At 52.1% G+C, this 71,636-nt stretch overlaps 2 protein-coding genes across 2 annotated transcripts; both read left to right on the top strand.

The window, feature by feature from the left end:
* The first annotated feature begins 3,214 nt into the window (after window positions 1-3,214).
* On the top strand, window positions 3,215-4,060 carry LOC128268829 (uncharacterized). The gene is made up of 3 exons (XM_053006088.1): window positions 3,215-3,511; window positions 3,578-3,654; window positions 3,754-4,060. Exons 1-3 carry the CDS (start codon window positions 3,400-3,402, stop codon window positions 3,907-3,909), a joined length of 345 nt encoding a protein of 114 aa, XP_052862048.1. The 5' UTR covers window positions 3,215-3,399; the 3' UTR covers window positions 3,910-4,060.
* Window positions 4,061-23,341: 19,281 nt separating this feature from the next.
* On the top strand, window positions 23,342-53,550 carry LOC128267717 (uncharacterized). The gene is made up of 6 exons (XM_053004608.1): window positions 23,342-24,245; window positions 50,542-50,660; window positions 51,324-51,458; window positions 51,524-52,222; window positions 52,291-53,139; window positions 53,215-53,550. The coding sequence occupies exons 1-6, from the start codon at window positions 23,342-23,344 to the stop codon at window positions 53,548-53,550; spliced, it is 3,042 nt and encodes a 1,013-aa protein (XP_052860568.1).
* Window positions 53,551-71,636: the final 18,086 nt, after the last annotated feature.

The following is a 71,636-nucleotide window of genomic DNA, read 5'->3' as shown; positions in this document are numbered from 1 at the left end:
TAAATGTGTAAAAATAAGAATTACGATGGAGAACGGTTGTAAGTGACACAAGTCCGAGGCATCAGCAATTCAACCACCAGCACCAGAATTCTCAACCACATTACACACCACAAACAGCGCTGTTTCGCTAACCGCTCAGTTTCGAATCGGATCGAAGGTTTGCGTGTGCGCCGTTTGATTGTTGTCGTTAGCTGTCGAAGAAGAAGTTACGCTTGTGTTTCGATTACCGTAGCCGCTTCCGTTTTCACACATTTTAAATGTTAACTTCGTTCAACTAGCAGAATTTAATAGTTGTTAATCATTAACGGCCAGTTACCCCATCGGCAGCGATAAGGTAACCGATGCAGATAGAAAGTAGTTGACTAATGGGATTGATAGGCATTAAACCTGGGCCGTTAATTAAACCACACACACACACACACGAAAGAAAAGCTTAAATTGAAGAAACAATCTTAAAACCGTAGACAATGGAAGGTATCGATAAATAGCGCACGTTGCAAGCTCAAAGTAGTTCTCGCGCTGGCTAAAACAGAACCCCACACACGCGCGCGCCATATGAATATATTTTGCCTGCCGCCTCTCACAAGATGCGATACAAAACGATAAAAAGAAAAACACAGTAAATTAACAAACAGAAATCGGGCGATGGTATAAAGAAACTCTGGAGAAACTACAAATAAAAATAAGCACAAGCTGTTGTTGTTCGCCTTTACTTACTCATACAGTGGTACAAGAAGAGAAAGGAATTAAACACAAAATCAAATATAAACTAAACAAGCAAGCTCACCCCGCTCAGACGCAGGCGATTAACTTAAAGGGAGTACATTATTCTCGAAGAACCACGCTAGAGTTGCGAAAGAAAGCGATGAATGTGCTATTGTTTCCGATACACTCTGTTGAAAGTGCGGTACGTCGTGTGGAGTTTGTTAGTTGTCCGTCACGGTGGGAGAATTAACCAGAATAACAATGTCATCTTTTGCGGGTAACCCAAAACCATTCAAATCGTAAACCCAAGTAGTGAAAAACGGATGTGATGGCAAACGGAGAGGCTTTCGCTACGCTTAAACGAGGGCGGCATTAGTCGCCGGTAGTCGGCGGTCCCGGCAAACAAACATCATAATTTAGTAGCAAACGGAACGGTGAAGTGAACAAACAAACAAACACATTACAAATCAATAGCACGAGCTGGCGGAACACTCTTAGGCTCATCGTAGCGGAAGTAGTAGCGGCCAGAAGGTGCTTAAACATAATCATCCCCGACACACCGACACAGACACACACGCCAACACGTACACGCGCACATGCACTACCAAAGCTAAACCGGAAGAAGGAAGGTGACAAAACAAGCGCAGCCGCAGCGTGCTGATCGCGCATACAAACGAACAACACCTTCATAGAATATGTAATATTTTGTGATGATATTATTAAAGTACTACTGAATAAAAATAATCGTTTCAAACAAAAAGCGCAAAAAGCATTCGACTTGTGTTACGGAGTGGACCCAACGCGCGAAGGAGCGTGATCCGGAGTGATCTCGCGTTCACTTACCACTTCTGATCTTTTTGCCAACGCCTTAAACCGTTTGTTAATCGACTCTTTTGGCCTGGGACGGACAGGGTAGATGGGTACTACTACCTGACAGTGGAGGCCTCGAGAGAAGATTGGTTTCCGACTATTAGAGTTCCGACGGAGTGGTGCAAACGATTGTAAGCAGTCAACATCCGGAGGGATCTCACTAGCGGGATCAAACGGTCCAAGAGTAAAAGACTTAAGACCAGAGCGTTCCGTAGCCTAACGATATCTAACTTTATTCAACAATTTCTTCGCTTTATATAGTGCGTTTTGTTATGATTAAACTATCCTTGTCTCTTTCTTTCGATGCGTCGCTTATCGTTACTGGTCGATGCTAGTCGACCTAATTTTTGGGTATATTTCCGGTCCCTTGCTGTGGCCATGCATTTCCTACGCTTATCTATCGTAATGTTTTCATTGCTCTTGCCTGCAATGTATTTTAAGATGAATGCTGAACCAGCGCGGTCCCTAGATAATTTTATGATGCAATCTGCACCCATGTTGTGGTCTCTGTGGATTCTGCTTTGTTTCTTTATGATTCTTAAGACCCATCGTTCGATCGAGTCGTATGTGTTGTGCCTAACGTTCTAAGAATTCGTAGCTTATCTGTATTGCTTGTAACGCTAGGTTGGAAATCGTCGCGTTCTCAACAACTTGTGTGCCATGTTGCGTGCGAGAAAATGTCCCGCTCCAAAGTGAGAAGAATGAGAATTTGAACAAAAAAGTGAGTAAGTTTGTCAAATTGGGTTCACGCTGAAATGCTCACTTTACTACTGAGCAAGTATTCATTCATTCATTTTCATTCACGTCTCACGTCACGCCGCCAATATTTACAAATCATTTCCCGATATTTCCGAATAAATACAATACTACCGGAAGTGAAAAAGACTGAAGGTGAACATTAACTAATTATGCTTCCATTGGAAGCGAAAATAAAGCCCCAATCCGTCCGGCGGATTAGGACTATCCCGGCAAAGGCCGCTCACCTGTAGCCTGTGTCTGGTAAGTTTCGATATTTACAACAAAAATTGGGGTTTGCAGATGACGAAATCAGATGAGGCTAAAAATAAACCTCATTGCTGTGTTAGTGACCAGCAGCATCCGGCTCCAAACAATGTCGGATTATTTCACGCATTCCGTGTTGATCGTGTCGTGTTTCGTGGCCACATTTCAGCACGAACCGTGAATCGAAAAAGTACAAATTCCGGTTCTGTAAACCGGAATCTGCAGAGCGCTACAGTGGAATGAAAAAAGGTAGGCGACCTCCGGCTCGCGCAACAAACGTTCGGTTTTCGCATGCTTACTGCAACATTGCACCGACCTCGGTCATAAAGTGAAACTGTGACGGTTTTTTTTTGTGAGTTTCGTTTCGTTTGAGTAGAACAATTAACGAATTCAGTACACGGGTTTAGTTAATTTCTCCTCACTGTACCGATTTTGACATTTACTTCGCGGTGCTGAAGTAGTGAAAGAAGAGCGTGAGTGCTCTCTCACTTCTCATCTCACTTCGCTCACTCGGTGAAATGCTTTGAAAATGTTGACGTTCAACGATCATGCGCACTGCGCACTCCGGTCGCTAGGGGGCGCTCATGTTTTCCTTCCGCCAGGTGGGGTACCCCCCGCAAGTTTTCACACAGTTTTCCGAGTGGTTTCGCTACCAAAAGGAGCCACTGACCCCCGGGGGGGACGCTACATTTGTCACCGAAATCGTTTCGCTGATGGTTTTCCACGCTGGAAGAGCACCTGGCGGCCGTTTCGGGGTCGATTTGCTTGCCTCAGTCAGTCGTTGTGCGTGAACCGGGTGTGTGTTCTGTTTCCGCCATCACGATGACGACCAACCGAATGCACAAAGTGTTCCTGTACAGCTTGGCCATCTCGCTGATAGCCATCTTTATCACGCTGGCCAGCAAAGTATTCCCCATCGCGAACCTGCCGATGAGTAAGTAACGATCCTTCCGTGGGCGCATGCTAGTTTCCGGTTTGACTGTTACCGCTCCGCTTGCAGGTACGAACATTATCATCGTTGGCACTTGTTTGGCAAACTTTGCCTCCGTCATCGCACTGATCGTGGGCATCGTAACGGTACGTAACTCGAAGCGCCACAGGTTGTAACGCACCCCGGTTCGAAGGCGATTCTATTTATTGCCCAATGCTTCTTTTTCTGTCACTGCCCATTTCCAGCGGCGACCGCGCTTAGTGAAGATCGTTAAAATCTTCAGCTATCTTCAGCTGGGTGCTATTTTCGTGCTGATCTGCCTCGCCGCCGGCCTGCTCTATCTGGTGAAGGTGGACGTGGAACATGGCGATGTGCCGGTGACACTACCCCAAAAGTCGTGACCGCCGGCCGGTGGACAGTGAAATATGTTCGAGGGACTCGAGCGAGGAGGAAATAAATAACGTTTTAATAAATAGTCTGACACGGGCGCTGGCGATGGAGTCGGACGCGTTTCTCTGTAGCGCGTAGTAGAAAGCGAAAGAAAGAAAGAAGATTGCTTGGATGTCTGGCCATGTTAGCGTTCAAAATTATGCTCCACCTTTGATGTGTCACCAAGTACGTGCCCTCCCTGTCGCCTATTCGATTTCCAATAGCTTAGTTTCCGTTGCCTTTCTTGTAGGGAGCGCGAGACAATTGAAGGGGGCGGCGAGATGTGCAAGGTACTCTGCCTGCTGATAGTGGTGGCCAACTTTCTTGCCATGCCAGCGACGATCTACGGCATCATGCAGCACTACGACGAGCAGCGTTAGTAGAACCGAACACGAAGCCAGGCGAAGATTGAGCCGCGGGAAACTAATCTTTGTCTTCTTCCGTTGCAGCCTTGTTGGAGATATTCTACTCGCCATGTCTGGCCAACATGGTGCTTGCCGTGCTGCTGCTGATCGGTATTATAATGGTAGCGTAACAAATTAGCTCGAAATCCCCTGAACGGCATTAATCAGCGGATGCTTTGGTTTGATTCCAGGAGGAACTGTCTCTTGTGCGGCTGTTCAAAATCTTTTTCTACGCCCAGCTGGTGTTCGCTCTCCTGATGGTGGTGTACGGCCACCGATTATTTGACGTCCCGAAACGGCCGAGCTTGGTTAAGATTTACTTCAGTATTACCTTCGGTATGCCTAATGCGAGCCATTTCCTTCCCCAGGATTGGAGGGATTAATGTTCCTTCTTTGTTCGCTTTCAGTCATCTGTGGCATCGAGCTTGTGATTGTGTCCGCCGCTCTGGAGTCTATGCGCAAAAAGCTGAACCCTATCGAGGGGCTGGTAGTTTACATGCCGGCCGACCAAACCGTCTGACTGTTTAGTGTGTACTCTCTTTTTACGTCCAATAAATGCATTTTCTATGTGAAGCATCATAAATTGCAGCGCTTCGTTTGCTTACCACCCCCGAGAAAAGTGTTTGAAAATCGTCGAATTTTCGGCCATTTCTTAACCGTCATTCATTTGTGATTTACATTTTGCCTTACTCGCAGATGTGCCTTCCCGTTGAGCCATGCTAACCAATCGGGCGTACCGGACTCTGACCTACCTTTTCGGTAGCATTAACATATTCTTCGTGCTGGTCATTTTGAGCCAGGGCGCCGAGCAGCTGTTGGTTGACTGTAAGTATCCGCGGTGCCGGCGTGCCGTGGCCGTGAGATTAATCCGTTTTGTGTTCCATTTTCCAGGGCAAACAGCGCTGTACCAGTTCGTGACGCCATGTGCCTTAAACATAATCTTTGCCATGTGCTGGATGATCGGCGCCGGATTTCGGCGGCCGGTGTTGATTGCGATGTTCAAATACTTTACCTACGTGCAGATGGTACTGCTGGCCGCCATCATTCTGTATTCGGCCTATTACAGCCACGCGGAAGGTCTTTCTTCGAACCTACTCACGGTGATGTCACTGCTGACGTCCCTTTTCTGTACGTAGCGCGGCAATGGTAGGCTTAGCAGGATGATTGATCAAGCTTTTCTCTTCGCCACAGTTCTCTCGCTGATGGAGGTGCTAATCGCCGTTGGTACCGAGCATGCGATCGCCAAGGAACGAGATGCCTTCCGTCTGACGCACATCGAGATGGCGGACTGGAGCCATTCGTAGAGCTCCTAAACTAACCACGCTTTCAACATTCGGTGGCCTCTGAAGCTGCCATGCTTCGCAACGCGCTAATACGTGCCTACCAACCGCCTTTAACCGCCTGCCTTTTTACCTCAAGTAGCGCAACCAGTGAAACGATGATATTGTTATTTATACATGACAAAAGATGTAGACGTAGTACTTTTCTCGCGATAGCCAATGGGTAGTACTACCGAATAAATATATTTACGAATCCTATAGCCACAAGAAACGGACGTTTGATTTGTGATAATTGCGGATGGCCCAATGAAGCATCTGATCAGATAGACGAGATGCAAATTGATGACAGGTCCGATCGAAGAACCTCGCGAAACCGCAGAACGCCACACCGCATTGGTAACTATTTTTAAAACATGAACCGTAACACCGATCTTCAGGCCCGGCGCGCGGCTGACACCGGGAGTCTGTGACGGGCGGTAGAATAAATTTGCCAAATAATGCACATAAACGTGGATTTTTATTTGCGTTGTAAATGTTCGAACCACGCCATGCGGCATAACATGCGCCGTAACATGCGGTGGCAGGCAGCTAGTGCACCGTCACGTAATCGGTGCCAGGCTTTCGGTCCACCACGTGGAGGGACAGTAAAATGTGTCCCGATTGCGTAAATCCGCTCTTCGGGATCTTCGATTGGCCGCGCGGAGAGTTCAAGTGGCGGGCCCATTACGAAGGGTCCGATTCGCGGTAATTGATGCTAAATAATCGCATTTCAAACGACGATGCGCAACACTTCCTGTTCATGTTACGCGCGAAATGTTTGCCTTGACATTCGCCGGTTCATCTTCTTGATCCGCGGTTCTGGGATAAAGGCGGTCATAACCCAACTCTAACAAGTAAGGATTTTGGGTATATTTTCCTAAAATAGATAAGTTAGCTATGACCAATACGAAAACTTACCCTTCAAAGCCACGTTTTAAAGTCAATAATAGATCCTTCTTTAATATGAAAAATATTAAAATTTGGTATCAAATATTCACATTTGGCATTGCTTGTACATTTTTATCGGGAATTAGTATAGAACACTACGAAAAAACACAGAATGAAACACTTCTTTGCATAAGGAGGCGCCTGGTCTTTATGCAGTCTACGAAATGGCCATACAAAACATATTGCCTTTATGAACTTTATGCCTTTTCTATTATTTAGATAAGTATTAAGTATTCTACCATACGTTTAAATAATATTTCATGGGCTGATTACTTGTTTCCCACCATTTTTTTACACTCGTAAGGCGTTATTGATGAACGCAGATGAACCGCCGATGAACTTAGTTGATGAGTAATGCGTTACGTGCGTTAGAAAAATTGACATATTTTTGTACTTAAGCTATTTTTGTAAATTGATTTCACTTTTTCTCGATAGATTTGCGGCTCTTTTTACACTAAAAAATTCCTTTACATTATGTATCAAAAGTTTGTATGATTTTAAATAATGATTTCGAACAACGATAAATCATCATCATCTAATACGAGGATCAATAACAATAACAGGTTATTTATTATACTTGAACACGTGTATTACACGTTGTTAAAACGGTGAAAGAAGACCGTCGATTCTTCCTAAAACCAAACATGTCCGCCTATCGCACTCAAATTCCCCACAGTGCGCCGGGCCGCTCTGTCTCGCTCTGTGTGGCCGCCGCCGCCGATGAACGTAAACAAAATCTCACGTGTAGCGCGTCGGCCACGTGCGCATGTGCGGTTCGGGAGACGGAGCGCGCGCGAGAGTGTAGGCGTTATGTAAGCCGGTCCCGGCGTTTAACCGTGGCCCTTTGCCGGCCCTTCGAGAACCGGGTGGAGGCTTACGCCATTCGGGCCGCTTGGATGGGCCGCTGTTGCGTTGAACGTGAATTGCATTTGCGTTGCACTTCGCCGAGCGGCCGTTAGAACGCGGTGGGGGGGTGGTGTTTGCCGCACGTGTCGCGTTCGGATAACATCTCCGTACTTTCCGTGTTCGCAATCTGTGTTTGAAGCGTGGCTCGCGTAACGAATCGGAAATCGGAAACAGCCACAAATAGAGTTACCAGACTGAGGCAAACAATGAGGCCGTACTGGGTTTTGGGGACCATGGAATTCTTTCCCAACCATGGACCGTGGTCATCAAATGATTGATCTCTTCTGCTCCACTCGCGCCAATCCTGAGGACGCCTGAGTGCCGAGCCACGGAGCAGAGAATGCAAATTTATTTGAACCAATTATGCAAATTTCGTTCATCCATTGCTGTCCCAAGAATGCTGAAAACAAGGTTCTGAGATAGAAAAGAGCGTGTTTTTTTCTACGAAGGAAAACCCAAGCTAGAAGATTGTGTCCGGCCCGACTTAGAATGAAGAGAAATGGAACGACAGGACGAGGATGCTTTCGATGCTTGTCCAGGTTTTCATGGCGGCCTGAAGTCTTGCTGCGCATTCAACGGACGTGTCTGTTCGTCGCGTTGATAGACACGAGATTGGCACGAAGAGATTCAAAACGACGGCCAGTTGAAGCACTAGGCGCCTCCACCTTTGCCGCGTGCGCCATGTTATCCAATGATTCAATGCTCGCTCTTACGAAACAATTAGACTGCAAATAAATACATAGCATCAGCATGAAATCAATGTTTTATTTATCAATCGTTGCGCAACGTGCCACTGCGTCCTTCGGTCCAGATCGCACAACAACACCCCGTCTGGTTTGGCGACCCAGACGGCTTGCGTAACGACGGGATTGCCGGAAATGTCGCGGTTGTTAATTTTCCCTCCCGGTCCAATCAGAAGCCGGCGCACGTTACACTCGCGCGCCATCATTAACCGAGAATGTCCCAATACCGACTTGATAGACGGCACACGGCATACGACCGCCGCGAAGGCCGCCAGTGACATTTGTACGCAATATCCTCATGAAGATGTACGATTTCTTTCCGTCTTTCGCAAAACGGCCACAGCGTGTCTCGATTGTTTGACAGGCCGCGCCGCGGAGGATGGTTGTGTGGCGCAATTCAAACCACGACCAGCACAACGCGAATCGCACTGACCAACAATAAAAATAGCTTAATTTAGTGTGATTTTCGCGAATGTGGCGGGCGGAAGATGAAAGAACCTGGCGCCCAACTGTAATTCTGTTCATTCTCTACGACGAAGCCGCCGCCGAATTTGGTTCGGTGCGAATTTCGAACCCTCTCCACCAGGCAAAGGGTCGGACCGCGGGTTTTGGCCACAAGCAAAATTTATTTATTTTTAACACACAATGAAAAACGTGATTGCATAACTCGCCTTTTGGACGTTAATCGGCAAAACGGCGGCCAGAACGCGCACCGCGCACCCCGAGGCGGAACTGGTAATGAACTATGGAACAGTGAAGCTAGCAACAGAAACCGGTGGCCCGTGGTCGGCGAGCAAATGTGTCGTCAAAAATAATTGGCATTTCTTTACGACGGTCCGTGAAGAAAAATTTTTTTTTTTTTTTTTTTTCGTGTCCGCCTTCGAAAATCGGTCTAGTCGGCCTCGCTCGGCTTTGAGATATTTTATGTTTTTTGTTACCCGAAAACCCGACCGAGAACCGTATAATTAGACAACAATTTAATTGATTTTCGAAGTGAGACTCACAAAAAACCCGACCACCAAGAACGGCGCTAACGAGAAATAGATTCAAAACTTTCGTTCCGAACGAAAAACAAAACTCCAGATGCGCCGCCGCCGGCACCGAATAATTAATTAAAAGCATAGAAAGTGGAATAGAGAAGCGCATAAAAATGTATCCGGTGGCCGCATCCGTGCAGAGGTGCAGAGGCGAATGAAAAATTAATGGAAGCAGCGCACAATGAATAATGTTTGAACAGATTAAAAGGAACCCGTCCGCGGCGGTGGTGGCCGCAGCATGGCCCCAGCACGAGTGAGTGGCAGGTATTTTGCCAGCGATAATGTTCATGTTTTAGGTCTGCGAGTCGATGTTGCTGCTCACCGTTTCGGGCCGTTGCCGTAGCAGAAGACAAAAAACACTTTATTTTCTTATCACACTGCGGAGCGATTCTTTTCGGAGCGCGCCACGCTGGAAGGCAATAAAAACCGGGCTCTCTACACCCGTCGTGCGGACGACGGGCGGCCACTAAAACCGCGCACGGAAAACTAGAAGGAAGCGAATGCACCGCTGAGTGCACCGGTACCCGGGCCACCGGCTGGACCGGAATTCAATTTGTTAAAAGCATTTGTTGTATTGCTTTCGACTTTTTCCGACTTTCCCGACGGTCACAAGCAATTTATTGCTAATGAAATATTGTTTCGCCACAAAGCCGTCGAGCGGCGCTTTCTGGAGCTTCTAAAGCGAAGCGAACATTCTGCTTCCGCTCGGTTAATGATTGTTGTAGAACTTTTGTTCCTTTACATTTCGAGCCCACTTCAAAACCACGTACCTCAGGCGTGGTAATAAATCCCACACTCGAGGCCGGCATCTGTCGGTGACAAATCGGTTCTCACATCATTGCGGGTTGTGCGGCTGAGGTGCACTTTCGTGTCATGCGTGGACAGCGGGAGAAATTTGATTTGTTCCCAACCACTTGACCTTTGGCTGGACTGCAGTGAGGTACTCGAACTCGGACTCGTTGAGAGCGGCACCGCATTCGTCGGTTGCGGTGATTAAACCACACCCAGCAGTGGCCGATCATGGCCGATACTTGTGGCTAAAGGCACTTCAGCATTGAAAGCGGATGAGAGCAATAGTTTGGAACTACCTCAAAGGTTCGCCTGGCTGTGGCCGTAAATCTGGAAAGTACTTCTCGTTGGTGAAACAGATTCTAGCGCTAATCTACCGGAGAACGAGAAGATGTTCTCCGTTCTTACGGTGCCTCCGAATCCTCGAATGGTGCGAAGAAGAGGGATTTTCGCATGCAAATGAGTTCATCGTCTCCGGTCGGAACAGATTCGTCCAGTGTCGCAGTGCGTAAGCGCGGAATACTCAAGACGGAGTGCTGTGCCATACGCACCCCGAATACACATCATGTTGTCACATCTAATTTACTCCAGATGCTGGCCGATCGACCGAGTTTCGAGCTCTAAGGACGATAATCATAATTACGGTGACGGCCGAACGGAGACGTCGGATTATCGGGGCGGCGAAGTGAAAAGGACGATAATGCCGAACGCTGGAAAGTTAATGATCGCATCTTGTCCGGGAAAATGCGAAGCCCATTAACGAGAGAGTGGAGCAGTTAATTTCGCAGAATGAAAAATCCGGTCCCGCAGGATGGGACGCACCACTCTCGGGACGTATTGCGTTGTGACTGTTTGAAACGCACTTCGCTGCCGGCAGTCGTAAAGGAAGTAGGTTAATTGTCACGAGTGTCACTCGCGAATGCGAATGACCTTCGTGTTCCGCCACAAGCGAAGTGATCGAAGTCGAAGTGGTGCTCCACGGGTGGTCCTGCCACATGCGCTGGTCGAGCATCAACACCAAGCGCTACGTTTCTTGTCACCGTCACCCATCGGAACTAGTATCGATATTCGGTTTCAGTTTTCGGCCTCGAAACCTTTTGCTCGTGCTATTTAATAAACGCAAAAAAATTAAATCAGCAAAAACACACATTACTCAACAATCGCATTTTCGATGGCCCGAGCCGGGCCAGCATCTCAATCATTTTTCATCACGATCGTGTCACGAAAATAGTCAAAGACCGTGCGCCTAGACACACAAACACACATAGGCTGCCGGTCACAGGCTGGCGTTGGTGGTCGTGTTTTCTATTTTTCCACCCGGTGGTCTTGTAAACTTATCCGCTACGCCACGTTTTTCACGCCTGACGGGCCGCCTGTTTGGGGTTCCGTTTCATGTACAGAAGCACGGCCGGCACGCCCGGTTATGTTTCTCGTCCGCTCCGTCGACGACGGTTCTTTTCGGGTGCGGTGGCCACGCTTCAATAGCACTTCATGAAGGCGATGCGAGTTGATAAGATACGCGAGGGCCCAATCGATTCGGCGTTGGCCCGGGATGGGTGATTCGATTCGGGAGAAGGTGAAGCCGCCGTTATGCAATGCGACCACGAGCAATAAATCATAACGAGAAGAGATTTTACCGACTTATCAAACGGCTCCATTTCAAGCAACAGCTTTAAGTGACGCAACGAGGGTTGCAAGAGCATTTAAAGTTCTCTAGCCGCTTTCTCGTGCAATTCTGGCTGAAATTGCGCTGAACGAGAAATACTTGGCACGCCCGATGTCGGCGGCGTACCACATTCTTCGAATACCGGACATGTTGGGCAATCGACACCGCCAATCGGCTTCTGCGCCATTAGAGACATACCAATTTCCGTGGCGATTACGTCCGCCTGATGATAAGTGTCCGTTATTTACAGACCTTCGGGGGACCGTAATAAAAAGAAAACCTTGTTCAGTGAAACCGTTCTCGGAACACGTGCTCGGTTGGAAAAGATCGTCCGCCGTCGTGTGTGTAACGCAAAAAGCGGACTAAGTCGTATTTTATCGTTTGTTCTTCTTTTGATACGAGAACGACGGTGCCCAAGGGCGTGCAATCGGCTGCTCTCCTCGGTCATTCATCCGGCAAGACGCCATGCTCTGCTGCTCATCATCATGGACCCATCTGGGGGGGCCCAGCCTGACACCGGAAGAAGAAAGATAAATATTTTTGTTCCACTTTTGTCCATTCTTGAGGCCTGCGCTCGATGGCCGGACCGGGGACCGTACTCCGTAGTCAATTCCTTTGCACTTTGAATCAACTTTGATTACTCTCCACGAAGAAACCCCCTGGAGGGGCAAGATATCAAAACCTGGTTCCGAATTGCATCCACTGTCGGCCTCCGGGCCGGTATGCCACGGTTCATCGGTTCCGACTCTGGAGGGAGCACTCTACACAGCAAACGAACGAAGGAGGCGACGGCACCGAAGGCTGCGCGCCTTTGACCTATCAACCGAGACGCGGCAAATTGACTGTGGCAGTGTATCTCGGAACCCAAAACCAGGCCCAAAACGAACGGCCACCGCCGTCAAAGTGAAAAGCTATCAGACCCTTCACGAGGCGCCAATAAACCCGTGTGCCCGTTCTTCTGTTTGATTAACGCTTTGAACTAGATTCGTCATAAAACATGATAGAGAAGCGAAAATAAATCGTATCTACGGTGCGAAAGGGGCCGCGGCGCTGTCGGAGAATTTGAAATAAGGAAAAACATATTTAGAAATTGAGTTCGGGGTCTCGGTACGGTACGGTACGGAGCGCGCTTGGCCGCACATCTGATAGTCTAATTACGCGGCACACGGTACGGCATAGAGGATCTAGCCTCGTCTCCTTGGCGCTGACTTGCAGATTGAAGACACCGGGCGGACGTCTATTCTATTCTCGTTATCATTCGTCCCCGGGTTCGCCAGCTCCTTACGCCGGGTCGGGCCGGGGACCGGGTCGGGTCGCGCCGGTCGATTATTTCTATTTGCTTCGAGATCATGCTCCCGATCGGGTGGAGGGCCCCCGCCGGGGTTGTTTCAAGAATTTTCAATTATGCAGATTTTGCAACGAGAGCCAGAACGATTTCCTACCGACCGAAGCTCGTCGTCCTGGCACACGGAACTGTGCGTTTCTTGAGTTCCCCCGCGCGGTGGTCGGGGTGTAACGGAGTGTGACATGAAACCTGAGCCCGGCCCGACGAAGACATCGTCCCGGTCTAGAGCAGCATCGACGACGCATATGCAATGCAAATTCCTGTTTGTCCTCACCCCAGACAGTCCCAGTCCCCACGGGGGGTCGCAACAAGACACGATAAGTGTCCGCACAATGGGCGCGCTCTGCCAGTCAAATAAAGTCGAATTTGGCCCAAAATTAGCTTGCGGAACATCAGAGACTAGTGTGCCGAATCGATCATGTGCCAACGGGCGATGCCAATTCGCAGGACTCTTTCGCAGGTGCCTAGGTACGCAAGGGTTAAGAATGGCTGATGGGCCGGGGCCGCTATGCAAATTGTATCCTCTTAGACACGGCTTAGGGGCATAAATTAAACGGCAACTCACCGCACATACCGACGATGCACCGACCGAAGGTAGTGGTCACTATTTGCACAAAGCTTAATTGTCTATCCGAGTCGTTAAAGAGACGAGGGGTCGGTCGGTTGCCGGCATAGCAGCAGCAGCAGCCGCAGTGGCCGTTGTCAATCATTCGTCCTCGAAAAATATCACGTAAATAAATAACGCAGTGAGGCAGGGTTGGTTTGCCAACTATCACGCCAACGGGTGGGCTCTCGGTGTACGAGCATTCCGATTTGTCTCCCGGCAGCAGCATATCCCTCCCGAGGAGCCGAGTGTGTGTAACGTGAAGAATACGATCTACGTGACGAGCATGCGAACGGCGTGTGGCGGCGGCATTCGTTCCGATAGCACTCTGCACTACATTTAGCGCGACCAACATTCTCCGGGTCCCGGGTCACAGCCGTCTCGAACGAACAAGTTGCGAAACGGTCCTGAATAAGGACACACGACACTTCTCGGCGGTGCCAGTCGGAATTCTCGACCCGCGCGCTGCGTCGAGGGGTGCAGATTATGTTTGCAAATTAATGAACGGTTATAAATCAAAGTCTGTACCACAGAGAGAGAGAGCGCGTGACACTGGCACTGGCTAATCCTGTATCCTGTGTCGTGGCGCACAGCGACCTCGTGTAGAGACCTCTCACACAGAGTGTCACGCCAACACCACAATTGGAACGTGTAACATCGTTTTAAAGCGGGATTAACGCACCGAAATGGAAACGCGTTCGCAAAGATGGCACATTAAAAGGGTGTTACGTGGTGTGTAACTTGGGGTAACTTATTAGGTCTAATCAACTCCCGGTCCCGTAAGACCCGAGCGTCTCAGCATCAGCGTGCTACGCTGCCGTGAACATTCTAGAATTAATTACAAAAAGAAGCTTTAATACTCTGCAAAAGTTTTCGCACGACAAGCCTCCGAGTGGAAGGTGTTTGGGAATTTCTAATCATCGTTTTGGGACGTCAGCTCGGCTCGGCTGCTCGTCTCTGTTTCCCTTCACTTCCAGTTTTCCCAACGCACACCATCCGGTGTGTATAATTTTTTGCAGCACCTCGAAGAGGGAGAGAGCGCGGGAAAAAGGGCCGCACTCCGGTTCGACGGTTGAGCGACGGACAGGCACGGGGAAAAAGCTTTCATCTTGCGCCGACGTTCTTCCATTAGGGAATTCTTCGCCCCCAACCGGCGGTGGCGGCACCGGGACGGTGTGATGGCAATTTTATGCCATTTCAAGCGAGAAGCCACCAAACCCACCGGCCCACCGGGGGTTTCCCGCACCCGCCGCAAAGGTGCCACGGTGCCGGAAGTGTGTTTTCATAACCGTGAAACCCGGGGCCCAGATGCCGGAGAAGCTTCCACCGTCCGTTAAGTAGTTGATGATGGCGTTGCAGGCGGCCCCATGTGGCGGCGCTCGTAAAAGGATCAAACCCGTTCGAGCACACCGGACCGATTCCGGGGCCGGTCCTGCCGGCCGGTCGGTGTGTCGGTCTACCTTTAGTCCGATAGTTACCGTGCCACTCGAGAAAGAAAGTGGCGTACTGCTGTCCTCTTTAACAATGCCGAACCGTTGCGGCACAATAAACAACGGAACCGAACAAAGGAGGCCTTGGTTGAGACGCGTGCGAAAGATAAGATTCTTTAAATTTTTAAAACCGCCTTGCATTGTCGGCGAGGCATTAGAAAAGTTTGCTTTCTTCGCTGGCGTGGGATATTTTCATTAGCCGGCATCACACGCCGAGCCATGGACACGGACTTGGCGTCATTAGCGCTCATTAGGAGCGTCGTGTTGCCTTTCACGAGACCATCATCGTCGTCGTCGTCGTCGTCAGCATCCTTCCCGGTGTACCATTACTGGGCACAGAATGTGTCCTCTTTTTTACCCAGCACTGCATAAGAAGATTGTTGGGCTTTGGAAGGGCGCGCCAAGCGAGAGAGCGAGTTCGTTATCGATGGTCCTTTCTGTTTCATCGCCCAATTAGATGCCGGTCCGCTGGGGATCCTTCTTTTTTTGGGGCTGGGTGACGGCGTGTCCTTATCTTTCCATGACATTTGAGACCGCCCTCGGGAGACCGCTAATCTGGCGTGCAGTGCTGCAATAAATTGCGTACTTTGTGTCCTTTCTTTCTTCGGTCGGTCTGTCCTTTGTGGCGTAACGGCCTTGTCAGTGCGTATAATGGACCACGCTCTTGTGCTTCTTTTGCAGCTTTTGGCTTATCAACTTCGTGTCGTGAGGAAACCTCAACACTTCATCTTTTCATAAAACGCCTAATAAAGAGGGCCAGAAACATGCCGTTATCAAATTTTGCACTGACGACACTTCCGGACCGGGTTAATGAAACGCTGTCTGACGATGGCAGAGCGAGCGAAAGTAACTTTTGGAAGAGGCCACCCACCCAAGGGGGGCCAAAATAGTTGCCATTTGCCACAAACGTGTGCCAACAAAACCGACCGCAGCACGCGCCACTGGCAGCCGGCGTCGTGTGTCAGCGGTTCTTGCGGCGTTGTTGTGGTTTGGTGGTGCATTTTGTACCATCGCTCCGCTTCGCCCCACCGCAGCCGCCGCCGCCTTCGTCTGCAGGTCAATCTTTCGCAACGAAAACGAATGGAAAAAGTCTCACCTCGCCACCGAAAAGCGCGCAGACAGCTTGTAATACTGACCTATTTTTGCGCGCGCGGTGGTGCGAGCGAGACAGAGCGAACCGGCGCGATGAGTATATGTATGTTGCGTGAACAGTGCGTTACATAAAAGAGCATAACTTTTGCGCTCTGCGCTCAATTACAGTGCGCTGTGTTGGCGCAACAGTGAGTGAGTGAACCGCGGGCGCTCACCTCGCCGGTGAGATGAACGCGCGGTACGCAAGCCAAACTTTTCTCATTCTTATATTGTCCGTCGAGCGGTGAAGGCGCGAGCGCGTATCCGTGAATTGTTGTTACCCGCGCGCTGTGCCTGCCGTTCCCGTGCCAGTGTCCGTGTTTTAGCCCCATACGTAATCAGCGGGGTGCCGTGTTACGCATCCTTTTTGGAGGTGAGCAATAGAAGAGCGAAATAGAACGCCCAAAAACCGAACTGCACTCTGGCGAGGCTGTGTGTCTGTGTGTGAGAGAGTGTCGCGTTTGAAGTGTTTTGTAATCAGTTGGGTCAAAATAACGCAAGTGAGGGGCGTCACACGGGGGGAAAAAGCCCCCCGAAAAAACATGCGTTCGTAACGAGGCCATTCAGAAAATGGTCCACTCTAGTGCCCGTGTGTGTGTGTCTGTGATGTAAGTGTCCGGTGTAACGATCGTGTGCTCACCGAATTGATTACCGAATCAGTTCTCGAAGCAGAATCGTTCCAGAGTTGCGCGGTGATATAACATTGTCGTCGTAACCGGACCGCCAGAACGTCTCGGCAGCGGCCGGATGCTGCTGCTGCCGTGCTGTGGTGTGATCCTTGTGCCGGTTTTTCCGCCTCCAAAAGGCCGCCCGCGAAAGGATGTGTGTTACGTGTGCGATAAATTGTCCCTTTTCGCGTCTCGTAGAATATGTTTACGTCACGCTCGTCCGTCCCCCCGTGTGTGTGTCTGTGTGAGGTGAATCAATGAATGGTGGCGCAATGTTGTTGTGCGAAGAGCGCATCGAATGCATTGATAACACGCATCTCCGCGAGCGACGTAACGCCGCTAGAACCTAGAACCCGGGTAGGGGGAAGGTGGACCACTCGAGGCCCAGGTGTATGCAAAGTAAACAACCCGACCCCCCCCCGCATAAACGGGGTTTACGATTTTTGTTTTTCACCTCACCGCCCGTACCGCACCTTGGTGCGGTCCCCGTTACATACACGGGTGTGTGCGCGCGCCATTGTAGTACGCGGCTCTTGTGATTACCTAACGCGTGCTCGTCAGATTTTTTTTCTTATATACCGTCAGCCGCTTTTTTGTTTTGCAAGATTACCAAACACCGCCGCCGCCGCCATCAGTGAAAAGGATTACGTCGTGAGCGCGAGCGGGTCACTCACCGCCAACTCACCGGTGAGCGCTCACCACGAGCTGGCGCTGTCTCTTTCTGAACCACAGCTCGAATAGTGCTCCAGCGCGCGCGCAAGCGAGAGAAAAAACGTGTGAGAGAGTGTCAGAACGCGACGCGGATGAATGGCCTCTCACGTTCATCTCGCACGCGCTCGCGCCACTCATTCTATGCGTAGTAAACGCCGGATTGTAGAGTAAATAAATGGCCACTTTTTATCGCGTCTAGTGTTCGACGGCTGATTGCGGGTCGCTCTCGTTGCACACTTCGAAGAGGACACACAAGGAACAACAAAACCCCGGCCTCAGATTCTGAATGCACCGCGAGAGGTCCATAATCGACCGTGACATAATACAGCGCGCGTCGTATGGACGACCTTTTGGAGACCATTACATAACGCGGCCAGTATTGCACTCGCCCACCGTCCTGGAAGCCACATCTCAGGGGCTTCGTTGCGAGAAAACCGTGGAGAGACACACAAAATGGACCAATTTCGAATCGGGCCAGTCATCGTTCTTGGGAGCGCATCGTTCTGATGCAACCACCACGCCGTTCTCTGTTTACATAACGCCCGGTCGGTTTTCCCGCCCGCGCCAGAGAGCACTGCGTGGCGGCGTGATTAGCAGCGCCGGACTACCGGATGTGAATCATGCGCCTATACCCGCTTGATGTCTCACTCGCCCTCACCGCAATTAATGTTTCATGCAGTTCCGGGTGACGACATCCAATCGACATCCGATAAGTAGCTGGCGTTATACAATCGAAGTCTCGCCCTTTCTCGGGACTCCTTGCTGCGGGTGTTTGGCAAACGGGCGCCCCGTTCGGGGAGGACGAACCGGGCCGTGGGACACACGCCAACAACGCGATTATGCAACAGTTTTCCGTCGAACAGTCAGCCGTGTTTCTGGCAGCTGGATCTCTCCGCTCCGGGAGATTCTAAATGTTGGCCGCGGCGCGTTGAGTTCGCTGGATCGGCACTCACGCAATCGGCGCTGCCAGGTGTCGCGAGAATAAAAGAATTGGAGTTAAAACATACAGCGAGAGAGAAAAAGAGCGGCTTCTGCGGCCGAAAAGTGATCATTATTTGGTACTTTTTTGATGTGTTATGTGAACCTTCCATATTCGGGGAGCTCATTTGGGCCGCTTTTCCAGGAGCAGGCATTTTATTCGCACAAGGAGTGGAGCTTGCGGTGGTGGAGCCGCATGGTGGCTCGCCAATTAATGAGCCAGGGGCAATGTGCTAACTGGAGGCCATCCAAAAGAGCTCTTTCGAGCGACATTTTTATGCCCGGGAATCTAAGATTTCCCGACGGGGGGTGCCGCCGGCCCGTTAGGATACGCGCACAGGGATCGAAACCGTTTCGCAATCCGGTAACGGTTGCGTAAGTCGGTTTCCCTTCTCGGTTGCTCTCCTTTTATTACGTTGGTACATGGTGCGAAAGGATTGCGAAAATATTTGGCTCTAGTTTACATAACTGGGGCGTCGGGACGGTTTTTTCGGTCAAAAATCTCGACCATTAATTGACGTCCCGGCATCCACGGCGGGACACACACACATTCTTTCGAGCCGCGCCAGAAATAGCGTCTAAATCAATAAAACCTCCTTCGGAAAACCCCTGGCGCAACGGGCTGGCGTTGGTAACGGCTTCGATAATTTCCCTACCGCCCGGCAGATGGAGACGCCCGGCTTCGTTCCGGGGGACCCCCCCGTCTCTACGACTGCGGCGAAGTTTAACAACCTTTCAGTTCCGGCCGCTGCGCACCGTTGCGCACCCCGTGCTATTTGTTTACATCCGTTCTGGGGGGGCCTCCTGGTGGCTCCTGGTTTTACGAGCCCGTGGAAGATACTATCGCGGCCGGGAAGGGAACTACGCGTGTGTGTGGTGCGTAACATTTCGGCCCCGGATCGTCGTACACCAGCCAGCCCTTCGCTGTTTCGTAACCCAACCTTCAAAATCGTCGTTTTATTGGCAGAAGCCACGCGACGACGCACTTCTCTCACACGCGCGCCGGGCCGATCTCACCAACACCAGCGACGCGCCAGTGGGCACTCATATTCATCCGCTCTCCGTGAGGGCTCTCGCGAAGTTGGCGGCGCGTGAAGACGGCGTTCATTCACAGTAACGCTTCATCTTTTGCGGGCGGCGATTCTGTTTAGCGCACGGGATCCGTCGCGGTGGACACGCGTGTGTGAAGCTGTGGTGCCGGCCAGGAGAATCGGTGTGTTTTCTTTTTTTCTTCCCGATGCGGGATCCGTCTACTTCCGGAAAATAATATCCGTGAGTCAGTGAACGCCACGTCGAACGATGAACACGCTTCCGAACGGGGGGCCTGTCTAGAACGGGGGGCCGCAGCAAAGCGTCGTCGCGTTATGTAACGAAAGGCGAACGCCGCTACGTGTGTGTGTGCCTTTGTGTATGTGTGCTTGTGGTGGTGTTGGTGCGCTGGAATGGACCGCGCTCGATGGAACAGAACACTTCGCCGCCGCCGCCAACAGTGAGCGTTGTTTGCTGTTCTGTCTTGTGTTTTTGAGCAATCTGCTGACCGCAGCTCGAACGGCCGATAAGAAAGAGAAGGAGCGCGAGTGTGTGTGAGAGAGAGAGCGAGATGGCGATGTAGCAACAGTTTTTTCGGTTGTTGAATTGCCGTCGGTTAGATAACCAACAAGGGGGAATCGAACCAATAGAACCCGGCCCGTCTCAGGTGTGCTGTGAAGTGCTTAACGGACTGTACTTTCCTCCAGGTTCTGGCCGCCGCGTGTGCTGGTGGTCACGTAGCCGGAGACCACCTCCTCCACACCTTTGAGTCACACACACGATTCTCGATCCGGAGCCCCGGAAGTGATTGCGATGCGCAGCCGGACCTCGCGAACGCAAGCCGCACGAGCCGCGCGCCGCGTCGGATCGGAAATTCTCATGACGTGTCCCAGCCAATAATGGTGATTGTGTAACATTCAAAGTGGCTATCATTGCAGTTTGCTGATGTAACGCTTCGAACAAACAGAGTCGAAGAAAATTGAGTCATTATTGGAAGACATTTCGCGGGAACTGCGATTAAATGGTGCTGTTTACCGAGATGGGTATTTTTAGTGCGGATTGCGCGTGCTGCGCTGCCGGCTAACGTGTCCGCAATTGGTAAAATCAACAATACGGGGATGGGACGACTCCACCGCGCACTGGACATCACGCCCAACAGGGCCTCCGCTCAGGGCGGTCGTTATGTAACCGCAAAAAGTTCTGGCCGCGGCGCGGAGTTTGGGCTAATTTGGCCGAATGTAAGCGGTTTTACTGCTAATGGCCTAGTGGTCCGCCAACAGGTGTAGAAAAGGAGCAAGAATTCGGCGAACTGATTACGACTTGGAGAACGAAAGCGAAAATAATTGGCAGGGAATCGCCTTTTTCCCCCAATGGGCCGGGGCAACCGAAAAAAGGAGCCACCTGGTGGGCCATTAGCCGCGCGGAAGGTTTGCTTTGGGTGCGAAATTTGTTTGTTAAATGAATCAATTAAAAATATTTTCCTTCCCCAAAGAGCCGAGAGACCCATGTTTATTCGTTTCTTGGCTGAGGATATTTTTCCCGTCCTCCACGTTCCAGTATTTGACGAGCCAACACCAGCATCGCCGACGGCTGTGTGAAGTTGTTGTGCAACAAAATCACACAGTTTGTGGTCTGTTTTTCTGGCCCTAAACGATGTGGGCTGATACGGGGAGAGGTCACAAGCAATCGGGGGAAAAGCAAACATTCTAGAAGGCGCAACACCCGACCGTTGATAACAGCCTTTCGCCCGATAAGCGGCGTGCCTCGTGGGCCAGTTATCGACGATATTGACATCAGCTCCACTTCGGGGTTCGGATGTAAGACAAATCAGATCCGATTAAATCTCTGACGTAGTGGTCAGATTGGTCCATAGAAAGGGACCATTTAAGATTAATAATCGAATTCAGCTCGGGCCCCGCTCACAATCGCTGACTAACGGTCACGGTCACATTTCGCGTTTGCGACGCCATTTATTGTTTGCCTTCTCGGGTGGCGAAGAAAGGCCAATATTTGGATGATTAATTTCCCTACAAATAGAGGCTCCTTCTTTCGCTAATGATTCATTTTCCGGCCGCCTCTCCGGTTTGCAATCATCCCACATCCCCGCGCGGGGAGATGAATCACCGGAAACAGGCACAAAAGGAAGCTATTTTTGTTGGACGGCGACGGACGGCGGTCGCAAACGAATGATTTGTTACGTCACCGGCCGAAAGGAACCACCGCATTTCTGTCGCCACGCCGGAGGTAGTGGTGAGTCGGTTTTCCCTTTTCCTAGAACATGACTATTGCACGACTTAATGAGACCCTTTCGTGACGTAATTGGTTGCCGGAAACTGTAAAGTCTCCCGGCCTTCCGAGTTAGAGTTGGAAGCTGTTTCCGAGCGAGGCACGCATCGTTGGCATTCTGTCGGGTTTCCCGGAACTTGATTGAAAATGGTGAAAAGAAGTGTTCGAGGGAGTCGTTTCAGGAAGGTGGCAGGGGCCGGTGCCGGTCAAAAATCGCAATCAACGAAACACGCCAAAAAACAGTAGCAGAAACAATCTTCGTGACATCAACCAAACCACGCAAAAAACCCGAACGAACGACGGGAAAATCACGCGAAAGTTTTCCCGAGTGACAACAGCAGCAACACCACCACACATGGCCAAAGTTCCAATGCGGAAAATTGAGGAAAAAACTTTCCCGCAACCCAACACAGCCGGGTGCCGGGACTGAACCGGGCTCCAGGTGAAAAGATGTCCTCGATTAGTGTGGCGCTCGTTCGTGTTCCGTGTGCTCGAAGGAAGTGCCCCGGGGACGCCGCGGTGCGGTATGGTGCGTTCGGTGTGTGTGCTAATTTTTGGGTGCGATTCGCGGCCGTCGCGCCACCATTTTCTATTAATAAGAAGCTACGTCAAGTTAATGTTTCGGATGCCCCGGACTCTCGACGGCCATTGGCGTGCTTGATGGCGAAATGACGATGATGGTCGTGATGGTCGGTCGAGTGACGAGTATCGCGAATCAAATTATATCCCTGACGCCACCCGCCGCCACTGGGTGCATCCTGGCCTGGCGCGCGAAGCTGCAGTCAGACGGTTGCAAATTTGTCAGCGTTCAGCAGGACGGTGTCACGCTTTCAACACCCGTTCCCTTGGCTTTCGTCGTCCCTTCTTCTTTGCGTTGCGTGAACTTCGAACCAACCTGCCGCACGGCAGCGCCCTCTGGCGATCGGTCTGGGTTCAAGTACACAGCAAACCGAAATTATATCCCCTCGATCGCAGTGTGCTCCGTTCCGTTCAGTGATTGCATAACAGGCGTCGCTCGCCGTCGCCCGTCCATAAATCCGTTCACAGATCGTAGCAAACTGTGCCAGGAAGTTCCGCATCCCGCGGTTCACTTTCGTTCGGTTCGTGCGACATTTTGCTTAATTGTCTCTTTTTCCCCATTCTTTTTTCTGAAGCTCGAGAACTGCGGATGTGCTGAAGGGTGTGTGTGTGTTGTGAGAAGTGGTCCACAGAGAAGGTGTGTGTCGCGGTGAGCGGTGCGAAAAACGTTCAAGAAAGGCGCCCGATAGAAAAGGGCTGCGCGGTGTATGTGTAGTGCTTAGAATCGCGTAAGGTTAGAGTGCGGAAGGGTGGCGCGCCGCGGCGATCACGATGCCCGCCACAGCGCCCGTGTACTACGGGAAGTCACAGTTCTACCACAGCTGCACGGAGGAACTGGCGCTCTACGACAGCTCGGAGGATGCCCACGAAGACTGGGGTGATGGCGGTGCCGCAGAACCGGGTGGTGGTAATGGTGGTGCCGAAGATGGCAACGAGGTGGACCTTGGACTAACGACGCGCCCGCCTATGGCGACCCAACCGACGACCACCGCAATCGGCGCAACTTCGTCGGAGGTGTCGCCCGAGATGGTGGCGCTGGCGAAGGTGAACCACCTGCGGCACGCTCTCGACAGCTACACCACCCGACTCCGGACCCGGACCGAGGACCGGCTGGACTTTGTCCCCCTGGCGGCCAGTGTGGTCGATTACATTGTGGCTCGGCGGGCCCAACTGAGGCCTCAGGATGGTGGCCTCGGTCTCGGCGGTTGGGTCGACGGTTTGTCTTGCCCCATCTGCGAAGGTGTCCTGCGGTACCCCGTGACGGCCACCTGCGGTCACACGTTCTGCCGCCAGTGTTGCTTCTGGCACAGCAGCTGCACGGTCTGCGGCCAGCGGTTCCCATCCGTGGCCACCGATCTGGCGACGATCTGTACGCCAACATCGACCGCTTCTTCTTCGTCGGCGGCGATGGCCGTTAGTGATACGCTGGAGGCAGCCAGCTACGGCCAGTTACTGAACGATTCCTTGACAACGTCCCGGTACGCAGGCAGACGACCGCGCCGCAGCTCGGCGCCTGGCGCCCGGTTCGAGCAGGACATCCTGATCCGGCGGCTCGTCGAGCGCTGGTGGGCCCCGGAGCTGAAGGCGGCCGATCTGCAGGAGGAAGCGCGCCGCCATCTGGAGGCCAACTCGCTCGACGAGGCGCTCCGCTGCTGCAACCAAAGCCTCGAGCACGGTAAGTCACGCCAATCTGTTCCATCCGTGGGTCAGCCGGGTGTCACGTTCGACGAAATTTAATAGAAAACTTTTCCCCGTCTTCGATCCGCAACTTTCTTGAAGCGGCTTTTAATTGCTTGCAAATTTCATTCGACGACCGACGGCGGACGGAGGGCACGAAATCGGTTTCGGAACTGTCCAAGATTAGTTGGAAATGAGTTCGAGCACGACCGAAGTCGTTTCGTGTGTCACCTAATTCCTTTTTTTCCTTTTGAGCTCTGAGTCGTTGAGGACTCTGAAACGACTGGTCAAACGACTGGCGAGTGTGCGGTTGGTCTCCTCTGGACTATAGACACAGAGTAGAGCTCTTCAAGTCCAGCTTCTTGAAACGCTATGACCGCAAAACTCCGGGGAAAACCTAAATACATGCAAAAGAGAAAACCATCAAGGATATGCAACTATTGGCCCCGGGCTAGTTGCTTGCCATCGAAACTTTAACCAGCTCTTTGAAGCAACCATCCATTCAGCACAAGGGCCCGAGATGAAAGTGGTTACTTGAGCGCGGCACCGTTTTGCCTGGAGTCCGGCCCCGAACCCGAGCCGGGCATTCCCTTGCATCCGCCCTCCAGGGATCCCAGGGACCGCGAAGGGATCCTTTCTTTCCGCTGCAGCATGCAGCATATTGCCCCGCCACGCAAAAGGGTAATCGCTGGAAAGTTTGACTCCCTGTCGGCCACTTGGGACCAGGCAGGGACGTCAGTGTGCGCGGAGTTATGGCCGGTTTGGAGCGCCCGTCTAATCCCCGGATGGACGCGGAAAATGACTTCAGTTTCCATTCTGGACTGCGACCTGCGGCGCTTTCTACCCCACATGTAATTTTATGAGCTCGGTACTCGCGCCCGGTGCACGTAGAAAGTTCGTGGATTGTGTTGGCAAACGGTGCTGTGTGGCGCCTTGGTTCAAGGACGCGCGAAAGAAAGAAAATCATTTTAACGTCCTCACCGAGCAACAGGATTTTGTATTCCAGCCGCTGTGGCTCTAGCGTTCCGGGGCCAACCCATAAAACTTTTTCCCCGTTCGCGCTCAGGCAGAACCATATTACCATATACACACGGCGCCATTCTTTTTCGGGACTCGGGCTTGGAAATAAATCCCGAGTGAGAAATATCAATTTAAAAATGCTCCACCGGAAGGAGCTTTCCGCCGTGCTGCGGCGCTTGGCCGTGCTTTGTGTCGGGGAAATCAATTCGCCAGCCAACTAACTTTGCTTTCAACCCGCAGAAAGGGCCGCCGCGCAGAACGTCGAACCGCGATACGACGCCGGGGATTACCGTTGGGGGGGGGACGTGGAAATCAATTTTCACCTCTCACGTGTGTGACCGTGCACACGGACACGGACACGGGCACAAAGGTTCGCTGGAAGTGTTCGGCGAAATGTAGTTCGGCCACACCGCCGCGGTAATGCTGAGGGTTTTTTGGGACTTTCGGCAGACTTTATTTAAACATTGGACTTGGCAAATGGCACGGGACGGACCGAAGAAAAGTGGCGTAGAACGAAACATTCAACAGATCTTGCGGTGCGGTTCTACGGTCGAGGCGCAAATCCTCGCTGAGAAAGTGAACACATGAAGGCCGGCGAGTCGTCGGAGAAGGGTTACCTAATCGGATTTGCAGTGCTGATTAATCAGCTTGGGCCGACGTGTATCCATTACATCTTTCTCTCCATTCCGACCTCTGTGATTTGTATGGAAATTTGAGCAGATATTTCTTATGCCCGCTAACGGTTGATGGAAAAAGGCCACTCCTCGATGGCCAGGGAGGTATCTCGTAAAGCAACACTGACGACCATTGTTCTGGGCCGAGAAAATACTCGTCACCATTTTGTGGTTAACTTTTAAAAACTCGGGCCGCGCGAATTACACGAAAGAATCAAAATTTTGAGGTCGGTAAAAGTCGAGCGGAAAAACTTTTAAATCCTCCTCATCGAAGCGAGGCTGATTTTTCCGCTGTGACGACCGCGGACCAGCATCCTGATGCCGGGAGCTGATTTTAAGACTCCTTTAAGTCGCTGCCCATCGTGGTTTGATACATTTTTGGGTGCGGATTCGTCTCCGTGCCGAAATTACATTACACTCGGTCCGGCTTCCGGTGGCTGCTGGAAGTTTTCACAATCAAAATGGAAAATGAAAACATTTCGCCAAACGAAACGAAGGAAACGTTTGGGCGTCCGGAACATATCGGGACAAGGCGTACGCGCTCTCTGTCGTCGGCGCACCGGAAGGCGGGACACCGTTGTGCCAACAAATCGGGAAAGTTACGAGAAGTTAGCTGGCAACCAACAAACACCCCGGGAAAGTAGATAAGTCGACCGGAAAAAAAACGAATGAAAAGGCTCAAAAAAATAAACGACGAAGAATGTTATAATAAACTGTTTAACTTTACGACCAATCGAGAGACTGGAGCGGAAGATGGGAAACGATTCTTGGCGGGCGAGACCGGCGTCGTCGTCGAGGACATTCGCCCATCGCGGTTCGGTTGGGAAATTTATTGCAAAATTGCTCCAACGCGCGCGCTCCGGGCGCCCTTTATTCAGAGGATCAGGCGTGTCCCGTTTTCGGATCCGCATCCTTCTCCGGTACCTGTCCGGGCGCCAGCCATGATGATGTCCCGATGTGCGATACGATCGGCGGCGGTAGCGCACGCGGAAAAGGACAATTTAATTTACACTTCAATTGCCCAACGGCCCCGTCGGCGGGGACCTCGCCACAAGAATCTCGGCGGTAACTTGTTTGCCATCCAGCTCGCCGACTCTCTCAATTTGGGCCCAACAAAAGCGGAAACTTTCTTTTTGGGACGAGTTGAAAATGAGTTTTCCCCACACAAAAAAAGAAAACGAGGAAAATGGTTGCTCCCCACGGAGGGAAGCATACAAAGTGCGCCGTACAACGTGTAACGTGGGCTTAACTGTCAATTGATGGCATTAATTTCGCAAACTCTCCGATTACATCGCACAGAACGCGCTCCCGGGAACTCATCAGCTCATCGGGTTGACTGTCGCAGGACAACAATAGCAGCGACGACGACGACGGAGCATAAGTACCGATCGTTTGCCGAGGCGCCTCGGCGTGTTGACGAACGAATCGACAAATGATGTAATCGTTTCTACCGTTTGCCTTGGCCAGTCGTTCTGTGCGACGCTGATTGCCGTGCCACGTCTTGGCTTCACTTCCTTGGCTTGGGTAAATACTTGCGACGGAACCCGACTCTGGCACGGCACACGCAAACCGGAAAGACAAATGGACAAACTCACCGCGCTGGGTTCTGGTTCCGTTTTTGGTGGACCAACAGGTCCTTTTGGTGCTTTGAATGATTCAAACACAAATTGTTTGGAACTCGGCCGCGATGAGACACTTTTCAATTGGAACTCAACCGGCCGTGTGTGTGTGTGTGTGATTATGTAAATGTTTTGCTGTCACAAATTTGCTCAACACAAATGGACAAAAAAGAAGTAGGAAGAAAGGTTCGAACCAAAGAACGAGCCATTACGGTGAAGGGCCTTCTCCCTTTGACAGTAACAGTCTGGGGCCACGGTGTGTTAGCTAACACCCACTCCCGCGCGGCAGCATTGGCCACAAGCATCATGTAACGTTCGAATGCAGTCACCTACCCTAGCCACCCACTCTGACCTAATCGCGGACTCAATCGGCTCCATCGCGCGCCCCGGAGTTCGCCATTCTCTTTCGCGCGCGCGCCCTTCGATGGGTCCAATTCTTGGCGCACCGCACCCGCTACGATCTGGGCCCACGCCCTGGGACTACTGCACCGAATGTTGCAACAACATGCAGCGCGTGGCCGTGCCGTGATCTACTACTCCACGCGAGAGAGAGATTTTAGGCCAGAAGGAGTCGCGGGGACCACAAGCCGGTTTTTGAGGGCGGGTTCCATTTTTTGGGGGGCGACAGAATAAAACGGCACAATCCGCATAATTGGCGTAACCAACCCCGCGGTCCCGTTTAGGTCACTCCACCGGCCGCCCGCCCGACCCGCGACGGTGGCCGACCAAATTACGTTGCCTCACGTGAACCAACAATATACGTAACGTCGCACTCTCGCCACTCGCCCCATGGTCGTGAAGTGCAGGCCGCGGTGGCGCTGGTGGTGGCGTAGTTCGCACTGTTGCACGACCGATGTTGCCACCCACGTTTCCGCCACCGTTCTGCCCGTTTTTTACGTGTCTGTCTGTGTGTGTGTGTGTGTGTGTGTGTGTGTGCATAAATTGGGGACGCGTGGGGACGACGGTGTGTTGCGAAAAGAGGCGAAAGAGCATAACCAGGTGACAACAGTGGCTTGGCCTCGGACGTTGACGAAAACCGTCGGCGCGGCTCCACGCTTGGCCAGGCCATCGTTGTCCATTAGGTAGAGGTTTAGAAGACGACAAGACGATTAAAGATGCCCCCCAAACAACATGTCACTCAACGGCTAACACACGTTGACAAAAGCAAATTAATGCATCTTGACTTTTAAATCGTCAAACTTCATTCTAGAAATTGTAGAAATTTAGTAAAAACTTTAAATTATTCGATGTTATTCGTTTTTCGTCTGGTTAAGTTTCAGTTATTTTCGATGTTAAAGATGTAGCTCGCACAGGCAGACACGTCGTCGAAAACGTCGATAGAATCACAGAAATAATCAAAGTTGATCATCATTTTGGTAATGAGAGCATCGACCAGGACCTAAAGATTAACCATCAAACAGTTTTAAGCCATTTGCGCAAAGCTGGATTCACAAAGATGTACTCCAGAACTCACTGTCAGGAAGGTTCTACTGGAACTGGGTGGGACTTGAAAGGAATCGTTTATTATGAGTAGCTTCCGTTTGGCTAGACACTAAATTCAGATCTCTACTCAGATCTTTTCGCCAATAACGACTAAGCCTTCTACAAGAGAGGCATTATAAAGGTATTTTGAAAAAGGCAACACATTTTTCAACAAAACTGTGTATATTCAACGCAAGTCGGACAATTGAAAGCATCTTAATTAATGTTTTGAAATTTACGCAGAAAACGTCGATTTCTGTTTAGACAACCTAATGTTCACAAATTATTGTCAAATTGGTGAGTTTTCAACTGAAACTGAATTGTCGTTTTTGGGGCTCGAAAAACCCACACGAAACGTGCAAGAGAAGCCAAGGCACTAACAACGAGTAACTGTTTGGAAATGAAGAAGGAGCCGATACAGCCACAATCGATATAATTTAGTTGCTTTCTTATGTTTCTCTAATTTGCATTCACGAGGTCACGAACTCTAACTAAAAACAATTGAAGCAAATTTTAGGCAAAAACTAGAGTTGAGCTTGGAAAGTACCCCCTTATAATGTGAAACAACAAGCATTTTCTCTCCTCCGTTCGCCACCCCAAATCAACAGCGCTCTGCGCCACAGCCCCAAAACTTTTCCCAAACACAAAGGCACGATAGGAAGGTTTTTGCATACGCAACGCATTTGCATCGTTGCAGCTCTCGTGCGGCGGCGCCCGGCAACTTATCAACCGTAACTTTCTTCATCATCAGCCAGATAAACGTTACGCCAACATTTACATTGCCCGGGCCCTGGCCCGGTCCCGGCGTACGGCGGGGCGCAAACAATGCGAACATGCTTATGTTATGCCAGCCTTTGGCCGCGTGCCTCGGCGTAGAGTGAAGGCTGGAAAAAGAAAACCAACCGACCAACCGACCGACCGACCGAGACCAACCCGAGTGGGAAAAACAGAAGTTTGAGATACAAAGTCAGAATCGGCGATCCACAAAGGCGCGGGGTGCCGACAAGAAGTTGCTGCTGCGCCATGTTTACGCACCCGCCATCGTCGTCGTCGTTGTTGTTGAGCCGCAGGCCGGAGGCGTATGGCGCGTATTGTTTGTGCAAGCAGAATTTATCACAACGCACATTTTTGCCCGATTCTCGGTGCTCGCCCCGAAGGAAACGGTGGCACACGTAGCGCCACGCGTTTATCTGTCTCTGCCGCGGTATATTGCCCTTTTTGTTGGCCACATTATGTCGCAGAACATGTCTCGGCGCTGATCACGGCTTCTTTTTGTTGTTGCGATGAGTGTTCCATAACACAGCGGCGGCGCACGCGATCGCGATCGGCCATTCTATCAAGCGGCGAGCTTTCAAATGTCCGAGGCACCCCGGATGACGCAATGAGGTGCATTGCGTACGCGGCGCCCCAACCAACAAATATGGTGGCCACCGGGGCCAGTGGCCGGTTGCAATTGGAGAGTGCGGCGATCTCCGCGACGACGGTTGCATTAGCCGAAAACTGGTCGATTATTGTGTCACCCCGCTTGTGTCTCGTGTTGCCGAAATGTGAGATAACCTCATTTAACGGGTGCTTACGGGCTCGATAAATGCATCGCTGCTCCAGTCAAGAGACTGCTCTTCACAGAACCACCGCCGCGCAATCCGACCTCCGAACTCTCCGTAACGGTCGGTCGCAATCGCGTGAATCACACGATCGTTTGATCTACAAAACGCGCCCGCGGTTTGCCTGCTTCTCACTGCTCACGCACCGCCATCTCTCTCACGGGGGGCCCGAGATGCACAGTGAGATAACGCAACGGCCACACTGCAACGCGGCCGCTCGTGCTGGTGGCGCTTCATGCCTTGGAAACGAGCTCAAGGTTAGCAGACGTTACCCAACCTCCGGCCACCGTAGAGCGAGGGTGCGACAAGGACCCTGGCCCGGGCTCGAAACAAAAGGAAAGACAGAGAGAGCGAGAGAGAGGCAAAGGTTGCGAGATATCGGGCGCGAAGTGAGTGAATGCGAGCTCTCGTTCGCTTTGATCGTCGCGTCACGATCATTACCTCACACGGCACGGCTCGCGCCGCGCGTGAACCGATTCCCTCGACGTGACCGCTCACACTGGCCGCAGCCCATGGACGATGTTATACAACCGCAGCGGCCCCGCAAATCGAAAGAAAGATGGCGAAAAAAGGAGCCAAAGTAAAATTAAGCGAAATGCAGACCAGAAGCCGGCCACCGGCCGGAGAAGGAGCAGGTCACCCTGACACCGCCCGGCACCCCACAGCCTGTCGTCGCATCTTCTGGCTCCCCGAAAACGTAAAACAATCACCGCTGGGCCGACGGACGACGACGGCGTGTCATTACGCGGCAACCGGCGTGGTTATGACGATGGCAAATGGGCGCGTAACGTCCCCCCGCCACACACACACAATCGCTTCACAATGACGGACTGTGTGGCCGCGAATTCTGCGTTCTATTGCGGACGGTTCATCTCGACTTCAATTCGGGATTTTCTTTTTTAATATTACCTCGCCAATTGCGGCGCGGTGCACTTGGGTCCTATTGTCACAACACACACTCTCGGGGACAGCATAACACACCATGGTGGCCACTCCGATCGTTCATAACCGACGATGAGCATTACCTCAACGCTTCACCACAATTACGACACGGCGCACTGGATGCGTCGCCGACGACGACGGTGGCCCTGTCACCTGGCCTCGCCTTGCCCGATCTTGACGTAATTGACGGCGGGTGATGCTGTGGCCGAGCCTCCTCCGGAGCCGATTGTTTGACACCCGCCGTCCGCCCGTTTCGAGGTGTGCGTGTTTCTGTCCCACCACCCAACACACACACACGTAATGGTGCGAAACGCAACGCGACGCGGGGCACGGTTTCGGGTCTGCCAAATTGGGCTACCACCAGAGACCCCTCCGACGAAATCGGGTCACAGCTGAGCTGAGCGCTGCAACCCACCGCAGCGCAGCGACCGTGACTCCCATCAACGTGTCACCCCAACGCGGCGCAGTCAACTTCTCGGTTCGGTTTTGCGCCTTCTCTTTAGCAACCCCGACGACCGATTTGGCAGCCGGCAGGCCAGCATTCTGTCGACACATTTTCGAAAGGGGTTAAGCAATCGCGGCACCGAGCCGAGTTGCGTAAGGCGTAAGTCCTGCCGACGAGACGGCCGACGAGATAATTATCGACGGTAGGATGTGGACTAGACGGACGGACCTGAGCGTTCTAGACCAAGGACCGAAGCTAGCGCCAAATAATCAAATAAATATCACTTCAATAAGTCCCTCAAAGAAACGTGAACTATATTGACCTGACTTCTGGATTAGGGCCTCGTAATGTCGGGCACATTAAAGGACAGATTTATTTCCCAATCCAAGCCGGGGACGGTCCCCTACCTAAAACACCAATTAAGGGGCTAAAGGGAACCCGAGTGGCCGAAAGCGAAATCGATGAAATGTGTCCACAGCAGCAGCGGCAGCCGTTACGCCAAGTTGTCCTCTAAACCCAATGCAACGCAACCCGAACCGGTTCGCCCGCCGCCCGGACCGATCCCAATTGCATGGCCCAACATCGGCCTCTCTCTCGCTCCCATCGGGTGTTGCAAGACCGGCGTTCTGCAGACGCTGCTCGTGGCTCACCAGACGAGGCATTACCAAAGCGCCCTTTCGTCAATTTGCGCGCGCGCCGGCGTCTTGGCCTGGAGTTGAGAGTTCTCGCGACGGCGGCTTGAGTCATGGCTCGTCGTCTCCCGCGTCGCTCCAACCCGCCGTGGGCGCCCAAAAGTAGGTGAGCTAGAAACAGGTTCGTTTGGCAACCTCCAGCATGGTGCGCTGGTGGTAACCATCCATCTCGGCCACCCACCGAAAGGTCTCGGCGGGCGCCGAGATTGGCGCAAAGGGGTAGAACTAGGTGATTGAGCAACGCAACACAACGCCGGGCGGCGTGATTTATTGCATCGTTCGATAAGTGTCTTGCATAAATCCGACTCCGAGACACAGGTCCTCCTGGGGGTGAAAGGTTACTCCGAGGGGGAGAGTTTTCTACAAACACACAGTGTGTCCAGAGAGAGAGTTCTTAACCTCCGCATCGGAGCGGCGCTTCGATGCGTCCCAAATCGTAATCCTATTACCGCGGTCCGGTTGTGAAACAATTCTATGCAAATGTCAGATTACAACAGCGCAGCGCGCGTTATGTTGCCAATCACCTGCTCGAAAGGCTCATCGCGTCGCTGTCTCTCTCTCCGCTGTCGGGGAGTTGGGTCGGGGTCAAGTGAGCCACAGCGAGTAGCTCCGGTAAAAGGGCAATATTTTGAGGTAATCGCAGCCGTAGCAGTAACAAGCATAATTGCAAGGCACCGCGTTTGAACCTCCGCACCCCCCGTGTGTGTCCCCGTGTGCCGTGTCATTCCGCTGTGTGGTCCGCTTTATTTCGTTGCCCCGTATTTGGTGATTGTTTAATTCAATCAATCCGTCCCTCGCGACGTGCATCTGCCGGGCGGTCGGGCGGTCGGGTTTTTGGGTTGTTGTTTTGGCTTCGATTACCGCAACCGCGCACTTCATTCCAGCGGCCGCCGGTCCGTGGGAGGAAGGGATGAAAATTGGAGTTGGAAATTTGGGTCGCGAGTGAGCGCGCGCGCAACCCCCCGAGAGTGACCGCGGCCCGGCAGCGTGTCGCAAACCACGTTTTGCGCCCCTTGTGGTGGCGATTGCGGTGCCACAGCATGCCAGCCAGCCCGTCGGCCAGCCGCCCGGCGTTGGTGTTGGTAAGGTCAAGAGAAACGGCTCAGATCGGCCCGGAGTGTCACGACGAATGCACGGGAGCGCCAGCGCGTTTACTTCGCCATTACTTAACCTATTAATACACGCCGTGTGTGTGTGTGTGTCGCGGGTTTTTTTTTAAATAAATTTCTTTATTCTTTTTTGCTGCTGCTGCTTACCTCAAAATGGTGGCCACCACACACTGGGTGGCGGCGGTGGCGGATCATGGATCGTAACGCGTACAGAACGCAAACGCTGCGCGATTGTCGTCGTCGTAACCGTTACATAACGTCTCCGTAAGACCGACCGATGGCCGATGTTGTTGTGGAACATGTTTCTAGGCCGCTGGCTGGCTGACTGGCTGGCAGGGCTATGGCCTCCCATTGTAGTCTTTTCGGTGACATGCAGTCAAACCGTGTGCGCTGGTGATACGTGCCACATTACTCGCGTCCTCGGTGGGGTGCGCAATTTTCGGGGCATGTTTGGGCCGCATATTTATTGACCTCTCATCGTCAGCATCAACCTCAGTCGAGTGACGACAATTCATTGCTTCACACCTTTGGCGGGTCGAAACGCTTTTGTCACCTTTCCAAAAACCGCTTCTAATTTATCGTGAAAATCGGCCTTCCCATCGGTGTACGATCTGTGTCTTTGGCTTGGATGACACCCTAGACTTAATCGTCCTTCGCCGAGCCACGGCTGCCGGTGACAGGCGGACACCGGAGAACAAATCTAAAGAATAAGAGAAAATTAAAATCTTCCTCTTTTTCCACACCTTGTTCGTGACCGTGGTTTGGTGTGTGGCCCATTCCGTAGTTTCCCCCAAAAACACACACAGACCACATCGTTAATCTGTCTAACATCCGAACAGGAATGGCGAACGAGAAAAAAAACGGAACGGGAAAGGCAAAGTGCTCACCGGATGCATTCCTGCCACTGCAGCAATGCACCACCGAGGCCTTGGGGGAGGCCAATCAAATGGCCCTCAACGCCATCTCGGCCCGGCCACGTCAACCCGAGTGATGCGCAGTAGCTCTCTCTCGCCGTTCATTGTTCGAACTCCAGATCATGGCGCGGAGCACATGCCAAGAATGTTCGGCCCCCTCCCTTTTGCGATGACATTTTTGGGGCTAGCAGACAAAAAAGGCACTCTCCCTGCAGGGAGGACGCTACGCTGACACGTACTCTGATTGCGCTCTGTCTCGAAACCGGGACGAAGAATGGTAATCGGAACCGATCGGAGGACCGCCACCGTTGCCGCGCCATTGCCGGGAGAAATGAATTTTTGATGAAGCGTCCCCTGGTGTGTGCGGTTCCGTCGTCGTGATGGTGAAAGAGTGACAAATACGGTACGGCACCGGCACGGCGTCACAGCCCCGGGAACCACCGAACCCGTAGTTTAATTTCATTGGATTTGGAAGATGAAAATTGGAAAAACAGAAAGTGGATGGCGGAGAAAAGTGTAGGCCGCCGCCTTTCGGAAAACACAACGATTTCACATTCTTTTTTTTGGGTACTCGGGAACCCAATATAAAATCAATCCAATTACCCGGGCCCGGGGTGGCGCTCCTCTCTGTGCGATGAAAGACGTGTCGTTGACGGGGACACAAACATAGAGTCCTTGCGTGCGCTCGGCCCGGCGATCGATTGAATCGAGATTACCGAGGCACCCGGCCTGGGTTGGGCCCGAGATCTATTAAGATTAGTGTCATCAGCGTCGAATATATATTTGCGACCCCTCCCGACGTGGCCATTCGATTTTCTAAGAATTCGCCTTAGCACTCCATTCGACCAGTCAGTCTATACCTGGTTTTTAATTTCATCTTCAACCTTTCAAGCATCGGTTCTCGATGTTGGCCAGTGCCAGGAAAGACGTCATAAAGTGTGAAAGTGAGATAAATAGAAGTCAATTACTGCAACTGAACGAAGCGTCGCGTGGCAACTACTTCTTCTCGGGAACCGGAACCGGACTGTCGGAAGTTTCGAAATGGTTCTTCCAACCAGAGCCGTCAGCGTGGGAAGAGACGATTACAAGACTGGCGAAGACTGGCGATGTTTTATTTATGTGCATCTTCAACCCACCCTTTTTTGGTTTTCGCGTTCATTTCCGGCGCAAGAAATGCTGGGAGTGTTTTTTCCCGTTCGTGAGGATGCACCCAACCCGACCAGCGGCAACATCATCCGGATCCGGATGGTAAACATTTGTAACTACATTATGATCTTGGTTTTTGCGGTGAAATCAGCACACACACTCCGGGGTCCGGTACATACAGTCGGTTCTTTCCAGTGGTCGGTTGGTTATTTGCTCCGACCGCAGACGGCAGAGCACGTCTACCAGCTGGATGTAATAATGATGCATGGGGCCGAGGCCGGGCCATCATGCATTCATCTTCTCGCCTGTCAGCACTTCCGATCCGATCCGTTCGTTACAGGGTGCAGGGCAGGACACAATCCTTGCACTAGTTGCATTCCCGCCCAGTGACCATCCCGACGACAAGATGCTTGAAGTAAACAATCATTTCGATTTCCGTTTTTCCTTGGCACACACAAACGACGGGCCAACGTTCTTCTTGGCCGGTCCCGAGAGGAGTTGATTGAAATAATCCCGAGGACCCTTTCGATTCCAATTTCGAGCGGCATGAAAAAGATAGTTAAACATTTAGCCCTTTCGGCATAATCGACATAATTCCGAGCAGGAGTTTCACCCAAATGAGATTGCGCTGTAAAAGTTTGTGACACATTCTGACATTTCCCTCATCATTAATTGAATTTCTTGCCGCGTGCGCTGTCATGAAAAAGTGAATGACACACAATTTGTATTCCGATGGAACCCGCTTTCGGTTCGCTTTCCACTCACAACATTCATTAGTCGAAAGGCGCGGACCGTGCGCTCTGCAAAATGATGAATAATTAACCAAATTTGCATCCCCACCCCAGCCCGAAGCGGAAGGTTTTCCGAAGCAGCCGGGTACATTTTCCGACGGCTTCTTACGGCGGGCGCGTGCGACACATATTTTTCGTCAGCCGTCAACGGCCCGCCACCAATCGCTTAACGTCGTTATGTTTTATTAATTTATTACGTGTCAATTATCATTTATTATGCATTAAGGTGCGCGCACATAAGTGCCGCCGCCGTCATGTGCTCCGGTTCACCCGCCTCCCGGAAAAGCCGTTCGGTACGTTTCGGTAGTTATCACCGGCTGGAAAAACCGCATCAAACGGCCGTGTTTACATCGGAACGGAACATCGGCCCCGGTTCTGGTCTGAGAAGAAAGAAATCAAAACCATCGCCTTTCGATGGAAGTTGGAGACCCGTGTAACGGCGACCGGTTTTCCGGATTTTAAAATTCATTCTGCGACTCTCTGGGCTGCATTTTCCTTTAATCTAACGATCGCCACAAATGAATAAATTTGTCCAAATAACAGCTTATATGCAAATCGTTTGCAATAAATTCTCCCGTTTAATGCTGAGCCGGGAAAAGGATGAAACCGGGAAATCGGTCCCGGTGGTGCACGGAAAGCGAATATAAATACGCAGCATTACGCCCGTCGAGCATGCACACGCATATATTCGGCCACACATAGGAGCACACACACGCACACACGTGGGGCGTGCATGATCGGGGACGCGATAAAAGTTAACTTTCAAGGTCAGACCAGGCGCGGTGGAACCCCGGTGGGCATGATGGTTGGGCTTGGCTTTGTTGTCGCCACCGTCGGCCCGGTTTGGCTTCTTGGGCAGCACATTTTTCGGCCGCTCCATTCGGTGGTTACGTAACGCCACGGCCAGACACGGCCGGCCGCCTGCGGCCTCCAAATCCAAGCGTTTATCCTTGACGAGTGCGAAAAGTGTCGTGTGTTTTTTCGGGCCGACGGCTTAAAAATCCTTAGGCGCGGCCAAGCCACGAAGTACACGCGAATATTACGCAGGAAAATCTGGATTGCATAATCGGATCAGCTTTCAGTACACCATCGCGGCCGATTGGCCGCATCGGTTACCGAAGCCAGAGACGGTACAACACACGGCCGCCCTGCCAGTGGGGAGTTATGCTGATGCGAACGATATACTCCCGTTCCGTCGTGCCCCTCGGCAGCATAAGTGTCTCGGGGCGCGTGTAGCACGTTTTCTCACATTCGTCATCACATTGCGCGTCGCCCGGTCGTCTGTCACACACGACGCCCGAGTAGAGAGTACCGCTGACAGCTGTCAGTCAGTCGATGAAGGGAGGGCGGGCGGACCTGCCTGATCATCCCGATGCCGACCGATCGGCGACGGATGGGAAACACCTGTCCTGTGTCAAGAAGCGACCGACGAATCATTCAGCTGGCGGCGGCCGGACCTAACTTTTGCTACTCTCCGTGGCGCCACCGACAATCCGATTGGCCTGCGCCCCAGAGGGGGCACTGCGCCAGAGATCATGCCGTCGACAGTTTGTTTTCGAACTTTTCGAGCTTCCTCAAAAAAGTCGGCCGCACGTCGGAAGTGGATGACTTCACGCTTCAGGCATTTAAAATTATCCCCCGGGGCCAATGAACTTGACACACCGGCCGCTGCCTACCCCCACCGTGACCCCACCGTGCGCTCATTCTCAAACGCGAGGCCCCAGAAACGCACACCAACACACACGCGGTCGTCACGGTCGCGCGCGTTCGGTGGACAGAATATAGTTCCCAGATGTAAAAAGCGGACCCCGATAATAATGATCGCAATGGCGGAGAAAGCATATACTTCCGAACAAGAAGAAGACGCGCCGCGCGTTGCTCCTCTCACGACATTCAAACGCGTAGTGAACGGTGAGCGAGAGTGAGTGAGTGCCGGAGCACCCCGAACTCACGCCACTCACGTGAACCCATTTTCGTGAAGCCCCAAACACGACGGCGTGAAAGTAGCAGAAGTGGGATTAATGAGGTGGATTCGATTTGCACCTCGCACATCGTCCTTTGATCGTCCGTGGCCTTCGATGGACAGTGTTTCATAAATCGGGAAAACCACAGTGGCCATCCGGGCTGATGTTTACCAATTAGATCCCCACAAAACGGCAATAAAATCGGTGCTTTTCGAGCCATTTGAACGGAATCAAATGCAACCCTCGGTTGGTAAATAGATTCGTGATAAGCGTGAAATAAATTGTCACCGTAATTAGGCACACACACCGGCGGCCAATGCGGGTTTGTTTAGTGACTCAACTAACAGAAGCTGGTTGTAATTTATCGATTTCCGCTTCAAAATGAAAGTTGCTGTTGGTTGGTTGGTGCAGTTATCAACGCCACACAAATCTTCTTCCTGGCCGTTTTGGGCCTGTGTGTAAATTCCCTTCGGTCGGTGTACACGAAAAGCTCACGTTCCGACCGAGTATACGGTTTGGGTCCGAGTCGTAAACATGATGCTCCGGCGTCAAGTCACAAAATTGGAGGGCCGCAAAAAAAGGGAAGATCTTGTCTTGCGTTGGTGCTATCTATCCGATGAGAATGGCTTACTGTAGATAGTTCCCATCGGCCCATCGAGGGGGACCCAAGTGTGAGGTCCATGACAGCACAGTCCGTCCTCGAAAGATGAGTCCCGGGGCCACGTATAAGCGCTTCAGACGACTTCGACGTCGTAGGGATGCTCACTTTTCACGTACCATTAAGCGATAAAAATCCTCTGGCCAATAAAACGGGACGATATCAAGAAAATGAAAATGTAAATTTCGCATCAACCGTCGACAACGCCGTCGGTCGCTTACCGGCAGCGAGGAGACATCACGAGACGAGACGAGGCGTGTAGTGCAAAAGTCATCACTACCGTTAGCAGCGTTCCGATGCTGCTGCCGAAAAAGGTTGGCCGGTCTGGCCGGGGCGTACAAAATACCCTTGATTGCAAGTGGGTCTCCGAATGGCCACAAAGATTTCGACCGACCGGGGGCGGTCGTCTTTTGTGCTGTGTGTAGCCGAAAATGAAACAACGAAGGCAACCTTGGCCTTGGTTTGGCTGCAAGCGTTTGAACCGCCTCCACGGTCGGCTCTTCGCCATCATCTCCGAAATGGTTCCTTCAAGCTTCCAGTGCGATTCGCGATATAATTTTATTTCTTCCTTTGCGACTGTGCCTTCGCTGTCTCGGCTGATTTTTACATTCGGCCCACACAGACGCTGCAACCTGTGCCGATTGATGAAATTAAAAGTAAAATAGAAATAACCTTTTTAATTCCGGGGAACTCCGAATCGTCAAATTACTCGCTCTTCGTACACGACCCCCGGCATTCAGTAATGGCCACTTTGGAAAGCGTAGCCGAGCGTTGGTGTCCTTACTGAGGATGGAACTCGATTGAATGTAAAAAGCTTTTGAAATTGGTATTTTATGCAGTGTCTGTTTTGCCGGAAATTCAAGATTCAATTACTTCTCTTGGCGGACACGGAATTCGTAGAAGCAGAGATTTTTGGTCTACCTCTGACACATATCAAATTCAGCATTCCTTGGAAACACTTTCGGGTGGGTAAAAAAATCATTGCGAATGGCAGTCTGACATCTGAGAGGAACGATTCAACGAAGCGGTCCCGTCAAGGTGTACCCGGTCTCGTTTCCGGTACGCTGGCAGCAAATTCGAAGATTACGCGGAAGCGGCAACGTTCACGTCACGGCAATTCTCGTTCCCTCGGTTGGCTTTTCAGCGAACGGTTGACGGCTAATCGTCTGCAGCTACCGGCCGGGGTTGTTCGGGGCACGATGTTCCGTGTTCCGTGCTCTTAGCACGGAATTAGATCAATTAATGTCGCACATTTCCGCACCAGATGAAGCCACCGCAGACGCAGCTCGTTTGCGGTGGATGAAGATGTTTGACACGAACGAAACAGACTCGCTCTGCTTAGCAGCTATCATTCGGATGCTGACAGCTAAAGGGGGCCGTAAACGGATTCCATAAACCCGGAAAGTCCCGTACATTATTTAAAATTAACCCTAAATTATGTTGCGTTGTTCATTCTTCTTTCACTCGATTGAGCACACACGTCGATACATCTCGGACCGGCTCGGGACGAGATAACCTAACCCCGCAAACAATCCATTTTAATGATTTAGTAATCTCTTAGTCAGCTAAAACCCTTCGATACAGACGCTCGCAGTATTCAAATTCAATTATGCGCCTCTATGTTTTAGTCACCGCACAGCCTCGCCGAATGGCGTCAGCGGGGTCGCCCTCCGTCGAGGCCCGGGGACCGTGTGCATCCTTGCTGCTAAAGTGCGTAGGTAGGACCCCGACAGGGGTCGCTTCCTATAAATAGCATCCCATCATTTATCGGTCCTGACCTGCGTTGCTGGGCGCAGTTGCCGTCATGCACGACGGGCGCTTCTGGCTCCGGGGAAGCAACACCTGCCGATCGAAGGCTCCACCACGGCCTTCTGATAAATGGCAGCTCTGGTTCCCTTCGCACGTGCGCACGTCCCTATTTAGCCCCTGATCACCTCCTTCACCACCGGGGCCATCGGAGGCGGGTCATCGATTTTCAAGCACCATTCACAGCATCTTTTCGGTGTCCGTTGCGTGGATGAACTCAATGGTGACATTTTCATGGAATCGGTCCTTGGGTTGGGTGGTGTTCGTTCGTTCTCATTCAAAAAGTTGAACAATTTTCCGGAGGTTGGTCATACAACTATGGCACTGCAGTGCCATTGGACAGCGCGTCCATGAAACGACCACGCCGATAATCGATCCAGCGAATGCAACAGCTATTTGCATGGCACAATGCCGCTTCCGCCGGTCCAACATTGGCAGCATGTCCTCCGGATGCAAAAAACGCTGTTAGCGGAAGCGCTGTAACTGGGTTACCGGAAGCGGCCTTCGGCCGGGTGCGCAATGGCGCCCCCCCCCTGGCAATGGCCTATTAGCATCAGGTGACATGATGATGGCGGTGACACGAGCAATATTATTTTAACCCGTGCCCGTTCCTTATCCTTCAGTGCGACGACGGACGTTGAACGCACCACCGATCAACCCGGAGGCTCTTACGACGAGATGCTGCCCTTGCCAGGCCGGCCATCGATTTTTGTGAAGCACAGTTTAAACATCATGATGCCTAGGACGGTCTGCGGTTTCTGCGAAGGATCTGAAGTTTGGTCCACTCGGGTTCGGCCATTCCAGTAACCGAGTGGACACCAATGATTCATTACCTTCGCAATTCGTTGCAACGCGGCCACGCCACGAGGTGTTCGACGGCGTTGAAATTGGCAAAATGCCTTCCCCATTGTCGTGCGCCTTCGGTGTTGCACCGGAGCAAGCGGAGCATAAATATTGAAGGCCCTTTTTCGGTGTGCCAGGAACGGCACCCGGCTCACTGACGGACCAGTTCCACCCGCTCGGGCCACCCTAAACAACGGACTCCAGGATCGTGGTAAATTAAGACGATGATGGTGCGGTCCCTTGCCAGAGAACCCGGACCGGAAACGGCAAACCGGAACTGTCAGGCACGGAATGAGTTATGGCCCATGCATTGTGCATCGTTCTCGTTGGGTGTGTTTCGAATCACAGTATTTTTTATCTCTTACACCAGAACGCACTCGATACGCACGAGAAAATTGTACTCCTTTTAGGGGGAAGGCGCCTTCCTGCGGCGTGATGTATTCGGTGGCAATGGGCCAGCCCGGGCCCGTGACATTGAAAAATTTATGTTAACCGTAGTCAGAGACAATGGATCTTCTGGATGGTGCAATTCCGTACATGCGGAATACATAATCCTGAGTGTGTGTCCTGACCTGCATTAGAATTGCAGCGTGAAGCGACGCGTGGGGTCTTTGATTAATTATGGACAATTCAATTAGAAATCGTGGTGTCATCCGAGAGCATAATGAAGTGTCCCACAATGTTTGCCGTCGGCCCAAGACGGAGCAAGACGCGACCGCGGCGCGGCATGGCGAGCGCCACGAATGCATCGCTGTGCATCATTTGCATTCTAATAGCCGTAGGCCATAAATCATCGCGGTAATAACGTTGTAATGCCGTGCAAATAAATACCTGCAGCGTGTCCGACACTCAAGATTTATGATACCTTCGTGCCTGCGGATGGCCAGCTGCTTCCCGGAAGGCCCGGATTGGCCGACCGGCCGGCCGGGCGAATGGGGGTTGTTTTTCGCAGCCCCGACATCGATCCGATTGTGCGAAAGCAAGGGTACGGACGGTGCGCCAGCTGCCCTTTTTCTGGGGGCAGTCGATTCGCACATAAAATTCGGTTTTCCCGGAATCCATTTGTGCGACTGTTCGAAGCGCAAACAGGGCCATTAAATGCGTGACTAAAAAACTCTAAAAAGGATGAAATGGATATTTTTTAACGAACAACAGCCGCCGCAACGTATCATGTTTCCACCGGGATACACTTTCATAATTGATTTGAATCAAATAAAATCGCAAAAAGTCACAGTAAAACGTTGAAATGCGCGAAATGCGCGCCGTCGAGGGAGATCTGGTTTTTAAATCAATATTCATATTTAATGAAAAAGATCTACTCCACGTTTTTCGCGCCGCCCTTTGTGGTCCCCTTTATGGAGCAGAACAGAATGGAATTCGACCGACGCTCACTGCACATAATGAAAACTAAAGCCTTTGGCCGGCGGTGCGTGGACAGTGATTTAGTGTTGCGGACACGCCAGACGAGCGCACCCAGCTGTGCCGTTCGGGGGAACCTCATGCTCGTGTCAGGATGTGCACAATTACTGCTCCTGTGTGCACTGCGTGCGGCCAGCACTTTTTTCTGCTGTAGCCACTTTTTCGGTGCATTGTGAATTTATGCTCGTCCAGCGGGACCCGCGGGACAAAAAACAATAACAAACGGAACTTTACCTTCACTGACGGTGGATCCCGCAGCCGCAGGCTGCAGCGAATTCAATTTCCGACGCTCCGTGGCTGACCAAAAACTATGGCCAATGTTCGTGCGCTCTGCCCTTTGCCGTTTTGGCTGCCAACGCCAGACGACGGCGTTAGCAACGCCAACCGACCGATGAAGGGTATCACCCGGGACACCCCGAGAAGATTGTTCCAATTTATGAATATTTAATGACAACATCATGCCATTAAATGCATTCCCCCGGTGCACCAGGCGGACCAGGCTCGAAGGACATCGGCTCGGTTCGAACCGCGCAAACCGGAATGCGCATTTTGCATCCGAATCCGAATCCCCGGTGCGCTGCAGTTCCTTCGCTTTGCATCACAGTGGTGTTTGCAGTGTCCGTCCGCCCCACGTTGCCGCTTGGCACGAGAGAACAATTTATCAGAGTTAAGCGAAGTTTCCTTTGTGGGTCGCAAAAACGCGATCGGACCCCAACAGTCCGCCGCTTCGGAGCTTCATCAGTTTAACCTTTGGTAAAAGAAAAAGTTGAGAGTGGAAACGGGTAGAACCGAACAACGGACCTTGGCCCCCGGAAAAGGACAACAATAAAAAAGCAAACGAGACCTGTGCCTAATTGTGAATGCAAAATAAAGGCCACCTCAGAGGGGGGGCCCGGAAATTATGATGAGTGTTCAGGGAGAGTTCCGTGCGAAACACGGTGGTAATTGTATGCAAATTAAAGACGTTCGGGACGAGCCCCTCAGCCCAGCCCCGGGTGCCAGGGTGCTGCAATTAAGCTGACGAAGGCGATTTTTGAAACACTCGAAAGTGGTTTTGCCAGAACGTGGCGCAGGGGTTGTTTGAGGTCCGAATGGAGACGCCTAGTTTTTCACACCTTCTACCGTGCGCCTCCACCGGGCGGACACTTGAATACGATTATCTAAGCCGTGTTTTGGATGCGGAAATGCCAAAACCGGACCAGTGGCCTCGATCGAAAGCGAAAATTGTGTAGCCGTTTTCGTGTAGCAGAAGAAGAAACAAATTATTTAATGTGCGTTCTGTATTCAAAGGGATTCAAATTGATTCTCGGATAGGTTGTCAGTAGTAAAATTATACGAAAACATGGACAAGAGCTTACGACATCGTCGCCCATTTCCTGTTATGACTTCCTGGTGGTGGCCTTCCAATCCGGTTGCCAGTTGCCCCGTGCTCCATGTGACAAACATGAGACAAATATCAATTTCCTGCCAAAGCCAGACACATCCCTCCAATCTGGCCGGGTGGACTGGCTTTGTTGCAATGGCCGCTTATCGAAATTTATTATTCCCGTCACGTATGCGTCCCTGCGCTTCTCGGGTTGTATCAATCCGATATTTATCCCGTAATTTATGTCTTAAATCAACGCGCGCGATAACCGATATCCCAGCGGGCGGCTGTCTGTCGCAATGGGCACCCCGTGGGGGGCCATTATGTGTATGTGGCCAGTAATTTAATCCTTCCCGTATGAAATGAATATTCAGTCCAGCCCTAGCGTGCGTGTCCGTGGAGTTGGCTCGAACCCGCACACGGTCAGAACATTGTGTCCAAATGACTCCGTTTCTGTTTCGATGCCAATTACACACCAAACTAATCTTCATCTAGTGTCACTCTTCTTCATCATAATCATCATTATCTTGGTGAGTGAGTGCAGATGGCGCAGCCGGAATGGACACCGGCCATTTTTTTGCCGGCGAGGACACTGTCAAAACTCGAAACCCGGGTGCGCGCGCGCGCTCGAGAGGACGACACGGACCGGCATCGTAATTTGCAATAAATTTTCATTAATCCATTTGCCGCGCAAAGTGCCTTTGGCCAGCCGACCCCCGGGAGTGTCAGGACAGTCGGGCGAACATGTGTCGGGTGAAGGAGTGCAGGACACCGTGCGGCTCTCAGATGTCTCTGTTGGCAGTGCTGAGTGCAGAGGACCCTAAGATGATGACATTATGATGGAACGTCCACTTGAGCGGACGAATGGATGGACTCGTCCCGGGGCGTCGTCCCGGCTCGGGTGGTGCCGTGTGTGCATCGTTCGGAGCGTGGGACCTCTTTCTCTATCTTTCGTCTAATGAATAATTATGCTAATGCACATATTTGCGCCAAGCTCCATCGGCCGTTGGCCCGTTGACGTGAATCATGATGGTCCGGATAGCGTATGTGCGTGCAGGGCTTAATCATAGACCCCGCAAATTACGCCCCAGAAGGCTGTGATTTACTGAAAAGGACCCTGCGAGGCTCGCTTCAGATACATGGGACGAGTTAACAAATGGAATGGAACTATGTTTAATAGATTTAAGAATCCAGAGTTAAATGCATTAATTAAAAAAGTATCCCAATGAATCCTTGTCCGACAAATTACGGGTCGTCTTGTTTAGAGCTTGCTGTCAGTGCTCGGTTCTTTTGCTGTGAATTAAGGAACGAACGTCGCTCGGTCTGGCTTTTTTGGTCCCTCTTCTGTGTGGCCATTCGTCAAACATAGACCCCGAGGGCGCAGCATTTGTTCGTCGTTGACTTCACGGTGCCGCCGCCGCCACTGACAGATGGACTACTTTTTTGAGGTCAGTGGCAGGTTTTGTTTTTCGGGCGAAAGTTGGCATGGATGTGCGCCGTTTGCCACTTGTCATGCCGTTTGTTTATGCTCTTTCTTCTGTTTTCCCGTGCCAGTTGCTTTCCCTCCGCCAGTCTGTCCGTCCGCCCGTCTCTTAGCACGTCTGCCAGTGACAAGTGAGCTCCCGAACAGCATAAAAAGCGATCCCCGCCCTGACTTGACGTGACGAATGAACACCCTCCGTGGGGCGGCTCCGTTCGTCCGTTGTGGTGTTTGTGTCTCAAATGACCGCCTTCGTGGTGGTGGTGGCCGTTTATAATTTCGATTATCAAGTGCACCCCTCCGTGCGACCGACCGGCGCTCGGTCACGACCATTCTGGATGCGCGCAAATCGGTGACGATGGGTTTATATTTGGACAACAAAGAAAGGTGATTACCCCCGTGACGCCGAGGGGCCGCCGATGTTTATAAGAAAGAACCCCCCCACGGCACGGCCGGTGACTATGACCCGATTCGTGCGCCACAAAGAAGTTGAGTGTTTGTTGAATAAAAAACGAACCGTCCCAGACGACACTGGCGGCCCTGTTGATTCTGGCTGACTGGCTGGCTGGCGGTTTCTATGGAACGCGCCCCGCACAGGAAGTGCCGTTTAACCATCGTTTGCACACATGCGCCACGGACACATCGATGCACCTTCAGCGGCGTCTAATGACGGCGATTATTCACAACTGGATTATGTAAATTTGCTCAGCCTGCGCCAGAGATAGCGGCGGCGGCGGACGTGGGACGCAACTTTGTAGCACGGTGCCGATTGGTGCCATATTTCTTCTACCGACTGACGTGAGAATGAGCGTCAAGGTGGCCACGTCTTTCGTCGAAACTCTCCGGAGCCTGGAACCCGCAGCAATAAACTTCATATTGAGTGATTTATGAAACCTGGCCCAGCCCAGCCCAGGCCCGGCCAGGATAAACATGTTGACGTTAACTCGTCCGTCCATCCGGACCTTCTTGGAGGGATTCTTGCCAGGATTACGGGGGGCCACGGCACAAAGACACTGCTGCGCTGCATCAAATTACTGCTCCTCACCTTTCTTTTACCGGGAACAAGTGAAGGACTTCCAAAAATAGAGACCGGAGAACCGGACAGCTTTCGCCTGACCATCGGAATGGCCGTGGCCATTGTCGGACGCCTGAGATCGAAGGAAATTGAATTTCCGCTCACCCGGTTCGAAGGCCCCTGGTCGTCCGTCTGGGGAGCCGTTACATGGACAAGCTTTTTATTTATCTGCCAGCATCAATTTGTGGCCACCGAAACCACACGTCCGTCTGTGTGTGTCTCTCTCGGAGGAAGCACAAGAAGCTTCCGCTTCCGTAAGCGCTCCAAGCTGTGTTAAGAGAATGACCGGGCAAAGAATTAAGATGAGACGCCCGGGAAGAAACAAGCGCAACAAAGGACGTGTCCATCATCCAAAGCAACGACCATCGCACCGTCGTCCCGCACACGGGTGCCGTAAGACAAATCGTGAAAATTACTGCACGGATCTCCGGATGAGCTCCGGAAATGCTCCGGGGGCATTCTTTGCCGGAGTTCGCTCTTCGCTTCCCTCTTCCGCAGACGATTGTCCGATGGTCCGTCCATTTCCAATTTGCCTTGGCCAACCATTCACACTCTCCCGGAGCACACACGTTCAGTGACGATAAATTATCCGACCAGAGGGGGATTCCGTATTCAACACACGGTGGACACCGACAAGAAAATGTCCTTTTGGTTCACCATGGTGGCTGTTGATTTATTAGAACCCAGAGGCTCGGTACAGGTCATCGGTATCGATCCGGCCAGCAAAAAAGGGCAAAGGGGTTGCCTCGAACGGTGAGAGTGCAAACGGCATCAATGTAGCTCACAATTATGCTGTTAACATTTGACACCCGGACCGACCGGACCAGGATTCCCGAGTTCAGATTGATGGGCATCAAGAGCCGGCGGGTTGATATTATCTCACTGCGATCCGGGAGGCGAACCCGACCCATTAGTTGTTCATTAGACCAACTTGATAAACTGGACAGAAAGAACCCAAATCAGACTAAAAACACACCTACGAATGTCCGATGTCCTTCGCGCCGGCTCATGTCGTGTCGATTTCTGTCGACATGAAACACGAGGATAATCCACACCGAGGAACACACGCCACGGAGCACAGGTAATGGGAGCCCAGCCGACCGTTAATCAGCCTAATCGGCTTACGATCGCGTTTAATCGGCTTAGAGAAGTCAATTGAGAGCTCATTCGGAGAATCGGACGGACGGAGGGTGTTATCAGCATAACCCGAAGCTCAACCTTAACCCAACCCGGGCTCGGGCTCGGGCCCGGAGCGTAACATGTTTTTATGCTTTTTCCACTCCCGATAAGCGATAACCGCGTTGACGTCGGTGTTTGGCAGGGTATTCAATTACCAAGGCACCCTCGGCTTCCGGTGGCCGCGTCGAAAGGGGAACACAATGGAAGGATCTAATTAAATAGCCGAACCGGTTCGGGGGGTTTGTCACGCCATCCGGTGCACATCTAGATAACGTGTGGCCACAAAGCACGGATGGATCGCAGAAACAACTTCCCTAATGGAGTCGGCCGGCCTTGGCCGGAGGTCGAAGACCTAACCTACCGCAACTCCGCGACCGCTCTGAGTGAGTCACTGATGGCTATCGCGCCCCAGGTTTAGGTCCTGCTGGCAGGGAACTGAATGGATCCGACACTCAGAAGCACCGGCCCCGCGCGCGTTATCAGCCGTGCGTCGCGCGGCGATTGTTGAATGGAGAGACATAGACCTGACTCACCATCGTCCACACAAAACTCCACATTCCGGCTCCGGCCCGGGACTTTGCTGCTTATCACCTCGCGCTCGAGGAGGAGCGTAAGATCCACTGGAAGGTGTCAGAAATCGCGAGTCGCGCGTGATCGCCGATCCACGGCAAGGTCAACGCACGGTAATCGCACTCAGCTTCGCTCTCTTATCGCGCTGCGTCCCGTTCAAGTGGCCGCAACGCACACACACACCACTATGCGAGTTGAAAAGTTCCTGGAACGCAGTGCTACAAAACCCACCGGGGATTTCCATCGGCAGGCCATTAAAAGGGGATGTGGCTCACCGGGGGAATTGAAAGTGACATTTTGGGAGCAACAACCTCCCCTACTTGTTGATATCCGTCATCCCAATTCGACCCCGACCAGAGTTTGGCCTCGAACCTTCCTCGTTGCCGTGGAGCTGCTGGTGACGGAACTGTCTCCTGCTCCATGACAACCTGGCATTAGTGTGTGTCGTTCGATTGTCTCGTCACTCCCGTCAGGCAGCCGGCAGCCTTTATCGTTCGATGACTCGATGATTTGGGTTTTTTGTGGGTGGCACACACACACACCCCCAGCACACGAACGAAGGATGGCGCAGGACAAATTGGGCCTGTTGTTGTTGTTTATCTGCGCCTATCGCCTTGGCAGTAACCTTCAGCCAATGTCATGGTTATCACCGCCCTCCACCCCCGTGTGTGTGTGCGTCACTCCCTGGTGACGGTGGCCTCTATTTACCTTGCCGTTATCTATCCTCACCCACACACACACACACGCACGACTGCAGGCGTTCGGATCCCCGGAAAACGGAAGATGATAAAGATTCTGCTTCCCGGAACTGGTGTGTGCCGTTAAAAATCTGTGCCGTCTCCGGAGATCTCGTCTGGGGCTTTCCAATCACGGTCCGGGTGGATTACCGGGAACAGAGTCTAGTGGCCCCTCCGATACAGTCGCTTGTTAAAAGTCCAATAATATTCGATCATTATCAGAAGCCTCGCCGGACAAGGTTGACGGAGGCAGTGGCGCAACAGGTGTGGCAAGGGATCGATAGGCCGGCAGCAAAGGGCTGTAGTTAACCTCAAAAGGCCCGGCCGTACGTGAAGGCCGGACCGGACATCCTTGCGCCGCCGCCCGTTGAAGGACTGTAGAAGAGCGGGACCCATTAATGGGTCTCGGTCCGAGGTTGGGTCATAAACACGCACCGCACCGGTCCGTGACCAGTATTTTCCAGTATTTTCCACCCCGGCCGTGAGAAACCCGACCGACCGAGTGCGTGCGATGTGGGCCAGTTCTAGGGCCACACAAAAAAAGTGACTTACTTTAGAGGAACTCAAATCGAAGTGGTTCTCCGCATTAACCTCGTTACGCGCCCGTCATTAGTCCGTCGGTGTGGTCATACATTCCGTGACGCCAAGAACACTCCAGACAACGGCCTTCTACTAAACCCGAACAATTACAGACCCCGCATTAAAAAAAAAGGAACCGTACTGACGATCGTTTCCCGCCTCTCTTCCATTCCATTCCAGCGCCGAACAGTGCCAAGGGGCTCCAGCTACGGTCGGAGGTGCTTTTCCGCTTGCAGCACTACCAGAGCGCCCTGGCCGACGCCGACGGTGCCGCCCGATGCCATCCGCTGTCGCACAAGGTAAGAATCTGTCGATCGAATTTCCCGGAAGCCCAAGGACCCACGCGCCACGCGAAGTGATGTAACACCCCGGGACTCAGAAAAACGGAATCAAGTTTTGCACGTTTTCGTGAAGCCGTTTCCGCTTCACAGGGCGCCGAATCTCGGGCAGCATGTGCCGGCCGCGCACATGGCCGCCAGTTTCTGGGGGCCGACGTCACGCCGTGACATAACGTCAAAAATCGTTTGACGGTAATTTAATATAGACGTTGCGTAGCGAACCGAGAGTGGACACGTGCGCCACGGGGGAGGGGGGGACCGCGTTGCGGCCAGAGCTTCTGACTTTATGCTGATGTATGCAGCGGCGAGTGGAGCAAAGAAAGGAACAGGTCAACTGGGGGTTGAATTCTGGGCCAGTCCTTGCGGCCATTTGAATTCGGAGAGAGAGAGCACGTGAAGCCGATGCACGTGTGCGGCCGCCAAAGCCGCCAACGACGACGATGATGCAAGCGCGCGAAAAAGAAACTGAGATTCGTGACCTCCCCTTGGTCGGAACACGTGCCTTGCGGGGGTCTTCACATGTTTTTATTTGGACAGGGCTCGCCGAGTCATTGGTTATGCATTCGCGGACATCCGACGTAACTCCGATTTAACCCCACGATTTGCTTTGTCCCCCGCCCGCAGGCCTATCACTGTCGAGCCCTCTCGTTGTCGGCGCTGCGAAAAACGGAGGACGCGATCGTGGCCCGCTGTATCTCAATATTCCTAGACCGCCAGTCGGTCGGTGTGATAGACGACATCCAAACAGAACTGATACAAGTAAGTAGCGTCAAGTGGCCAACAGACCCTCGATAGATTGACTAACCCAATTTACTCCATCTTAGGATCTTCAGCAACTCCTGGCAGAACCGGCGCGTCCTGCGAGTACAAATGCCCTCCAGCCAGAGCGGCCCACCAACGGCAGCATCCCGACGGAGGAGGACGATAGCGATCCGGATCCGCTCGCCACGATCTTTGACAGTTCCTACGACCTGATCGCGGGTTGCCGCAAGCGACGCCACCGGGCGCTGATCGCACCGCAGAAGCGGAAGGCGAAGAGGAAGCAGTTCGTCACCCTCCGGCAGGGTGACTTCGACGAGGACCATTCCGACTACGGCGACGGCGAGGACTACCTGCGTCCGGGCCTGCTGTTCGACTACATGGACGATCCGTTCTGCGAGGAAACGGCTCTGCTCGAACCGACTCGTGTCAACCGGCAGCACCGGAGCCACCATCGGAGGCGCAGGAAATCGGGCGCCGCCTTGCTGCTCGGGCTCGAACAGGACCCGGGACACCTACGGGACCACCGCTACCATCAGCAGCAACAGGAGCAGCTCACGACCATTCCGAAGGCGGGCCAGAGGCTACGTTCGCTGTTGGAGCGCATCGACGGCGAGCTGGAAGCGATCCGATGGTCCGACTCGACGCCCGTCCGGTTGCCGGTGAACCCGGCGCTGATCGAAGCGTCGGACTTTGATTGCGTCCTGTGCTGCCGGACCCTCTGGCGTCCGGTGGTGACCCCGTGCGGTCACACCTACTGTTGGGTAAGTGTCCTCTAGGAGCGAACCCACTCGGGAACCCTCAGGTTGCTAATCCAGGTCTGTTGTTCCAGGTTTGTCTCGATCGCTGCATGGACTATTCCTCGTCCTGTCCACTGTGTAAGGCTCCGCTGGTGGAGCAGTTCCAGCATCACGTGGCCAACAACGGCCAGCCGGGGGTTCCGGAGCGGGTGGCCCAGCCAGATGGCGGCAGTTCGACGCCTCCGGCCAACTTGATCTCACTGGCGATGCGGAAAATGACCGCGTTCGTCGATCTCGCCATGCGCCGCTTCATCCCGGAGGCGTACGAGCGGCGCCAGCAGCAGGAACAGGACCGTGAACCGACCGTCCCGGTGTTCATCTGCACCACCGCGTTCCCCTCGGTCCCGTGTCCGCTGTTCGTCCGCGAGCAGCGCTACCGGCTGATGGTGCGCCGGGCGATCGAGAGCGGCGAACGGCAGTTCGGAATCGCCCTGCCGACGCAGACCAACCGCCAGCGGTACGAGGAGTACGGTACCATGCTGGACATCCGGGACTGTGTGCAGCTCGGCGACGGGTGCTCCATCCTGTCCACCGTCGGTGGTCGCCGGTTTCGGGTGTTGGCGCGCCACGAAAAGGACGGCTACGATACGGCCAGCGTGGAGTTCTTCGAAGACGAAAAAATTGCCCCCGGGCCGGGGTCGGATGGGTCGGATGGGGCGGAGGGTGCCGACGAGCGGCTGCAGCTGGTGCGGGAACTGCACGAGAAGGTGCTCCTGAAGGCGATCGACTGGCACCAGAGCCTGGCGGAGAGCACACGGTGGAAGATCTTCCAGAGCTTCGGCAAGATGCCGGACCTGGAGGAGAACTGGGAGGACGTGGCGGACGGGCCGGCGTGGGCTTGGTGGATCATCGCCATCCTGCGCCTGAACGATAAGATCAAGGTAAGGTGACCATCGCTGGCGGTGGCGGTCTCTCGGTCTCGGTTCCTAACATCCCCTGTTCGTCCGGGTTTCCAGGTCGGCCTCCTTTCGACGACGAGCCTCGAGAAGCGGCTGCGGGCCATCGACAAGACGCTCAACCTGGAGAAGCGCGATGGCGCGTGGGCCCAGCAGAAGCGCGGTGGCGTGATGGCGGTGGCGGCCGCGGCCGCCGCCTCGTCCGCTGCGTGCTGTGAAGGACTATCATCTGCGCAACAGTGCCAAGTGATTGACTGTTGTTGCGTACGAGAAAGAACTACCTCAAGCGTTCATAATCACCACGATGCCGAGCAGCAGAGCGTGTCCAACCAACACCACCACCACCAGCACCTGCATCACCACCTGAGCTCGGCGGCCGACGAGTACCTGCTGTAGAAGAGCTGCGGGCCTCGGCCGGAGCCGGAGCCGGAGCCGGAGCCGGGAGTTTCTCTCCTTCTCCGCACTAGCGTATCCTGAATCAATCTTTCCTATAAATCAATCGAAACGCAACCGATGGATCAATAGTCACAAATCAACCACAACAGTTCAAGTCGCTACATAGAGAGAGAGACAGACAGAGGCACAGGGACTCGGAAAACTTGTAGATGTAGTAGTCGGCAGCGAAAGGAGCTGGCTCGAAGCCGTGATGTACGATGCATTTCATATAGGAACGGATAAGTCCGGTGGGGCGCCCCTGGGGCCTCCCCGTTGGCCTCCGTTGTGTATATCGGTATCGAAGATAGAAGAGAATCGAAGCTTTAATGATTGTAATTCCAAACGCCAAATGAACTTTTGAATATCGAACCATGTAATCCGCCTCTTTGAAACTCTTCCCACGTTTTTCTCCGGCTAATCATCCCCGTGTCTTTCCAGTATCGGCTAACGCTTTCCGCACATTCTCTGCACACTATAACCTCCCCACTTTCTGCATCAGGAGCCCCCGGGTGCTGCTGCTGTACACCGTCGTTCCGCTTGAGCTAGCTTTTGGGCTGGTTCTGGTTCCGGTTCATGTATTTATCCGCAAAGAAACAACCGCATCGCTTGGCGCAAAATATAACCCCAACAATGTAATGTCTTTGAATCGAACCTCTTCTAACCGTATTTAACCCCAGTTACGCGCGTTCCTCTCAGCGATTCTCTCTCTTTCTCTGTTTTATTCGCACTTTTCTCCTCTACCTTTTTCCAACCATTTTCTCTACCATTTACTCGTACTTGTACCACGGTTTAGCTGAACTTTTATAATACCACAGACCAGACCAGGCAGGGCAGGGCGAGCAAAGAATCAAGAATCCGACATGGAACGAACGGTCCGGTGGCGAATGGAAAGCTATTTACAACAAAAGGAGGTCGGAAGCCAGAACAAAAAAAGAATCAAAACATTAAATTTCTGATCAACACTCAAAACGAGCTCCAAGAAAAGGGCCGAGGCCGAGTGAAAGAGGTGCGGGGCGGCGCTGTGAGAATGTGAGGACAATCTTCTTCTGCAGGTGACCAAACGGAACAAACAAACAAACAGTGCAACGCAAACGGTTTTCAATCCTATCAACCAACAACCCTAATCAACCAACAACTCAGCCCCCAATACACAAACACACAAAAAACCAAACGTACTTTAATCCATCGAAATGCGCCGTAGTCGAGTCGAAAGGACAGTGCTCTGCGTTTTACAGCTCTATGTTTCCCACAACTCGGTTCTCAGTGGACAGAAGTTGCAATTAATTTCCCAGCCAGCAGCATTCGGATACTTTCTCCGCTTCCTCTGTTAGTTTCCTGTGTGTTTTTTTGTATAAATATTTGTTTACACAAAATTGTGATAATTCGTTTAGTGTGGGTAATTTTTAATTTACGTTTTAAATACCGCAACACACAGACACACACAGACACCGCTCTGGCCGCGCTGGGTTTGCTTGTACTTTGCGCGTACTAGATGGGGCGGCAAACAAAACAACTGCATTTCACGACGACGACGGGGACAGAAGAAGAGATGGAGACCGAGTGGGGCGCAAATTGGTCGCAAAAAACTTAGGTTAGAGACGATTCAATTCTTGGGACGTAAAACATTTAGGGTACCTTAGGAATTTAGGGCGCGCGGAAGAGGGCCCTCGGTATGGCTCCCGCAAGCCCCCGAAACCAGAGACCGAGCCGGGCTCCGCAGGAGGGTGTAATAGTATTAGCGTAAGTTATTGACAAACACCGAGGACGGGCGCCGTGCGGGGCGGTATCTCAACTCGTTTCGCGGCACAGGGGGAGTCAACCGCGCCATAAAGTGTAGCTCAGTCAAGCGGTAGGTCAGGCAGGAGTGTGTTCCGTATTTTGTACAAAACGTGAGAACTTGAGTTTGCCAAACGCACGACACCCGGCACACACTTTAGCACACACACCCAACTCCCCAAGTAGGCGACCGCGTGGCTACACTCCTAGTAGGCTGTACGTGGTGGAGCGAGTGGAACCAAAATGGCGGACAATTTGTGCGAGTTGCAGAGTGTATTTTCTAAGACGCTACGCGAGACACAGTGTCAGCGACAGTCAAACACGGTGAGGATGTGAGAGCTCGATAATGTTCTTCGAATCAGCAAAGTGGAGCAAGCAAACAACTTGATAGATCTTCAACTAAAAGTAAATAAAAACAAATCAATTTTTCAATGTTACTACCATGCGGGTTTTGTCTTCTTCGTCTCCAATTTCAACGTGATAATAATGATAATTCCTCGTCGATTTCCGCGCTGTTTGAAATCCAACATAAGATTCAGAGCGTCTAAAATCCTACCTAAAACCTGAAAACGATCTAATTCGGTCACCCTGCGCACAAGTGCTCCGTGCAAGTTTTCTTGCTTACAATCAACCGCACGCAAAATTGGTTGCTAGGCAAGCGCATTGCACGCGATGCTTTGTTTTGCGATTTTTGAATTTTAAAATCCGTTATTAGCGAGCGCCCTTACGGAAAACAATTCACAAGTTATCGAATTTTGATAACGTAAGTACGCACTAAGTCAGAGTTGTTACTAATTTATATTCAAATTCTCTTCCAAAGCGAAATGATATTTAAATAATTAGGTTAAAAGCCCCACAACATAAGACATGTTAGTTTTTTGTGATCATTCTACGTTTCTGCCACCGGGGGTTCGTTTCATTCACCACCAGGCCAGACCTACTGCCTTACTGTTGCTGCTGCTGCCTCCACCGCGATGACATAATCGTATGCACCACATCCCGAGACTAACCTTTCGCATGTACCTGCGAAACGCCAGCCACCATATGTTCGGCTGACCGGCTGGTTAACAGGTCCTGTTTCGTGAACCTGTCGCTGCCCGAAAAGCAGGAGCAAAACTGTGCCATAAGAAAGAAGGCTAGTAGATCGCGGCTTACCGCACCGATGAATCAATCGATCGGAGAGTCGAAGAGGAAAAAAAACTAGAACATCTTGCGGTTCCCCGTGCGTGATGGTGAAAGTCTCAAGGACAGATTGGTGGAAATTGGCTGCGAACAGCGCCGGCGCCGAAACAAATACATGCACACACGCGAGATCGCGACGGTGTCCAAAAAGGAGGGTACGCAAAAACTCCTTCACCCGTTCCCGTTTATGTTGCGAGTCCGCCTAAAGCTGGCCAGCCACCACACAAAGATTACTTAACAGCGGTGGCAGCGGACCAACACAATTAAGGAGGGTTTTGGTCATCAAAGGCTCAAAGAGATAAGCTCAGACACAGCTGGCCAGCGTGGCCCGTAAAAGGGAATCTCGGTGATAGGTTTTAATACGAACCCCCCAGCACGCAAGTGATCTTCTGTGAACCTGTGATTGGACGGTACGGGAAGAGGCTGTAATTAAAACGCACCGAAAGGCACCCTTCCGACGGTCACTCTTTGTTTGTAAATTCTCCCAGGGCGCGTTACCGAGGCGCGGCACTTTTCATGTTTCGGCTAATTTTGTCCAGCTTTCCAGCTGCGCGCTTGTTGTGTTTTCTGCCGCTCATTGTCATGTTTTGTCGCTGACATAATGCCTGAGGATCCAGCGCCTCCAGCGTGGTGCTTCCTGTCACTCTTAGGCGTAGCGGCCCCGCTAGAAGCAGGAAATGGTGACATGATGATGAGAGAGGGCGTAACGTCGTCGTGAAAATTGTCGCAATTTTTCTTTGTATAATTAAGTGGCCACGGGCGCGGGCTTTCTTTTCCCGCTGCCCATTCATTCGACTTTTCATATTCAAGCGCAGCTCAGCAGCATAATTAGTTCCACTGGCCACGAGGCTCCGAAGGGTCAGTTGCGGCCATCATTCAGTGCAGCCAGCGTCAAGGTTGTCCAGCCATTGAAAAGCCTGTTGGTGGTCGGTTTTGTCACAAAACGGTCGATTGGCATGAAGCGGATAACGATCTGCGGACAACGGACGCACAATTTTGCGAGCCGTTTGCACAAACTAAAAGCCCCAGAGAGCCCAATCGCTGACCAACCATCTCAGCGAGAGACAGCGATCTAAAGTGGGGATTAAGATTGCTACATTTGTAGCTCTCTTCAAAGTGGCCACATTACAACGGTAATTAAGTGATTACCTTTCGAAATCAAGACTGATGTGCTTCTGACCTGAAACGAGTTCATGATCAATGTTGCATCGCTGATAAGTCTAGGCGCATAAACCTAGCAAACGCACTGATCGATGAGTCAGAGGTCTTGACAATAAATCGTTCACTACATGATCGCCACACCATTGACGTGTACATGTTTAAGACCTTGTCGAGTTCTAAATCAAACCCCGTAAGTGCGCCTGTTGTGTAACCGAATTCAGTCCGGTCCGGCCACTCGGCTCACTCGGTGATTAATCTCCACGTGACCAGGGCTCTAGAGGATCTAGTCGACCCGAGAGTCGGCAGCTGGCCGAAAGGGTAGCTTAGTAGCACCACCATTCCTCACTGCTTTGGTGGTGGTGGTGAAGTGCATGGTTTGATCACTTTGAAGTCGGCGACCCCCGAAACGGGTTAGCTCGGCGATTGGTGATCGTATCCAGTTCAGGTTGTAGCTGCACACCACTGTTCTGGGGTTGGCCAGCACACACTGGCAAAAAGGGGGGCACTTATACAGGAGTGACTGCCACTTCTCGGTTTTACTTTCAATTCTGGTCACAGCTGGGCGGGTTTAGTTCGCAGCACAGTTTGGCAGCTTCCTGATTTGGATAACTCAAAACTGCAACTCCTGCCGTGCGGCTCATGCGTGTGTCACGTGCTGTACCGATGCTGAACCTTGAAACGGGGGGAATTATGTAGCAAGTCCTTCATTAAATCTTCAGCCCCTCAGAGGCTAACGATCATCAGCCAGGGGGGGACCCGTAATAAGCCTCCTCTCGACTGTTTATCGCCAATTATTCAATCCCCTCGATACGGACGATGAGTTAATCACACGCCTCACATCCTTCAAGCCGGTGGCCCGGCGACTGTTTGCTTAAATCAATCAACGCAAATAAGTTCGAACCACGCGAACGGTCGGGCAGCTAGGCCGCCGCTTCTTCGTCGTCGTCGACAAACATTTGCCTGACACTCCAACAACGGATAGGGGGCTTTCCTGTGCCACTGAAACCGGAAATCTAAACGATGGCCATTACATCTCGGGTGCAAATTAGAAGAAGACCAATGTTTAGGTCACTTGCATAATCTAACGATGCGGAGTGCGGAGTCGGTCGGTAACTAGCTCCTAAGGTGACAACGGTGGACGATAACAAGAAAATATGCGTCGCCGCACATCCTGGCCGCAATTAAGCACCGTTTGTTTCGCTCTACTGTGGAGGCCACTCCGGTCGGGCTCATCATCCGGCCGCCAGCCAGCCAGCCAGCCATGATTGATAATCCAGTTACTCGTTCCGATTATGTCACGGCGCATCACGGCGTCGTGGTGGCCGGAATGTCAGAATTATTAACCGACTTTGCACAGCGCGGCGATGGCAGAAATGTGGCTTTTTAGTGACCCAATTTTCGGAGCGACATTATCTACGAGTGCAGCCCGCAGACAAGCAGAAACGCGCCACGCAGAAAGGCACCGAGGCACGGGCCCGAGAGCTGGACTGGTAAGTTTTCCAGTTAAAGTCAAGGCGACGGTTCGGTAAAGGGGCTGGCCGAATGAAGAAAGAAAGGACAGAAACCGTTGCCGGATCGGGTCGCCACAGTGCGATTGATAATGAATAAGCCACGATTAATGCAGGGTGCAACTTTCCTCTTATGCTGCAACTGACTGCACACGCTGCACAGGTGGCAAGTCTACTTTCGAGTCTTCGAGTTCGATCGACAGCTTTACATATATGTTTCATCAAAGTAAGCCAATCGATGCGATACTTCTTTCGCATTAAATTGACGTTTGCCATTTACTAAACTAAATTTAGTCATACGTGTCGGACGCGTGTACGGAGGATAGAAAAATGACATAAACCAATTTTGGCACCGTCTGGCGCACAACATATCGGCCAAGTAGCGCACGTGCACGTAACGAACCAGAGAGCAGTAAATGTTCCGCGCCGGCAGCCTTAGTTGTCCCCGTGAAGCCCGTGATCGATCGAAAGGCTGTGAAGGCGATCGCCGAAAACAGCAAGGAACAACAAAAAAGCTCACCTCTCGAGTGGCGAGTGTTACAGTTTCGCTGGAGCAATGGGAATGGGTGCTGCTACTACTGCCGCCGTCGAGATTTGGCCGTTTCGAAAGCAAAAGTTTCCACCTATATTAAACAATGCTTACATAAGACACAAAGGCGTGAAGCGGCATGCACCGCCAATAAAGCATAAGTTTCCCGTCGTCCCCCCAAAATAAAGTAACTAAAACTTTAATTTACATTGACTCCTTTCGGTACGGCTACCGTTCAATGGCGGGCGAAGAAAGTTGAACAAAATGTAACACACAATTGCAGCATACGCGCCACGGCGGTCCGGTTCGGGTACGGGCGCTTCAATCGGGGTCAGGTGAAGGGTGCAGGCACATAATAATGTTGTCCGTAGACCCATAAACACTTCACCAAATCGAACGGCTTCGGCAGGACGATCAAGAGCCACGTTATTCGAGGACTAGCTCTTATGCTGTGGCCTCGAGATCATATTTTCTGAATATGCCCCATAGACTTGGTTTTGAAAAATTCACAATAAATAAACGTTTCAACACGCTAAGGCCTGAAGTCCAAAGATGCAGAGGAACGTGAACACAACCGGTTTGGCGGTAAACATGTAGCGCGAGTCGAGGAAAACCGATAGAATCGCTCTACATTTTCTCTTTCTTCTAGTTTACTACGAGATGGCTTGGGTCGCCGCGACTCGATGCATTCGCCGGGACAAACTTGTTGCATATTCAAGCGAAACCGGATGCCTATCGGTGCCCGCGGCTGCCCACGGCGGTGGACCGTAAAACAGGAATCCAACACCAGGAACCATTTATGGGTCAGCGTCTGGCGGGCGGTCTTCTGATGCGCATTTGACCCATTTAGGAGCCGCGGTATCAAATCTTCTTTCACCGAGACGACGGCTCGTAACACTTTTCCGTGCACGCCAGGGTGTTAAGGGCGGTTCAGAGAGACGGAACATATTTTATTCTCCTCACACAGGGCCACTTTGTAAAAGTTAGAGTCCATTTGGAGCGTTTGGTCTTATCATCTCATCGAAACATTTCTTGGGAATCCAGCGACTGGCAATCATTGTCTAGTCCATGTCCTCAACGCTAACTGAGGCACTCTGTCGCATAATCAGCGACATGAAGCAATGTCCAACTCAGTGTAGAGAAAGGAAGCACTAGCAGCGCTAGTGCTCCACTCGCTCTCGATCTCGTTATAGACAGTTTCCATTCAATATAAGGTTCTGACACTGAGTGGCACGTTCAACGTTCAACGGGTGGTTGCAGCAAAACTCCGGCGAACACCACGCGCGCGGCGGCACCAGTTTGGCCAAGAAACGTCCCAGAAAGTTGGAACGGAGGAGGTTGCTAAAGAGCAGCGATTTCGCTTATCTTTATGGCGGCAGGGGCACCACCACACAGACACAGCGCGTGTGGTGTTGCAACCCTCGATGGAGCCGCCACATTCAGGCGGACCAGTCAGTGATGATGATGATCGCCGCTGCTAATGATTGGCGCGGCGCGCAGGCAGTGTGAGTGGCCAACCGCGGCCGTAGTAAAAGAGCGTGGTAGTAGTTTTAGTACAGCTTTAGCACCGTTGGCCACCTAATTTGGAGTGTCGGACCGTACGAAAGAGAGGCCAAACAATAGCGCTACCACTTCTTACACAGCATAGGACTCTTTGGAAACGAAGTTTCTTTGGCAACAGAACAGTTCGATACTCTTTGACGGTCCGGCGATCTCAGTGACCCAGGCATCGATGATAGACTGGTAGGCAGGCAGAGAGAGAGGGAGCGAGAGCGAGAGAACCAGGGGGAGAAAGAGATGCGAGACGCCTATCAAGTAGGGAGGCCATCCCACCATAACCATAAAACCGTCGGCCGCCCGCCCCGCGACACTGGCGCTGGCGCTGCGGATGACGGGTGGTCGAAGACGTTGGATATCGCAAAAGAAGTGCGACAGAGAAGGGCGACCGAGCGTTGGAGCGAGCAAGAGTAGGTCCACCTGAAAGAGGACGCCATGGAAACATAGCCCCCACGGGTGCGTGCGAAAGGGATGGCGCGCAGCGATTGGCTTTATGGCTCGGGTTCCACCACTCTTGGGTTTTGAAAATGGATCGTGGCTTCGGTCGGGTCGGGTCTTTTCGCGAAAGCCGAACCAGCGTGGGGCTCTGTGGGGCCAGCCAGCGAAAATCCAGCGATCGCCATACGAAAATCCGAGAGCTTCGATATTCGATGGAACACGGATCGCCGTTCAGTCCCTAGTGCGCATAGTTCGTGTCAATACACTGCCTTTTTGCTACCTCTGCACCACGAGCGAGCGCGAGGCCATCCAGTGTGTTCCGCTTATTTATTGTTTTAGTGTGTAAACCGATCTTTATTTTGCTGGTGAGTGACAACACAGTAGGCGCGTGCCCTTCTGGTTGTGTGTAATTTGGTGTGACATTTAACGTGACAAGTGTAGTGTTCTGCGCAACACCTCCAAGAAGTCATGTCAAGTGTCAAATTGGTGCGAATCCTTGACCGTGGTTTGCTCGCACTTCCGTGAGCATGATCGATGATGAACTGTAGTGAACCGCGCGAATCCGCCGCCATTGAGATTGCCGCCCCAAAAGTGAACTCACCGTTCTACGAAACCGAAAAACTTAAGTGAACGTCGAGCGTCGAACATCGAAATTTCTAATTAGTTCCATGCTGCGACCTTCGCTTTTCATGGCTACGCTTTTTGCTTCCAAGATACTTTCGCTGGTTTTTCGATTTAATTCCCCGTCAAAAGTTCAATTTAAATTCTCTTTCGCCCATTTGGTTAAGGCACGGTTTGCTACGATGAACTCGGTGGGGAACGTTGAGCGAACGAAAGACTCCAACGAGCGAACAGAAAACGAACGTTAGCCAAAATCCATTTCAAAGTGAAGAAAATATGTACTTTTGGTAAAATATCTACATGTTTTGTTCGTTACACTAACGGTTCGTTACTCTTTTTGCAGCGAATAATCCGAGTAGGGTAACAATAAATTATAGTGAAGCAGTGAGAAGTGCTCGTTGGTAGGGTGTCTCTAACAAAGCATTCAATTGGTCACTGGAAGATTATACAACACGACAAAAATGGTAAGCTTTTTTGTGTCCTACTTCTTTCTTCCTGTCCCACAATGCCTAAACAGCATGTTGTGAAGACCGACATGATAACAAAATGTATTCGAAACAAGGAAGCACCTTCCCTTGTTGGAGACATTTTTTCGATAACGCACCGGTCAGGCGGCCATTTTCAAGTTAAAAGGGCATGAAGATAACAAAAAAAATCCACCAGAACATCTTTCAACCTTGAGGACAACATACCGCCGCTCCGCCGTCCATGGAAACCGAAAGCCACTTCAGACGCGCGGCGGACCGAACCTCTCACAAAAAAACGCCGATTCTCATAATCTGCCATGACACCGGTTTTGGAACGGTTTTTATTTCGCCTCTTGCTTTGCGGTTTTTTTTCTGCTCAAGCGTTATGGAACCGCACCCGGTTCACTCACACCACACACGGGGTGGAGCAGTAATTAAAGCAAGGTTGCCAAAAATCCGAGCGTGCGAGGGTAAGGGTAAGAATGAAACAGAAAGGCCCCCTCCAAAAATGCTGTGTAATGTCTGATCTCGTTGGAGACTCTGGTTTCTCGTGATTTACGGGACGGTTATTCGCGCAGCGTAACGGGACTCACCTTCAGATCCTAGGTTGCCGCCCTGTAACGAAAAAAGAAACAAATTGAAATCAATGCTTTTGGTAAACTTACTGTTCGATTTGCATTCCGTTCAAAAGCATCGAATGTGCGCGTCACTTCTGTTTCCAATCTTAAACGGTCATCTTGGGCGTGATCGATGACAAGCTGAAACCGACTCAGCGCGTCACACAGCGCGTATGGTATGCAAATTTATGCTGCCGCCGTACACGCGGAGTGCAAACTGTTGGCCCGCTGGAGGGGATTGAATGGACGACAAACGAGAACAGTGGTCCCGCCGTCGACTTCTTCAGCGGTTCTTCAAATTCTGTTCAAACATTTGCCATACGGTCCGCGAACGGTCACCCTTCAAAAAGTGGACCATAGTGTTCCGCCGACCAATTCTCAGTATCTCCCCCTCAGTGACCGGGCGTCGGCTTCTTGGACGCCAATCGGTTCGGCTCGACAAATAGCTGAACGTTTTCGTAATTATGGATTCCGTTTGTTCTGGTCGCGTCGCGCTCCGTCTGGGAAGTGTGCTTGTTCCTTGAGCCGGTCTCGGTCACACCGTCGTGAATGGCCACCAATTTAGTCTCAGCGGTGGTGGCCGAGAACGGCGAGCCAGCCGCGGGACCTTTCCATCGCGTCAGCAGTTGACGAGCACAGTCACTCTGCGGCACAACCAACATAGCAACCATCGCCGTCACCGTTATACGGAATGGGGCTCAGGCTCACTGGCACACGCGGATTCGTGAATGTGAACTGTTTTTTTTGTCCGCTCCCCCGTTCTCGCCAAGCGAGAATGGTTGCGATTTTTCATGCTCCCCAATTAACCAACTTCGTGAAGGTTGCAGGGCCACCACCACCATCGCCGGTGCGGTGAACGTTAAGAAAGTGTGAGGCGAACGCCGCTACAATGAGCTCGTCGTGGCCAGCGCCGCAATGCCTTCGCGTCTGGTGTTGAGTGCACTTTTCAGAACCGCGGCTAAGCGGAGCCACGTACTTACTACTTGTGGGCCACAACCTCAACAGCACAAGACGGTGTGTTATTTCGGAGTTTCGGAGCGTTGTGCACTTTTGGGGTCAGCACAGTTTGCAACCATGACAACAACGGCGAGCGTGTCGATGATGCCACACACACGCGCGGTTACAGTTACAGTAGCCGCGTGCCTTTTACAGATAATTACACTCTATATTTTACGACCCCTAATAGCCGGTACCATCTTGGCCCCCGCTTACGGCCCGGTGCTGCAATTGCCCACCCAGGCCGGTGATGATGCGCCGCCAATCATAAATACCGTTTGAGACAATAGTCAACACCTCGCCGCCGGTAGGCGCGAATGTCAAGGAAAATCGCAGGCAACTTGATCTTCTGGTGTCGCTGCGTTTTCAGTGACACGTAGTGCCCTTCTTCGAGATAGAAGTGCAGGCCAATGGAAAGGATTGAGCTCCAGTGCCGTCGGTAGTCAGACAAAGAAAAAGATAAATAAACAATATAGATAAAAGCACAACCCAGCGAGGTGACCATAAAAAGTCAATGAAAACATTCCATTAAGGGGTGTCAGTTTCTCGCAGCTTATCTCGGCCTTAAGAACTAGGCCCAAACGATCGTAAAACTATCGTCCACCTCACTGCTCCTCGCTGGCTCCTTTTCTAATGGGCCATCGCACCATCATGGAGCGTGAACTGGCCACCGAATCAACCGGATATGATGGAGGGCAAATCAATTCAGCGCTGAGCCCAAAAGTCGTCGTCGCACGCGGTTCAAGTCGCTCTTTTGAATGCTAATGCGTTTGAACTTTCCGAAGATTAGCCTCTAAGCACCTGCACTCGCTGGCTCACTTCGGCGGCACAATGCGAGTGCACAATGCAGACCACTTTTTGCTATCATTTTTCAAACGAAAAATATTTCAGCAAACCCGCGCTCAGCTCCGGGGGCCACCTTTGGTTCCCCGTTATTTGAAGCAATTTTCTCATTAAATCGTTTCGCGCGCCCGCGCTGGCAATGGAAGTGAATTGTGTTTTTGCTTCATTTTCCTTTCTCACCGAGAAGCGAGTTTACGGCTTTATCACTTCCGTTGCGTTCATTGTGCAAAGCGTTGTTTGTTTTTGGCGCACATGAGGAAAAGCAAAAAAAAACGGAATCAGCAAAGACGGAAGCGGGTGACCTTGTGGGAAAAAAAATCGCACCAGACAGTTCCAAATAGCGCGATCAATTTTCACTCCCGGCCAGGGGGCCGTGGAAAAGTGGCAGTGAAAAACCGAACCGTAAAATGGAACAATTGAATGGCAGCCATTGAATTGCAGCCGTTTGAAAATTCGCCGAAAACCGTGCCTCGTTAAAGGTCAACTTAGGCGGCCCGATCAACTTAGGGCAGGTTCGGCGCGATCGTCTTATCCACCTGCCTTCATTTTCACCGGTTCACCGAGCCCGATGCTTTCGAACCGATCGATCGCACCCGTAGCCGTCGTGATCTTCGAGCTTCGGGTCCGGGTCCAGAGGCTGCACTCGGCCCGGCTGGCCTGGCCTGGCCTTTCCCTCGCCGCCGTTGGAAGCTGAGTCTTTTGAGCTGAAAGAGAAAGTAAAAGCCCACTCCTAGCCGCCGACCGGTGGTTTAAGATTTCTTTCCCTTGCCCCATGGCCGCCGCCACCCGGTTCCCGGTTGTTGCTTCACGGACAACGGATTATTTATTTATTTACGAGTTTTATTTTCTCTTCGCCCGCTCGCGTCTGTGGTTTTTGTTTCGTTTTCAACCATTGTCGCGGGTTTTCGCGTGCAGCGCTTTTGCGCGTTCCCATTTCGGTTGCCGGTCATGCTTTCTCACTCGCTCGCAAGGTGGGTTTTAGCAAAGGTTTCCGCCGGCAAATGCATGCGCCCGCCCCGGCTCTCTAAGGCCTCGAGTGGGTGACGTTTCCTACGTTTTCTTCGCCATCACTCCCTGGGCATCACTTGGCACACATCGTGGTCCGGCGTCGGTGGTCGCCGCACAATGGCCCACGGATCGGATCACACCCGACGCGCCCAGGCACAGGCCCAGCGAAATTGATTGCAGTACCCTTTCAGCAGTCATGCTAATCATGATTGGGTGTTTATTTTCCCTGCGCGTTTGCGTCGCTTGTTGATTTTTCTGCCGCCGCCACGGCGTTGGCACTTAGCCTTTCCGTTTTCCTGTGCCGGGCCGGGCGCTCGGGCTCCGCTTTCGTCCGCTTTCGTCGGATGTTGCAATGATGATGAGGCTGCAGCGTAAAAAAAGCGCATTTTGAAAGCTCATTTCTCGTTTCACATTTCCCGGGGTGTCCGAGCGCATCTGCTACGCTTTTCCGATTCCGGGAGCAACGGCGCGGAATGCATGGCCGTGCTCCGTTAGAGCTGTTAGTTGCAGACCAGGATGTGTTTCTTTCGAGCGCAGAACTCGCTTTGTATTATTGTTCACATCATTAGGCCCGGTGCAGCCGGAATCGGAGAATGTTGAAACGATATCCCTTCAAGGAATTCAACTTTCACTGTCCAGTGTTGGGTAGTTAAAGACACCCCAAAATTGGGTCGCATCGGCACCGGTACGAGACAGAGAAAGAAAAGAACGTAGCCTAACTGCAACTGGCCACAGAAGGCCAATTGCAGAACTGCCTTTCGGTGGGCGAAGGAATGGTTGCGCTCAACTTTTTCTTCCCGATGCCCGATTCTTGGGTGCCAGCGGTTCGAAAAGCAGTCCGCGGCTGTCACACGGACCAATCTGCGCGCCACATCATTATCATGTACCACGGGGCGCCGAAAGTGAAACTGGTGGCTTTTGAAAAGTGAAACCCCGTGAAGTCCTGCATACGCGGCGCGGCGGCGCACGTTGCCATTGTTGTGGTGGTCAGTAGGTTTCGAAAGAGAAACCGAACTCGAGCACCCTCCAAAAGTAGGTTTCGGGAGCGCACGAACGGTCGAGAAAAGGGCTCCGCCGCGCAGGAGTTAGAAACTTGGGGCCGCCTCAGGGGGGCCCCAAAATGTCGTCGTCGCCTTCGCCCAGCCCAGGTGCTAATTGAACAATAGAGCACCAACAACAAACGCACACACTCCACACAACGAACGGGACGGGATGGTAATAATTCATTTGTTTATTGTGCTCACCACCAACCAAACCAACGGCTCCGGCGGCGCCATTCTCAGCAAACGCGCCACAACATGGTCATGATAAATACGGTTGACCTCGGGCCGGGCGGGCGGACGGCGGCGAATGGACGGCGCAGCATATCTGGCCCCCCATCTCTCTCTCGCTCTCGAGCGGACCCTGAACCGTCCCAGCGAACGGATTTAATTGCCCGGCCGCGTAAGACACCACGGAGCTTGGCGGAGCACACCGGGGCGGGTTGGTTAATTGAACAATTTGAATACAACGCAAACATTCTCAACTCTCTTCGTTCGCGCGCCTCCGCGCGGTCACTATCGGCCACCGCGAGCGCTCAAGGATCGCGCTCAAAGATTGTTATCTCACGAAGCGTCTTCTCGTAGCGGTCAACGTAAGCGCCATCATTCAGGCTGTCCTTATCACACCGTCGCGGCGATCGCGCGTGGCGATCGGTGTTATGCGATGATGATGCTCGACAGCCTTACGTGCACAATTGTCGCCGTTGCGCTGCCGTTTTTGGCCGAAAATGGTTAACATGCGTGTGTGTCCGTGCGCTGCGCGATATGACCATCTTGGCAAAAAACCGACCTCAGCTCCTCCGTGTTGGTTACATAAGTTTCTACGCGAAGAAGAGGGCAAAAAAGAGGGGCCCCCTCGTACGTCACACGCCGTGCGGCCTACATGGCCGGCCGGAGAACGAAAGAGAGGGCGTAGAGGCCGCCGTGGGGAGACATATCTGTCTAACGAGCGGCACGTAGGAAGATGCAGCAGCAGCAGCAAATGGAGTTTTGCGTAATTTCCTACCATTTTGGACCACTCTGTGACCCACTGAAGCATCGCTTTTCGGCAACATTGTTCTACCCAATGTGCCTTTTGGAGCTCCACGCGAAAAGGATTCTAACAGTGGCCAACCAGAGATCCATTTTAAGAGGGGCATTCCACTGTTCGGTTGGGTTCGGTTCCGCCGCGCTTCAAATGCGAAATGATCGAAATGCAATTTCTCGTTTCTTTCACCCAATTTAACGCCCACCAGCGGCGGAGCCAAAAGTTCGACCTAGATTTCCAACAACCGAGCCCCCCGAGGCAATCGGCAATTTTCCATTCGCTGTTTTCCATTTCGTGCACGAAAGCCCGCCACTTTTACTATGTTACACCAGATGGCAAACGATCGCGCTGGTGGTGGTCGAACGTGCGCGATCATTGGGTGCGAATTCGAATTCAATTTCAGTTTCACGTACCGCCGGAAGCACCCGCCAAACGACGTGATTCGAAAGGAGATAACTGCAGCAGCCTCCACAGAGATAGAGAGAGCCCTCGGGGAGAAAATGTTACGCTTTCTGCAATGTCCGCCCGATGCAAGAAAGTGCTCCGTAGCGAGGCGCGAATTTGACGGGTGAAAATAGAAAACTAAATGACGATCGGTAGGTTTCTAAAATTTTGGCTCCACCTGCGGCTAGTTTGGCTGCCCGGCCCCGGGGGGTTCTGATGTTGTTTTATGGCTCAATTTAATTAGCCGACCGACGAGAGTCGCCACGCGTGTGTGCCAATATATGCTTTGGCGATGTTTGTAAACATCTCCGCGACGGCAACCGGAATCGATCGCGCGAGAGGAAAATGTCAACCGGTTCGCCGATCGGTTCATCCTCGAAATTTGTGGTAGAAAAACTGGTTTTCGCTTTCGCCGTGCGCGCCGTGACGTGTTGACGATACGCCTGATTTGGCCGCGCACCGTTAAAGGTTGAGTGAGGGAGACTTTACGATCTAAGCGACCGGATCGGCTGGCCAAAGATTTGGGATTGTTCACAGGAAACGCTCGTGCACGAACCGGCCAGGCGACGGACCAGACAAAAGCCACCAGCTCGCCGTCGGATCGTCGGCAACGAACGAAAGACTCCAACGCGGGGCAAACGACGAACCTTCGGGCTCCCTGGTCAAGTGTGGGTCCGATACGGGTTTATGGCCACAAAGCACCTCCCCCCGGGCACATTGTAATTTGTATTTCCTGCTTGACACTGGCGGCCAAACGACCCTGTTGACCTGTGTCCTTGGACGGTGCGGAATGAGTTATCATCTGCCTCTCTGCTTCGACCGAAAGTTGACACCCCGAGTCAGACGTGGCGGTGGCGACGTGTCACTCAAACCCGCGGAGAACCGTTCTGCGTACTTCCGCCATCATTCCGTCAGCGCATAATTTCGTGCACCCCGCGGAGTGTCTGCACTCCTTTTAATGACGACAGCAGCATCGTCGTCGTCGTGGCTGTGATTCGTTTCGCTCATTAGAAAGCGCTTTCAATTAATCATTTTCTACCCCAGGCAGGTCCCGGCCGGCCATTAATTGATTCACCGCCGTTAGGTGCTCTCTACTAAATGGTTTTTGCCATTAATAAAACTCTCCGACTGGCCCGGCAGGCCAGACTGACTGTTTTCGCCAGAAACTGGTCCACTGAAGTCGCTGCCGCCGACGGCAACAAAAGAGCATTTGTAGCGCGAAATGGAGACATAACCCGTACCTCCGTGTCATGAGTGGCTGGGTGAGGGTTTTTGCGGGCTAAAAAAAGGCGCAGTTACAGCACGACACGCTCGAAAGAATGTGTCGGTGACGGTAACGAGCGAGCGGATCAGGTTGATACGCGGAAGAACGAAACGGCTGGCGCAGGAATCGGTCTGCGAAGTGATTTCCACCTTTCGATCGACAAAAGCATTCATTAAGCAACGCGCAGTCGGTGCTGCAGCAGTCGGTCTAATTGACTCCTTTTTCTCTCGTTCGTTTGCAGGTAAGCCAATTCGACTCCCGCCAGGCACCTCGGAACAGGCATTGAATTGGGCCGACCATTTATTTAGTTAATGTTCACGTCCGGTCCGAACGTTTAGCGGCTGGCGATCGAAGAGAACGGTCGAACACAAGGCTATCGGAATGGCCTGAGGCGGAGGACCACCAAGTTACTTGGTCGAATCGTCCCCGTGCAGCTGTGTTGCAGCTTATCGAACGAACACAAAGTTGCGGGGCTTCCTGAATATCCATATTGCGTTCCCACGGCTCCGGGCGGCCGCCGGAAATGGCGACCGATACCGGTTATACCGTGATCGTATCGCACCACCGGGCTATGATTTATTTCGTCCGATCCAGGATTCGCGATTACGCGCCCGACTCGACCAAAGTCCGGTCAATTTGGAGCCAGTGCCTTTGGACTTTCTTTCGAAATAAACCGCAAATATTGACTACATGGAGCGAAACAGAGAGTTCCATCAAAAACACATCACAGGACGGACAATTTATCATTCAAAGTGTCGCTACGGTGGTGCTCTACGGCAATCCGGGGTTTACCACCTTCCCAAGCGGCGGATCGTTAATGGACAGCGATTTTTGGCACCTGCAAATCCGGCCCACCTCAAGGACCATAAATCATTTCGGCCCGGTAATGTTGCCCACTTGTTTACCACCGTCGGCCCCTCCATTATTCACCAATTTGCCCACAGCGACCCGGCCCAGGCTCCGGTTGGGTGACAATTTCGTGTTACATAAGGGGCCGAGGCGGATAAAGGTGGAAAACGGGGTTCGAACAGGCTGTAAGGTGCGCTGCCACGCGGCTCGGTATCGGCAGCCTTCATCAATCTGGCGCGCGCGGGTGTCACTTTCGATTTCCGTCGCCAGGGTGTCAATTTTTCCTACAAACACCCAACAATTGGCGCTGATCCAGCGCTACCTTTTCGCCAATTAACTACCGAGCCGGTCAGCTACCGATCGCTCGAACCAAAGGCTTGCGACGATCGAGAAATCGTTGAAACGCCGTCCGTAGTTGGATTTTGCTTCTTTAACCCCCCACCCCAACACCCAACACACACCCACCGGTACACCCGTGGGAGGTATCGGGTTGGTACCCCGGACAACGGAACGTGTGAATATTTGCGCTACTCCGTTACTCGCTTCCAAACACCGCTTCAAACGCATACAAATGCGCCACGTAGCAAAACCGCAACAGCAGTCCGCGGCCACACTTGGTCCGTGGCCACACGGCCGCCGCAGTGCATAATTAACTTTCCCAAACGGCCCGTGTCGGTCCAACGGCACGACGTCGGCACGGTCCGGTTTTGGAAAGAAGTT

This window comes from Anopheles cruzii, chromosome 2 (assembly GCF_943734635.1).
Source record: "Anopheles cruzii chromosome 2, idAnoCruzAS_RS32_06, whole genome shotgun sequence".
In the NCBI taxonomy this organism is placed as follows: Eukaryota; Metazoa; Arthropoda; class Insecta; order Diptera; family Culicidae; genus Anopheles; species Anopheles cruzii.
This window is presented reverse-complemented; position numbering and strand designations above follow the sequence as displayed.

Excerpts from the sequence above, each read along its gene's own strand:
- LOC128267717 (XM_053004608.1), top strand. The coding sequence starts at position 23,342 with ATGCCCGCCACAGCGCCCGTGTACTACGGGAAGTCACAGTTCTACCAC. Across the intron at positions 24,246-50,541 it reads CAACCAAAGCCTCGAGCACG|CGCCGAACAGTGCCAAGGGG; the intron begins GTAAGTCACGCC and ends ATTCCATTCCAG. Across the intron at positions 51,459-51,523 it reads TCCAAACAGAACTGATACAA|GATCTTCAGCAACTCCTGGC; the intron begins GTAAGTAGCGTC and ends ACTCCATCTTAG.
- LOC128268829 (XM_053006088.1), top strand. The coding sequence starts at position 3,400 with ATGACGACCAACCGAATGCACAAAGTGTTCCTGTACAGCTTGGCCATC. Across the intron at positions 3,512-3,577 it reads CATCGCGAACCTGCCGATGA|GTACGAACATTATCATCGTT; the intron begins GTAAGTAACGAT and ends CTCCGCTTGCAG. Across the intron at positions 3,655-3,753 it reads TGATCGTGGGCATCGTAACG|CGGCGACCGCGCTTAGTGAA; the intron begins GTACGTAACTCG and ends GCCCATTTCCAG.